Source organism: Peromyscus californicus, unplaced genomic scaffold, assembly GCF_007827085.1.
Source record: "Peromyscus californicus insignis strain IS unplaced genomic scaffold, ASM782708v3 Scaffold_4__1_contigs__length_199733344, whole genome shotgun sequence".
Classification (NCBI taxonomy): domain Eukaryota; kingdom Metazoa; phylum Chordata; class Mammalia; order Rodentia; family Cricetidae; genus Peromyscus; species Peromyscus californicus.
This window is the reverse complement of record NW_026294562.1, coordinates 331,692-403,780: the sequence shown is the minus strand read 5'-3', so window position 1 is coordinate 403,780 and position 72,089 is coordinate 331,692. Positions and strand designations below refer to the sequence as shown.

Sequence of the window (72,089 nt, the reverse complement as noted above, 5' to 3'; positions counted from 1 at the left end):
GCTGCCCGGCAGAGAAAATAAATAGGAGGAAAAATCTAGGCTAGAAAAAAGAGCAAGGAGGGAAAAAAGGAGGAGAGGAGGGTGTCAGGGGCCAGCCACATAGCCAGCCACAGAGTAAGAAGGAAAGAAAGATATATAGAATAAAGAAAGGTAAAAAGTCCAGAGACAAAACGTAGTTTAAGAGAAGTGGGATAATTTAAGTTAGAAAAGTAGGCTAGAAATAAGCCAAGCTACAGCTGGGCATTCATAAGTAAGAATAAGTCTCCCTGTATTTATTTGGAAGCTTAGCGGCTGGCCCCAAACAAACAACGACAACAACAACAACAACAAAACTACATTATGGCACCCCAAGTTGGGCACCAAATGTTGTTTTGCATTCAATACACTGCACCTTAAGTAACTTCTGTCCCAACCAGCAATTGCAACCCCACAGCTACCAGCAGCAATTCAGCCACACACCCACAGCCAGGCGGGAAATTTGTTCCTCAGGCACTGGCTCTCTCACTGCAGCTAAAGAAAACTTTAGCTAAATCTCTATCCTTCTATAGAACTCAGGATTCAAATGTTGAAGTGAAGTCCTGTTAGCTCAGAGACAAAATAGCAAGTAGCTAACCTTCTCTCCTTGCTCATACCTCCTGCAAAAAGGGCCTTCCTTCTGCTCAGCCCCCACTAAAGAAACCTCCCTACACGTAGTTCCTCCCTACCACTTCCTGTCAGCTAGTTGCTTATTGAAAGCCGCTGGTAGCAAGTCCATGAGAGTATACAGCAGTGACAACTAGAGTTCAGAAGGTCAACCTATCAGAACTAAGGGTTCTGTTAGAGGAAACCATCACACAAGGCGTTATGGAATTACTGCCTTTTGAATGAACTGGCTGTCTCTTGTTGTAAACTTCTTGTGCAATAACAGCCATGATTCTCCCTATTTACTGTGCATTTCCATGTTATGTGTACATGTACTCTCATGATTGCATCTCAATCTTGGGCACAACTTTCCCTATACATTTGGGGTAATTGGACAACTGTCCCCAGCTGTGTTTATCTTTCATCAACATATATTTGGCCAGGGCCATTCTCCAAACAAAAGTATTTCAGCAAAGATACCTTTTTCTAAGGACAAAACTGCACATAGCTAAACATTAGCTCATCTCACTCACAGATAGAGAAAAGAACCACTAACAATTAAATCCTCAACCCCTTACCTTCACCCCGGGTTATTTACACAAGACCCTAACTTAAGAGATTTACTGCTCACACTCCTGGGATGATGTTTTAGCCATTTGCTAGATACTAAGTTAAGGCAGTTACTTCCCACTGACCCAAGGAGATTGCTTCCAGGCCAGGCAGGCAATAGGTGCCAAGCTTCTTTCTTGTGCAAATTAAGTTTGTATTCCTCCTCAGCCAGGTGCTATTCCTAGATTTTCTCCTCAGCAATTACTCTGAGTGAAAGTGCTTTTACTAACCAAATACTACATGCTCTGTATAGGTTGCTTAGCCACCTAGCATATGTCCCCCTGCCTATCAGAAAGCAGCTGCAGCTGGGATGAGCGGGAAAAGTGGCGCCAAAGACAGTTTACTTTCTTGTGACTTACTGACCCCTAACATTTTACCTAGCCATTTCTAGATTATAGTTTGAGCACATAAATTCCCTAATTGATCTTAGCCTTTAGTCGACCCTACCAGAGAACTCCCCTTTAGTCACTCCACTTTTGGGTTGTAATTGGAAGCTGACAATTAATTGCTTTATGAATAGGTCCTTATCACCTCTCTCTGAGACCCTGAAAACTTCAAGCCTCACATTGCTTTACCAAAGAATTACTGTGTGGGTATATATACTGGTTCTCTGAGAGCACTGGGAGAATAGGATTGATGGAGAAGAACAAAGATGAGGTCGGAGATGGAAAGAACTAGGTAGAATAATGAGAGAACAAGCAGGAGGGACTGAGAGCAGGAGGGACCGAGAGGAGCTAAGAAAGCAGAAAAGAAACTGTGCAGATAGAATCGCCATAGAAGAATAAAGTGAATGGACTAAAGAGCTCAGTGTGCTTAGATTCATTGAATATCCCTCAGATTAGAATCTTCAGCTGGTTGGTAGACTCTTCTGCGGACCCTGAGAGCAAACAATATAGGCTGGTACTATTATTGTTTGCTTTAGTTGCTGACTCAGCCTCCTGACCTCAGGCTAATTTTATTTAATCAAACAAATGTAGCACATCTTTGCATCATTAACAAAGGCAGCAGAAACAAATGTAACACACCTTTACACAATTAAAATAATATTCCAATGCAAATGTGAATTTAACAAGAAGTTGTAGATTTTCAACACTGTACACAAACTTGGTTACAAATAAATATTTATGCTTCTAAAAAAATAATATTCTACAACAGTTTCCCTGTAAAGGCTTGGTCTGTTTCCTAAAAGTAGCATGCTAGGAGCTGAGTGCTGAAGCACAGGTCTTAAATTCCTGCTACTTAGAAGCCTAAGGAGAAGGATTTTGAGCTTAAGTCTATCTAGGGCTAATTAGACAGACTTAGCAACACAACAAAAAAATATAAATAGTTGGTTGTGCACTTTTCTATTTCTATAGATAGCTATAAATCTGCTTACTAAAAAGTCTTCATTCATTAAAATATTTTCTTTAAATGAATAAATCCAGATAGTTCTCAGAAAATCATTATGAACTGCCACAAAATCAGGATGCAATTAAAGTGATGCTGATTTTATCTTTCACATTAAATTCTAGAGCATCCTTATTACCAATGAATTCAGTATTTTCAACTGTCACATGCTTGGCCTCCACACCCTCCAGATTAATGTGTTGAAATCCTAACTCTCAAGGTGATGGCATTAGGAGATTGAGCTTTTCCAGAGGTGATGATGATAAATTTTGGATTCACAGTTATTGGGCATCCTCTGAATTATTAAATCCAGGTTTAATCTGAGCAGAGCAACGTATCTCCTGAGTCTCTTGAGAAGTCAGGGGAGGAATCAAGAGAGCACTTGGAAAGGATGGCCTGGTCTTAAATAGCCTGCAGGTGTGGTCTTGAGCAGCCTGGGGAGGGGTGGGGAGGGTCAGGGAGGGACTGATTCTTGGCGGGCTTTCTCAGGGGCAGGGTTTGGAGAGGGCTGTTCCAGGAGATATCCCCAACAGATTAGATCCTGAGAGTGGAGCCCTATGCAATCTTATTAAAAGATTCAAGAGATATCCCCTACACCCTCTGTCACATGAATTTACAAGGAAAGACAGTTTGTCTAAAGGAAGTGAACCCTCACCAGTCACCAGACCATCCAGTTCAAGGTACCTTGAACTTCCCAGTTTCCAAAGCTGTCGGATTTTTTTCTGTTTATAAATTACCCGTTTTATGGTACTTTGTTAAAACAGCCAGAATGGACTAAGATATCCCAGGGTGGGGCACAGCCCGAGAACTTGCATAGTATGTGAGTGGCCCTGTTTTGATCTCCAATACCCAGAAGTTTTTTTCTTTTGACTTTTCTGGAACAGGGTCTCACTATGTAGTTCTGGCTATCCTGGAACTCACTATGTAGACCAGGCTAGGCTCAAACTCACAGATATCTGCCTGCCTTTGCCTCCCAAGTGCTGGGATTAAAGGCATGCACCACTATGCCTGATAGCACCTGGAATTTAGAGACATTTCCAGAACCAGAGGGTATATTCTTGGACAAGCAAACAAACACAGGAAGATATAATTCTGAGCCATTGCATTTATCTTTATTTTTTTAAAAGATTTATTTATTTATTATGTATACAGAAGCGGGTGCCAGATCTCATTACAGGTGGTTGTGAGCCACCATGTGGGTGCTGGGAATTGAACTCAGGACCTCTGGAAGAGCAGTTGGTGCTCTTAACCTCTGAGTCATCTCTCCAGCCCCCGCATTTATCTTTATAATTCTCACAACTTCACAGATTACTGTGGAAGGCTGTCTGAAATGTTAGGGCATGGATCCTTTTGCTGGCTCTGGGGAAAGAGGGACAATATCTCTGCAAGTAACTAGTATTCTTGTTCCCACTTCAATGCCAAGCCTGTTTAGAGGAACTAGCTGTCTCCAGAGCAGCAGGTCACATCTGGCTCCAAGGTTCATCACTTCACATATAAGACCCCTTAACTCGTTTTCTTAGAGGCACTGAAGTCCCTAAAGAAGCCTAGCAAAACTTTTCAAAGTTGTGAAATTAGATTATTAGAACTGCCTTGACAAGGTAACATGCCATGTGTGGCTTAAACAGAAGTTTTTCTTAGTTCTGGAAGCTAGACTCTGAAATCAAAATGTGTTGCACTTGGCTGCAGAGACCATCTTCTAGACACCTTTTCGCGTGGTTTTCCTCTGTACATGACACAACCCCATGTCTCTCTGTCTTTGAATTCTTCTTTTTAAAAACAATTTTTAAATTTTTAAAAATTATGTGTTTGTATGCCTATATGCAGGTATGTACCCATGAGTTCAGGTGCCTGTGGAGGCCAGAAAAGAAATATTAGATCCTTTAGGACAGGAATGATTGTAAGTCCTGTTCCAACCCCACCCTCGAAATCAGTGTTGCTAATCAGTCCTTTGCAAGAGCAGTAAGTGCTCTGAACCACTGAGACATCTCTGTATCCTTAAATTTGCTTTTTGATAGACACTTGTGATTGGATTAGTGCCTACCCTAACAGCTTTATTAACTTTAATTCTTTTAAGCCCTTAAGAATATCCTTTAGCCAGGCGGTGGTGGCTCGTGCCTTTAATCTCAGCACTCAGGACGCAGAAGCAGGCGGGTCTCTGTGAGTTTGAGACCAGCCTGGTCTACAGATCGAGTTCCAGGACAGGCACCAAAACAACACAGAGAAACCCTGTCTCGAAAAACCAAAAAAAAAAAAAAAAAAAAAAAGAATATTCTTTAGTGCTAGATATTAGCACTTCAGCATAGGAATTTTGAAGGGACACATCTTTCACCTCCTAGTAGTAGCTGAAACATAAAATTTTATATAATTTTTCTATTTCACCAAAAACACTTTGAGGTGCATATTGGTGTATTGTCAAAGCTGCTTAAGTTAATCCACAAGAGGGTCTATTTTCCTTATAAATGCAAAACCTTACAAAGGTCAATTAAATCTGAGAACTTGACTTTGACTTTCAAACAGATTCTGAATCTCTGTCCTGTCCTTAATCTGCTAAATATTTGTTTGCTGTCTGTGACGACTGGATGCATTAATAGTTGGATACTACAACAGAAAGCACAGAGAATTTGAAGATAACATGGTTCAGAGTCTACCCTCCACAAGATCAGAAGAATGGGAGAAATAGAAGAGCCACAAATGTACAGGCTTGTCGTATTGCATCAGGAGTCAGGAAGCAGAGAGTGAACAGGAAGTAAGACGGGGCTATCAGGTCCATCCACCAGGGACCTACTTCCTTCAGTAAGACTCCACTCTCTAAATGTTGTTTTGCAGCCCTCCCAGACAACAATCCTAACCAGGAACCAAATGTTTCAAAAAGTGAGGCTATGGGGGAGCACATCATATTCAATTCAAAACCATATGGCAAAACAGGAAGCAAAAAGACAAAAAGGATGAGGGCAAGATATAGCCCCCAATGACACACATGCTCTATGTGGTAGTTTGAATGTATTGGCCCCCATAATCTCATAGGAAGTGGCACTATTAGGAGGTGTGGCTTTGTTGGGGTGGGTATGGCCTTGTGGGAGGAAGTTTATCACTGTGGGGGCAAACTTTGAGGTTTCCTATGCTCAGGAAAACCACCCAGTGTCTCAGTCAACTTCCTTTTGAAAGTCAAGGTGATAATGGTTTTCAGATTTAATTGGCCTTTGTAAGGTTTTACATTCATAAGGAAAATAACTTCCTCTCAGTTACTCCTCCAACACTACATTTACCTGCATGCCACCATGCTCCCTGCCATGATGATAATGAGCTGAACCTCTGAAACTGTAAGCCTCCTTCTCAATTAAATGTTTTCCTTTTTAAGAGTTGCCATGGTCATGGTGTCTCTTTACAGCAATAGAAACTCAAACTAAGATAGAAATTGGTACTGGGAGTGAGATATTGCTGTGATAGGCCTGGTAGTGTTTTTGTTTGAAGTAATATGGACTTTGGGACTTTGGGTTAGGAAAGCGGTTGAATGCTTTAAGTGCTACTTAATGGGCCATACTAGTAGGAGCATGGAAGACAGTGGTGCTGAATGTGATTTGATGAATTGTGGGGGGCTTTCTCAGGAGGTTACAGAGAAGAATTTAATATGTTACCTAGAAATCATTCTTGTGATATTTTGGAGGAGAAAGTTGCTGCTTTTTTACTTTATCTGAAGAGTCTGCCTGAGGCTAAAGTGAAGAACTTTTGGATTAATTACATTGGCAAAGGAAATCTCAAAACAGCCTAGTATAGACTCTGTTGTGTGGCTATTAGTATTAACTCTGATGGAGATTTATAGTGAAAAGGAGCAATCTGAACATGGAAAAATATTTGAGGAGAAAAAGAACACCAGAAAGTGGAATGGAGCTAAATTCTGTGTTCAAGGAGATAAAAAGATCAAGAAGTGGAATAAAGGGAGAGGTGACCTTGTTGGACCCCAAAGTTTAGGGTCTCAAGTGGGCGCCCCAAGAACCCAGACTCCAGTCCAGTTGATGCAACAGCACGAGGATTTATTAAGCTTCTATATAGAAGGGCTCCTCTGCTCCCAAGAGCAAGAGTCGCATCTTACTGTAGACACATGGGTGCTTTTAAAGGAAAAACCCACAAGATTGCAATTCCCATACAATTTCGTTTCACAAAATCATGGTCTGATCACAGAGTGGGTACAGTCACGTCAACAGGTACATTCTTCCTGAAACCTCAAGGGGGTTATCAGGGCGGGAGTGGAGTTTACACAAAGGTCACAGTGGTCCTTCCTGGAACACTTGCAACTATCCCAGTCACAGTTGAGCACATCTCTTAACAGAAATCTTTTTACATTGTTATATTGTTACAGGGGTGATTGAGTAGTGGCTGAGTCAGGTGGCACTTGGAACTAATTTTTTAGTTTCTCATTTCCTGGTGCTTGAAGTTTCTCTCTTTCTGAGGCTTGGGGGTGTAAGCCTGAAGGGCTAGGGTCTTTCAACCTCAGAGCAAGATCTCACCCAGGTAAGTTTCCAACTTGTGAAAAGGAACTAAGAAAAGCTTAGAGCCAGGTGTGGTGGGGAACACTTTTAATCCCAGCACAGTGAAGGCAAAGGCTGGCGGATCTCTGAGTTTGAGGCCAGGTTGGTCTACAGATCCAGTTTCAGGATAGCCAAGCTTAGGCAGTGAAGATGTAATTGAATGAGGGGGCCCCAATAAGCAGCAGAACTTGGCAGCTTTGGGCATGTGGTTCTGGCTTTAGAGCTAAGGAAAGAAGAAATGGGTTATGGAATTTGCCACCACACCTAAAGAAAGCTGCTTAGGCCAGGCATGTGTCAGGGGTGTCCCTGAATGGAGGCCTAGTATAGAGGCCATTGTGTGAAACTGTGAAGTTGAAGCCTGAATTGCTTTGGAGAACCCAAGATATTAGAGATAACAGAGTCATAGGATACCTGCCAAGGAGAGCTGCTAACAGGGAGTGGAACTAGCCAAAGAAAAAGAAGTGTGTTGCAGTCAACAAAGCTGAATGGAGTTGGAGATCTGAAGAGCGCTTTTGACATCAGACATGGAGATGCAGAGTTTGGAGTTTGCCCAGACAGTTTTCAGTCTTGCTTTGCTCCAGTATTTCCTCAATATGCTCCCTTCCCTAGGTTTTGGAATGGTAATGTATATCCTGTGCCATTATATGTTGGAAGTATGTGAGCTGCTTGTTTCATTTTGATTAAATAGGGAGTTACAGTTAAGAGACTATATGAATCTCAGAAGAGACTTTAAACTTTGGACTTTTAAACATTGTTGAGACTGTGATAGACTGTGGAGACGTTTGAAGTTGAACTAAATGCATTTTGTATTATGATATTGTTACAAGCTTATGGGGGCTAGGGAGTGGAATGTGACAGTTTGAATGTAATTGGCCCCATAGTCTCATAGGGAGTGACACTATTAGACTGAATCTCTGAACTGTAAGCCGCCACCTTAATTAAATGTTTTCCTTTACAAGAGTTGATGTAGTCATAATGTCTCTTCACAGTAATAGAAACCCAAACTAAGACACATATGACCTATTTCCTCTAGCTAGCCCCTAATTCTGTGACCGTTTTCCAATAAAGCCATCATATTATGAATCCATCAATGGATTAAGTCATTCATTAAGTTATCAGTCTTAGGATCTAATCACCTATGGGAACACCATCACAGACACAACCAGACTATGTCACTAATGTCCTAGGCATTTCTTTTTTTTTTTCTTTTTTTAAAGATTTATTTAATCAGAACCATGGAGGCTATATATATAGCATAGGGGACCCTAGGATGACTGTGGCTTATAATAAGTTTTGGTGTTACTCAATTACTGAGCAAGCCTCAATGAAACATTTCACTATTAAGATAAGAATTTATACTGTATCAAGATGATAATAGAAAAATAAATTAATTGATTAATTAAAAAATAAAAATAAAAAATGAAAGAAAAATTTGAACTATTAAACAAACAAACAAACAAACATATTTTGCCAAAGTAAAAAGAGGGAACTAGGGACTCATCATTCCTCTCCACATTCTATTCTTTCCCTTGTTTTATATATTTTAAATTTTTTATCAGTGGATTCTGCTGGAGTATCTGGTGCAGATAAGCACTGGAGGGCTCCTGTTGCAAATCACCCTCTGGAGTGATAGAAGGATCTTTCTACTGGCACTTGGAGGAGACCTGATCTGGTGTTGGTGTGGGCCCGGGGTTCTGTTTATGTTTTTCCTCAGGCAATGAGGTTCCTCTTTGGATTCCTGAGTTCTGTGTGCACCCTGTGGCTGCTGCTGAAGCCCAACATAGCAGAGACCTATTGGGCCTTCGTGAAAAACTCTCCCCTTCTGATGGCAATGGGGATTGAGAGCCCAATATGGCCAGCCTTGGCAAGCATTAATGTAAGCCTAGGAACTGTAGCCATGCAGTTGGATTCTACAGAAGGCAATGTATGGTAACTGCTTTTTCAAGTATGTTTGAGAACGTGTCACCCAGACACCTTAGAGAATAAGGATAACCCTGAAGGTCACTGACCTCCATTTGTTAACAGTAGCATGCCAGCTAAACCTTTTCATTTCCACAATCCTCTTCAAGCTGGTGTAGTACCTACTTTTCAGGAGTGGCTCTGTGCAACATTTATTGGCCTCCTGAAATTCATTTAGCCCCCTTTGAAGATATCTTAAAATTTATGAGCCTGAATGTAACCATTATGAGACCATTAGTTATGCTCCTTGTGAGCTGCCTGTTTTTTTCTTTATGGTTCTTAGTTGTTCTTTTGCAGAGCTACCAGCTTAAGTTGTGCTGGGATCAAGAAAAATAGGCCTTGGCGGTTTGTGTTCCTGGAGTTGTATCCATGCCAGTGGATGCCCACACACCCCAGAAGAGAATTTGACATCGCTGCTGCCGTTGTTGCTGTTACAGCAGTGACAGCCAGTGCTGCTACTGTTTCTGGGATTACCATTTCATAATTGGTTACTACAGCTAGTATAGTGGAGACCCTGGCAGCAAAAGTAGCTACCACACTTAGTTAATTTTTCATTCTCTTGGGCATGATAAATTTAATTCAATAATTATATACAGTTTGATTGGCTTTGAAAATTGTAAGTTTATAAACTCAAGATCCATTTGCTTTTGGGATACCATCTTACAAGGACTCCAATTTGCAATAAGGCTCGTTAAGGAAGGGAATGGCCCAGTTGCCTTTAGCCTACTGGCTATGGGTGGGTTAGGACTTCTGTTGGTCTTTTCTGTGTTGAACACACAGATTGCAAGCCCACTGCCACTTTGAGATCTTTGGCAGCAGTTAACTCTGCAGCTCACACACAATTGAGCCTGTATGATAATGAGTATTCAGAGACGGCTAATGCCTGGGGGACGTTCACCAACCTAAGACAGACCGCCTGTGTGGACCGGGCAGGTGTCTCCATGACGGTTAAGGTGACCTGCTGACGTCCCACGCAACCTAAGTCAGAAGCTCATTTTCTAGTAAAAGGGGGACCTGTAGGGTCCTGGCCCCCATTTTGGGTAACTGTTGCCTTGCTTGCTGACCTTGACCTTGATATCCTCCCTATGCTAATTCCCTGCCAGGTTCCACCCTCCTGAAAGCTTAAGGGAAGTTCCTTGTCTGTGTATCCTGCATAATGGGCATTAACAGCTTAGATGCAAGATTGTAAAACATCGGTAGCGAACTTCTGCCCTCCGGGGTTCTCCCATTGTGCTGTAAGCCTGTATTTAAGACCTTCTCCCTCTTTCAATAAATGGCATTCGGCAAAAAAATAAAATAAAATAAAATAAAATTAAAAAAAAAGATTATTTATTATGTATACAGTGTTCTGCCTGCATGTATGCCTGCAGGCCAGAAGAGGGCACTAGATCTCATTAAGGATGGTTGTGAGCCACCATGTGGTTGCTGGATATTGAACTCAGGACCTTTGGAAGAGCAGCCAGTGCTCTTAACTGCTGAGCCATCTCTCCAGCCCACCTAGGCATTTCTTAAGTCAATCAAGTTGAAAAGATTAACCATCCAACATAGGAAATAAAATTTATAGGATGCCATTGTTTTAGACCAAGTTTCTGCACTAGGCCCAACAGGCCAGACCCAAGTCAAACATATCAAGTAATCAATTGAACTCAGAAACTATGGTGGTTTGTATAAAAATGGCCCCTATACAAAAATAGGAAGTTGGCCAGGTGGCAGTGGTGAACGCCTTTATTCCAGCTCTCTGGAGGCAGAGGCAGGCAGGTCTCTGTGAATTCCAGACCAGCCTGGTCTACAGAGTGAGATCCAGGACAGGCACTAAAACTACACAGAGAAACCCTGTCTCAAAAAAACAAAAACAAAAACAAAAAAGAAAAAAGAAAAATAGGAAGTGGGATTATTGGAGGTTTGGCCTTGTTGGAGGAAGTATTTCACTGGGGGGTGGGCTTTGAGGTTTCAAATGCTCAAGCTAGGCCCAGTGTCACTCTCTATTTCTGCTGCCTGCCAATCCAGATGTAGAGCACTCAGCTATCTATCCAGTACCATGTCTGCCTGCTGCTGCCATGCTTCCCACCATGATGATAATGGACTAAACTTCTGAAACTGTAAGTCAGTGCAAATTAAATGTTTTCCTTATTAAGAGTTGTCATGGACAGGCAGGTGGTGGTGGTGGTGGTGGTGCACACCTTTAATCTCAGTACTCAGGAGGCAGAGGTGTAGCAAGAATCCTAAAGGGTCTTATTAATAGAATCAAACCCAGGAACCAGGTATTGGGGTGAACGCTGAAAGATCAGAGAGACAGAACGAGCCACAGCTAACCTCACCTTGCCAATTCCTCAGCTGATCCTGTTTCCTCAGACTAGCAGTCTCTGAGTCCTTATCCAAATGAATCTCAGCTGAACTGCTGCTCAAAAGCCTAAAGACTTAACCAGCCTAGTTCCTGGTTTTCACATCTTATATACCTTTCTGCTTTCTGCCATTACTTCCTAGGATTAAAGGTTCATGTTACCATGCCTGGCTGTTTCCAGTGTGGCCTTGAACTCACAGAGATCCAGATGGATCTCTGCCTCCCAAGTGATAGGATTAAAGGCGTGTGTGCCACCATTTTCTGGCCTCTATATCTAGTGGCTGTTCTGTTCTCTGACCCCAGATAAGTTTACTAGGGTGTACAATATTTTGGGGAACACAATATCACCACACAGAGGCAGGTGGATCTCTGTGAGTTCAAGGCCAGCCTGGTCTACAAAGTGAGTTCCAGGACAGGCTCCAAAGCTACATGGAGAAACTTTGCGTCAAAAAAACAAAAAACAAAACAAAAAGAGTTGTCATGGTCATGGTGTCCCTTGACAGCAATAGAATACTAAGACAGAAACCAGGCCTGTTTTTCAAAACAAAACAAAACAAACAAACAAAAACAGGAAGATTCATAGCTGGCCATTCAGAAGAACCATAGTTTACTAAAGTAACTGGGGAATTTACCCTTTAACAAGTCCTGAGACATCAGCAGGCCTCCAGACCTTAGCAAAACTGACTCTATGATGGAAGTACCATTCAGGCCATAAAACTCAGCACTTAGATAGTACCACCTGCCAAAATGAAAACATAGACCCAATCCATCAAAGTTCTGGGAAAGTCTATAAATGTCCTATGAGACTAAAAAGTCTTTAGATTTTTGGCCTCTGTAGTTCTATTTCTGGATAGCTGTTCTTGTTAACTGAAGTATATCAACCCAGAACATGGTTTTTGTGCTTAAAAGCTCACCCTGAGAAATGCTCAGGGCTACACTGGGATCCCGAACACCCAGTGTAGCCATCGGCCAGCTAATAATGACTTTCTATTGGCTTAAACCCATGTCTGAACAGTCTTCTCTGGTGAATACCCCACAACAGTATAGGTTGAGGAAATGGTTAAGGCTGTAAAGTGCTTGTCAGGCAAGCATGAAGACCTGAGTTGGGATCCCAACACCCACATGAAAAGTAGTGTCACTGTAATCCAAATTCTGGGGAGGCAGAGACAGGAGGGTTCTGAGGGATTGCTGGCCAGAAAGTCTAACCAATCAGAGAGACTCTGTCTTAAAAAATAAAGTGGAGAGCTAGGGAGATGGTCAGTGGGTACAGTGCTTACTGCACCAGCAGGAGAACCTGAGTTCAGAACCTTAGCACTCTCATAAAAAGCCCAGCAAAATGAAACACATCTGTTACACCAGCCCTGAGTGTGTGTTTGGGGGCAGGAGTGAGGGGCTAGCAGACCCTGACCTGGCTGCAATGTCTAGCTGCAATGTCAAGTTCCAGGATCAGTAAGAGACTCTGTCTCAGAAAATAAGAGGAAGACACCCAACATACCACTGGCCTTCATATGTGCACACCTGGGCAAGTGTGCACCCATACCCTTGTACACATGTATACACACACACACACACACACACACACACACACACACACACACACACCAATAAATTATTTAAATGAGGGGTTAGAGAGATGGTTAAGCAGTTAGGAGCACTTGGCTTCTTCCAGAGGACCAGGTTCAATTCCCAGCACCCACATGGCAGCTCCCAACTGTCTATATCTCCAGTTCCAGGGGAATTGGATGCCCTCTTCTGGCATTGTACACATGTGGTGCACAGACATACATCCAGGCAAAACACCCATACACATAAAAGTAAGAAATAAATTTTTAAAAATGTTAGATTTTAAAAATATTTAAATGATTTTTTATCAAAGTTACATAACATAAATTCACCATTTTAGAGTGGGTTATTCAGTGGCTTTTAATATATTCACAATATTGGGCAACCTCTATCCAGTTCCAAAACTTTTTCATCATCTGTAAGTGAAACTCCCATACCTATTATGTAATTACTCCCCATTCCCTGGCTCACTGATGACTGCCAATTTGTGCTTTTTGTTCTTTGTTCCTGCTTTTTCTAGCCCCTTTCTGCCAGTAAGGCCAACCTTTTCTCAGCTCATCAATTAGATCTTTAGGGGTGTGTGTGTGTGTGTGTTCCTAGAGTAAGATTTAATGCTGAGGAAAAAGCCAAGTTTATGAAAAAATGATTTTTCTTTTCTAGAAATTGTGCAAAGGTCTACTTTCAGAGGGTGTGTTGTGTAGGTCGCAGCAACACTGCCCTTGTTAATCTCTCGTCAAACATCAAGGCAACACTATGAAAATGAGTCGATTTTTTTCTTTTTATAGTTGGTACGTGTGTATTATACTTAATAGTATACTTTAGGAAGTCTTGACACTCATTGTGAAACACCTCATTCCCTGACACCTGCAGTATTTTGTTTTCTTCACGGCGTTTATCACTTTGAGCTGTCCTAGTATTATTATTTTATCCAATTAATGTCCCTCACCCTTACTGGAATGCTTGCTTTCTCCCGGTCAACAGTGTTCCCAACACATATTAGTTCTCCAATTATTTTTGTTTTCATTTTTGTAATGAACCAGTGAACGGAAACTCCATTTTTAAGGTACTACACAAACCGAAGGGTGAAACGCTGGCTATGTCTCTGTGATGGAACAAGCGCCTAAGAGAAGGAAGTCTCGGCCAGGAAAGGGAAGCCAGGGCGGTACCTGCAGGGTCGGCTCCGCCCGGGCGGAAGGGACGGGACTTGTGATGGGCGTGGCCAAGTGAAGGGGTGGGGCCTGCGGCGCGGACCCGGGAGCGGCGGAAGATGGCTGCAGTTGTGGCGACGGATACACAGCTGATGCTCGGAGTCGGCGTGATCGGTAAGGACGCAGGCTCTCTTCCAGCCAGGCCGCGCCCAGCTCCGCCTGGGTTTTCGGATCTGTGAGGCTGTCCTGCCAGGGAGGGGCGGACCTGGGCCGTGAAATTCGGCCTCCTCACCGTCCGGACTGACTTGGGGCCTGCGGGCAGGCGGGGCTTGAGGCTCTGGTTGATAGCCCGGCCCTGGGACTACGCGTTTGGAGAGCTGGGGCTCGGTCGCGGGTGTTTGCAGCTCTCCGAGAGTATGGGTGACGCCCCAGGAGCCCGGGGGTGCCATTGGCAAGACACCCCAGGAAGTGGTGGAGCCAATGTTGGAACCCGCGCAGGGTGACCTGGAGCCTCCACTTCCACGGTGAAGTACTTCTTATCAGTTGATCCAGATGTCCCTGCTGCATGGTCACATTTGTGACCCCGGCTAGTTTATAGGAATTCATGGTGAGGAAGTTCATAGGTATCTTTGTGTGTGAGTTTTGTGCATTCCAAGCAGGCAGTAGGTGACCGCACTGGACTGCACGAATGAATGAACCTTTATGAATGCCTTTGAATAGTCTCGCTCCTGAGGTTCTAATACACCCAGACACTATCCTTCCTTGAAGAGCACAAACGTGTTGCTTAAGCTTAGCAAATAACTGCACTGATTATTTTTCAGAAGTTCAAAGGAATGTCTTTATCCTGTATTCATTCTGTGTAAAATTTTATTTATTTTGCATGAGTTTTTCACTGACTGTTTGACACCGTGTGCATGCCTGGTGTCAAACGGAGGCCTAAAGAGATCATCAGATCCTATGGAATTGGTGGCACTTGTGAGCTGCCATATGGGTACTAGGAATTGAACCTAGTCCTCTTAAAGAACAACCAGTGCTAATTCTTGAACAACCAGTGCTAAATGCTGAGCCATCTTTAGCCACCTTGTACTCATTTCTAATGAGATTTTTTTAAAATTGCTTGAAAACAAAACCTAAGTACTTCAGGCATCTTGGACTTGTCGGCACTTCAGAATTAAGGTTGAGTTAAACTGTGAAGATCAGAATGACTTACAAATAGCCAAGTGGTGGTGGCACGCCTTTAATCCCAGCCCTTGGGAGGCAGAAGCAGGGAGATCTCTGTGAGTTCGAGGCCAGCCTGGTCTACAGAGCAAGTTCCAGGATAGCTAGGGCTATGCAGAAAAACTCTGTCTCAAAAAAAAAAAAAAAAAAAAAAAAAGAGTTAAAAGCATATTTGCCCGAACAACAGCTCTTTAGTTTTTATTCTGGCATGATTTAAAAGGTAGTTACTTCTAAGCTGGGCAGTGGCACTGCAGAGGCGGCTGCGGGTGAATCTCTGAGTTTGAGGCCAGTCTGGTCTATGTAGTGAGTTCCAGGATACCAGGAGCTACACAGGGAAACCCTGTCTCAGGAAAAGAAAGATACTTGTTTCTAAGGAAAGAGAGTATCAGAGGCATAGTGACACAAATCTATAGTTATCAGCTACTTTGGGGACTAAGCCAGCCCCTCAAGTTCTTTATCTCCTTTTTTGTGACTGAGATGTTTGTTTTGTTGACAGAATTACATTATGAATGGATAGCTTTGATTATTGTTACTCTGAAAATTTGGCAGAGTTGTAGAGCTCTTGCCTAGCATGTAAAATTCATGGGGTTTAATCCCCAGCAAAAAGTGCAAAATTTAAATCTAGACTGTATGTGTAATGTGAGTTGAAGGAGGATTCATTATCTCCTTCATTGTTGCGAAAGGGGAATGAAGGATCAAACCCAGGGCTTCAAATGGCTCTGCCTATATGCCTAGACCTCTCCTTTTTCCCTCTTAAGAACCCAAGGCTAGTTTTTCATTACGGTTTTATTTATTTGTGTATGTAAACATGTGGCAGGCTTGTCCATGTGGAGGTCTGAGAACAACTTGTGGGAGCCAGTTCTCTCTTTTGACCATGTGTGTGCTTGGGGTCAAACTCAGGTCACTGGGCTGCGTAGCAAGCACTTTTACCTGTTTTTGTTTTTTTTTGTTTTTTGTTTTTTTTTCCCCCCGAGACAGGGTTTCTCTCTGTAGTTTTGGTGCCTGTCCTGGATCTCGCTGTATAGACCAGGCTGGCCTCGAACTCACAGAGATCCACCTGGCTCTGCCTCCTGAATGCTGGGATTAAAGACGTGCGCTACCACCGCCTGGCACTTTAACCTGTTTTACTTAGGTGACCTAGAACTAAAGTCATGAATCTGCCTGGCATGATGTTGCATGCCTGTAATCTCAACTCTTGAGTAATAGTTAGGAGGAAACAGGAGTTCAGGGTTACCTTAACTACATAGTTTGTGACTAGCTTTGGTGATCACAGACAAAAACAACCAAATACAAATCATGAGTTCATACAAATTTTGGTCTCAAGTGCTCTGAGTTGCTTTGTAAAGTGGGTTGTTAAAACTGATTCCACAAAGTGTTTCTGAGTAACCAATCAATTCACTTCCTTGCCGCTGTTTGACATTCTCACAGTGACCATCTTTCCACCATAGAAAAGGACACTAACGGAGAAGTTCTGTGGGTGTGGTGTTATCCTTCCACGACAGCCTCATTAAGGAATCTGTTGCTCCGAAAATGCTGCCTAACAGATGAAAACAAACTTCTCCACCCCTTTGTCTTTGGTCAGTACAGAAGAACGTGGTTTTATATCACTACAGTTGAAGTTCCAGATTCTTCAATTTTGAAAAAGGTATGACTGCTTCAAGGTTAAAAAAAAAAAAAAAAAAAAAAAAGCCGGGCGATGGTGGCGGCACACGCCTTTAATCCCAGCACTCAGGAGGCAGAGGCAGGCGGATCTCTGTGAGTTCAAGGCCAGCCTGGGCTACAGAGTGAGTTCCAGGATAGGCTCCAAAGCCTCACAGAGAGACAAAAAAAACAAAAACAAAAAAAAACAACCCAGTATATCTAAAGTGATTTAAGAATATAAGCTGTAGACTCTGTCTTTCACAGTACACACTTGAAAGCATTGAATATTATTTTCACTGGGACTGTTCCCTTTTACACTCCATCATTGTACGAATATTGATATCCACTGTGGTTAGTTGAACGCTCAACAGCTTGAGGACATGTAGTCTCTATCAGAGTTATAGTCTGGTGGACTAGAGATATTTAGGCAGTTTCAAAGCCATATTGAATAAAAGTGAGACGTGTTTTCCATAATTAAAATCTGTTTTAGGGCTAGGTATGGTGTCTCATACCTTTAATCCCAGCAGTTTGAAGACAGGTGGGTCTCTGAGAGTTTGAGGCCAGCCTGATGGCCATAGGGAGTTTCAAAAGCACAAAACTATTTTAGAAGCTGGGAATGATGGCACATGCCTATAATCCCAACTCTTAGAAGGCTCAGGAAGGAGGATTGTCAAGTTCAAGACCAGCCTGAACTACATAATTCATTCCAGGTTAGTAAAACTTTAAAAAAATTTTTTAAATTGTGTGTGTGTGTGTGTGTGTGTGTGTGTGTGTGTGTGTTTTGCCTGAATGTATGTCTGTATGAATGTACCACATGTGTGTCTAGTGCCTGCAGAGACCGGAAGAAGGTGTTAGATTTCTTGAGACTGGAGTTAAAATCAGTCATGTATGACTGTATAGGTACTGGGAATAGAATCCAGTCCTCTGCAAAAGCAGCCAGTGTTCTTAACCACTGAACCACTTCAGTCCCTTAAAAACTTTTTTAAAGACTATAATTATTCTTGGCAGAGTTAAGATTTTTTTTTAATTTACTTGTAGATGATAAAGATACATTATGAATTTAAAATGATTATTAAGAAAATCTGTGTCATAATTAGACTTTTATTGGTATGTTGCTTGCTGTGAGTAGTAAGTATCAGTGTGACCTGGGGAATAAGTTATGTGGTTTCCTTTTTGTTGTTGTTTTGATTTTTTTTGAGAAAGGGTTTCTCTGTGTAGCCCTGGCTGTCCTGGAACTCACTCTGTAGACCAGGCTGGCCTTGAACTCAGAGATCCCCCTGCCTGTGCCTCCTGAGTGCTGGTACTAAAAGTGTATGCTACCACCCAGCTAAGTTACATGGTCTCTAACTTCAAGCAAGCAGAGTTTCCAAGAGAAAGATAAGGAAACAAGTTGCTGAGTCTCTGGCACGTACATGGGGTGCCTCTTTTCACTTTTCACAATTAACTTTTGAGCCATAATGGGACAGTATGAAGTATGTCCAGAATATAAAGAATAGTACTAAAAACTAGGGAAATCACTTAGAAAGAGTTATAGGGTTCTTAGAAAAATGTAAGTTTGGAAGTTTCAATGTATTATAAGATCTTTGCATTTTGTTCAGTAAGTACTTTTTCTCTTTGGTTTGTCTTGAGATAAGGTCCCTTATAGCTCAGGCTGGCCTCATACTCACTGTGTAACTGAGGCTGGTCTTAAACTCCTGATCCTTCTGTCTTTCTTCCCAAGTGCTTCCATTACAGATTTGTGCCTCCATGACTAACTTCTTATATTCACTGTGGTAGGTTGGTTGTTTCTTTTTCAAATTTTATTTTTACTTTTATTTGTGTGCATATATGCCCATTTGAGCACAGGTGTCTTCAGAGGCCAGAAGAGGGCATCATACCCCCAGAGGTAGAGTTATAGGCAGTTGTGAGCTGCTCTGTGGGTTCAGGGATTCAAACTTGGGTCCTCTGTAAGAGTAGCAAATGCTTTTAATTGATAAACCATCTCTCTATCAGTTCTTTCTAAAAAATTTTGATGCATCCATAAGTGGATGTGACCCATGTTTGGATTATAGACTCCAAGTTACAGCAGCATTCATATCACATCTGTGGTTCAGATTTCAAAAATAATAAGATTTAGAATAGTCCAAAATATATGTTTTTCAGCAGAACACAGTGGCATACACATATAATCTAGCACTTGGGAGGCTGAGGCAGAAGGTCTCAAATATGAGACCAACATGGGCTACATGGTGAGACTGTCTCAGAATAAACAAGGATAAACAAGTGAAGGTTTTGACATCTTGGTCTTTTCTTTTTAATGCAACTATGTTGTGTTCAAGAAGTTTGTTAGAATAGAATAATACTGTAATCTGTTACAGTAAGTATCTATTGAATCCTATTCAAACATCTTTAAAAAGCGTGCTTTTGTTTGTTTTTTTTTTGGACAGGTGACTCATTTTTCTATTGTTCTGACCGCCAAAGATTTTAACCCAGAGAAATATGCCGCCTTCACTAGGATATTGTGTAGGTCTGTATGAAAACTGTGTTAAATGCTAATTCACCAAAATGAAGATCTCATTCAGTAGTGACTCAGCAGATGTCCACATGAAGGAAACAAATTCAGTCTTCAGTCTCCCTGACTTAATCCATTGTGGCTTTGCAGAGGCTGATTTGTAAAGAGGGACTTTGTCTTTGCTGTGTGGATTTATCTTCTGATTTGGGAAAATGGGCCAGGGGAGGAGAAAAAGCAGTTTGTCTGGCTTTTGTAGTTCCTGGGCATCTCAGATTACTTGCCACTTTCGGTCTGTCACAATCTTTCATATATATTAGGGACATTGGCTTTTTAATGATGGCTTTTCCAAGGTTTTAGTTTTCCTGTTTTACTAGTATCACTATGTAACATGCAATTATAAATGTCATATGTGTCAACTCACTCACCCAATAGTTTTGTGAAGAACTGAAGGGAATTTTTGTGTTTCTCACTGTAAGCCTAATAAGTAGTTTTTTGTCTTTTTTACATATGTACCTCCCACACATGGACATGCACATCAAAGAAAAAAATTGAAAAATGAAACTCCATTACCTAAGAGTTTCAGTTAGATTGTATTTTAACCAAATGAGGTTTTACTGTTTATGTAACTAGCCATTCTACAAGACTTGCTGCTGCTCTTGTGGCACTGACGTAGGAGGTTGTTATTGATAGAAGAATCGAGGTCCAGAAGCTATAAACTGAAAACACTGTAGAGGTGTTTTCTAAAAAGCATGAGGCTCCCATTGCATCTGATTTACCTAGTCAAGGCTATTTACCCAGCTGAACTGAACAGGAAGTATTTTGGAGTTCAGAAGGCAGCATTGTTTCAGATGCGACCTCCAATTCAGGAAGCCTAGAAGTTGCCTGGTTTCTGTAGTGCATAGTGTTTTGACGTTCTACATCCTCCTCCTGTCAGGGGGCAGAAGGAATGAGGACTCAGCAATTGCCAGCCACTTCCTGTCCTCTGTTCCTTCCTGCTTCCCTATGCTCAGTTCTACACATGTACTCTTGCAAAATTCCTCCACATGTCCCCACACACATGTGCCTGATATCATTGTACACATTCATGGACAGATACCTTTTCATGATGATGAGGCAATTGTGGAGGACTTATCTTCATTTCTGGGGAGAGAACCAGGCAGATGTGCTTCCTGTGACATACAGCAGAGGCCACTCAGGAAGGCTTTAGTCCCTGGGGTGGCATCCTTTGCCACCCCTCCCTTGATCCTCTAGTTCCTGCAGCTAATGGAGTTTTGTGCACACCTAGAATCTGCTGTACATGCCAGGTGTGGCAGGCCTGAGGACTGCTGTCTAAACGTGGTCCTCTGGGCTACACTGCGTGGTTCTCCCACAGTCTTTTCAAGGGGGGGGGTGTGTTCTTTTCTGTCTCTCATAGCCTAAGGTTTCATCTCATCAATCTTATGTCTGACTTCTCCATTACTATAATTGGTGTCTGTTTATTATGTTGATGAATTTTTTATTAAGAAGCACATAATAAAAAAGTATCAGTAATACAGGAGTCTACAATAAAATTCAAGATTCCTCCTGCCTCTTCCCCAGTCCCAGTTCATACAATCCCTGCAATATCCTCTCTTTGTATAATCTTGTGTTTGAATTAGTAGGTCAGTGGCCATACCTGAGAGCTCACAGTATTTATTGTTTCCCACCTTTTTCTCAATTTGTAGCTTGAAATAGTAAGCATTTAGTAATAAGTTAAACTAGCTTTTTTCCCCCAGTTAGTCTACAGTAAATATAATTTTCAAGTAGTCAGTTGTAAAGTTCAGTTTTCAGTTTAATTTTCTCAGTTTTCTATTACATTAGCTGCTGAAAGGCCCAAGTATGCCCATTAATGTCTTTTTATTCTTTAGTGCTGTGGATCAAACTCAGGGCTTCAAGAAGGCTAGGTCCACCCTTGACTACTGAAGTATACCACTAGCCCCAGTGAAGTTTCTCAAGCAAAGTATAGCTCTAAGCCTGATTTGGTGGCTTAGGTCTTTAATCGTAACACTCTGAAGGCATAGACAGGTGGATCTCTCTGAATCTGAGGCCAGACTGATCTACATGGCAAGTTCCAGGACAGCCAGGACACAGAGAGACACTGTCTCTAAATAAATAAATAAATTGCTGGCTATAATGAGTAAATAATTAAATAAGAGAGGAAGAAGTAATCTTAGTTGCTCAGAGGAAAGGATTTCAAGGGAAAGAGACTTAACATGTGGCTTCTATAAATGCATCTGGCTTCCCCATCAGTGTTTTTTTGAAGTTTTAACTTGATGACTGATGTCTGTGTTTATTACTGGAAATTCTAAAGAGCATGGATTTCTTAACTATCTAAATGTAGTTAGTTACCTCTAGTATCACTTATAATAAGCATGGGTTCTATAGCACTGTTTTCTCTGTGAATGATGCTTTGAGCTCTTGTCAAAGGAAGTTGGGGCAATAAAACAGTTGTGTGACTGAAATAAGAATACAGTATTTCTGGGAGTAACACAGCTTTAGGAATACACTGTTAATTTCTCCTGTATGGGGACTACATCTCCAGATGGCAGGAGAGAGCCTTCCTCAGAGGAATAGTCCACATCTGTCAAGTGTTGTATTTCAAAGTAAATTAGAGAAGAAATGCTGTGGACAGGTTTGCACATTTGGAAATGCTACTAGGTTACTTTATAATCGAGAAAGTACCAGTGTTTAACCTTGGTGCCTTTCTCCACATTACCGTACTGCGTAAGAAGCATTGTCACCTTTTTTTTTCCATCTCACAGAATATATCTGAAATATGGGAGCCCAGTTAAAATGATGGAGAGTTACATTGCAGTTCTCACCAAGGGGATCTGCCAGAGTGAAGAAAACGGCTCTTTCTTTAGCAGAGACTTTGATAGTCGAAAGGCATACCTTGCAGGCTCCATCAAAGGTAAGAAAGAAAGAAAAGACTGGGGTTTGGAGAGATGGCTCAGTGGTTAAGGGCATTGACTGCTCTTCCAAAGGACCTGGGTTCAATTCCCAGCACCCACATGGCAGATTATAACTGTCTGTAATTCCAGTTCCAAGGGATCTGACACTCATGATAAAATACCAATGCACATGAAATAAAAAAATTAAAAAAAAAAAAAAAAAGAAAGAAAGAAAAGAAATGAAAACCCTGGCCAGCAGCAAAAGCCCCAAGCCAAGGTCATTTTAATTTGCATTTCCTACACAGCAGAGTACATCGTTTCTTATGTTGCCTTCTGACTTAGAATTCTGTCAAAGCAAAATATTTTGTGACAACCTTTTCCATATTGTGTCTTTTATAGAAATATTCTTTTAGCTAAATTCCATGGTTCACAGTCTCCACTGACTTCCATAGTTTTTCTTTCCTCACATCTTAGCCATTAACTCTTCCTGTTAGAGAACTACAGCCACGGGTATAGTCTTTAATCCAGCGCTTAGCTGAGGAATTTACAATGACAGGCAGCCAAGAGCTAAGCCACAGATCTTGGGGTCCTCTGGAGGTGGAGCTGCCTCTCTTCACATCCTTTAACACTGCCGGCTGGTCCCCATCTGCTGTCTTTAGTAGTTCCTGAGCATTTGGTTGAGGTTGGGTGTTTTTTTATGACGCTGAAAAATGTTGGTTCTATTTCGTATTATTTGTTACACTTCTGTAGCTGGAGAATTTCTCTCCAGCTCCCGCCAAGTCCCGCCAGTCCCAGAGCCCACTTATAAAATAAACACACAGACTCTTACATTTTTTAAACTGCTTGGCCATTAGCTCAGGCCTATCATTGTCTAGCTCTTACTCTTATATTTAGCACATTTCTATTAATCTATACTTTGCCACGTGGCTCGTGGCTTATTGGTACCTTACATCTTCCTTGTCCTGGCGGCGGCTCCAGGCAATCTCTTCCTTCCCTTCCTGTTTCCTCAATTCTCCTCTCTGTTAGTCCCGCCTATACTTCCTGTCTGGCTATTGGCCAATCAGTGTTTATTTATACAGAGCGATAGCCACAGCACACTTCTTTAGAAGTCTGGTGTCATCTGTGTATCCAGAGTCCCCAAAGGGCATTGCTGGCAACTATAATAAACATCCTGGTAAGCAGATGATTAAACATACCCATCCACCAAACGAAGTATGTCTGCACTTAATAGCATTTGCCTAAATGTAGCCAGTATATTAAAAGTGGTTTTGTATTTATATGACAAGAATTCTTTTTAATGGAAACTTTATGCCATTATGTATTTAATGCAATATTATCTTTTTATTTTAAGACATTGTATCTCAATTTGGAATGGAAACTGTTATCTTACACACAGCATTGATGTTAAAAAAACGAATTGTTGTCTATCACCCCAAAATAGAAGCTGTCCAGGAATTTACCAGGTACCATTTTTAATTACTAAAAAGTATAAGCTTTCCTGATAGTTGGAGATACTAGATGTTACTGTGTACTGTATTCTGTTGCATATTTGATAAAAAAGAGCATGGATTAGTCTGAGTAAAATACCATTTTTGTGATTCAGTTTAGAGCTAGTAGTTCAGGGTTACTGAATTTGGAAAGATTTTTATTCAGCTTTAGAAATAAGACACTTGGAAGGCAGAAGTTGCATTTGGGAGGGAGAGGCAGGTGGATCTCTTGAGTTTGAGGCCAGCCTGGTCTACAGTGCTAGTTTTAGGATAGCCAGGGCTACACAGAGAAACCCTGTCTTAAAAAACAACAACAAAATAAAGACCTGCAGATGTGCACAGATAGACAAGAACATCCCAGGGGAGGAAAGGCTCTACTTAACATTTGTTTGGTATATATGCTTATGTATGTGTGTGTGTGTGTGTGTGTGTGGGGGTGGGTGGGTGGGTGGGTGGGTGCTTGGAGTGGTGTATGTGCACACATTCCTAAAGGAGTACTGACAACTATTTCTTAGGCAGATACAATGAGTTAGCAAACTTTTGTTTGAAAAAAAGTAAGTAGTTTAGGCTTGGAGCTGGAGATATGGACTCAGTGGGTAAGAGCACTGACTTCTCCTCTAGCAGATCTGGGTTTGAGTCCCAGTACCCAACATAGTGACTCTCAACAATCTATAACTCCTTGGGCACCAAACACACATATATTGCACAGACATGGATTCAGGTGGAACACCCATACACATAAAATTAAATAAATGAAAATTAAATATATATGTATGTATACACACACACACACACACATATATAAATATATATATAAAATAAGTAAATATTTTAGGCTTGTGAACCATGTGTCTTTGCCAGTTTTTCAGCTGCCTGGCTAGCAGGAAAGTAACCCTAGACAATATGTATGTATGTGAGTGAGCATGGCTGTGTCAATAAAACTTTATTTTCAAAGTTAGACAGCTAGTCCATGAGGCCTAGTTTGCTGACCTCTGTTTTAAGTAAATTGTTCCTTTGATTCAGTTTTACCTGACTGTCATTGTTAGTGGTAAATGGGGTTAGGGGGCGGAACTTTTTGTTTAAATCTAATTCATTCTTAAATTCATTTGTTTTAGGTTTATTTAATGAAAATAAATGGGACACCTTAAATTGTAAATCTTACTCATAATAAAAAATGCAAGGAAGTAGCATTCTTATGTTTTATGAATGAGAAAAATGAGGCAGAAGGCTAAGTGTTGAGATTATGAAAAGGTGAAAAGGCTTTGTAGACCCAAAGTCCTGGGTTAAAATCATGAAATGACAGGTTGTTAGTGTGTGGCCACATGGAAGATACTGGCTGTTCTGAGTCTCCATCATTTTAGGATCATAATACAAAGTTGATGAGCTTGTTTCCAGTACTGGGAATAATTTATATAATGTGCTTTCCAAGTGCCTCACCCTTTACACCTGCTTTAAAATGATTTATACATGTCACCAAACCTGGAGTTGTGTTTGTCCTGTCTAAGGTGAGAGGGCCAGAGTTTTCACCCTGTTCCCTCTGTATTTGACCTTTACCTCATCACCTTCCTGTCTACATTCTTCTTAAACTGGAGTATCCATAGCTTCTGAAATGTGGTTTCCTGAAGCTGCACATGAATTTCTCACACCTCCCTGCAGCACTTGTTTTTAAAATTTTTGTTTATTTTCTGTGTATGGGTGGTTTGCCTACCTGTATGTCTGTGCACCATGTCTGTGCCTGATTCCTGCAGAGGCCAGAAGGGGGCATTGGATCCACTGGGACTGGAGTTATATATGGTTGTGAGCTCCTATCTGGGTGCTGGGAATTAAACCTGGGTTCTCTGGAAGAGCAGCCACTACTCTTAACTGCTGAGCCATCTCTCCAGCCTCCTGCTTCAAATATTTCTGTTTAAACCTGTGTGTTGTCTGAAAACAAACAACACATTTTGCAAGTTTGGCTAGAATTGTAAATATAAGGAGACTTCCAGAAAACTTGTCTTGTTGGAACTAGTTTGGGTATCACCCCAAACATCTCTAGCAGTTTGCAAACTTCACCTTGAGCTTTTTGTAGCCAATCTGACCCAAAAAGTAGTTTAATATGTTGCCTTCTCTGGGTTTGGTGACATATACCTATAATCCCAGCACTTTGGAGGCTCTGGCAGGAGGATTGTCATGAGTTTCAGGCTAGCCTGTGAAACATAGTGAGTTCCAAGCCAGCCAGGGTACAACACCTTGTCCCAACACACACACACACACACACACACACACACACACACAGAGCATTGACACAACATTGTTTTATTGTCAATCCAGAGGTGTTAGTACATTTAAGGCTTAGTTTCTTCTCTGTTCTTGAATAGCTATCCATAGGACTTTACCCTGGATGTTTCCTCTTGGGAGGAGAAGGAGCAGGCATGTGTCCAAAGTGAAGGCCAGCAACTGTATGACTGAGTTTTTGTCTTTATTCCTTAGGACGCTGCCTGCCCTGGTGTGGCATCGACAGGATTGGACCATCCTGCATTCTTATATGCACCTCCATGCTGAAGAACTAGAAGGCCTGCAGATGTGCACAGGTGCATGAAAACATCCCAGGGGAGGGAAGACTGTGGGGCGTTTACCCACCAACCCCACAGCTCCCCAGAGTTTTCTTGAGTGTGAGCAGCAGGAAATATTAGATAGAAGGATTTATTGCGGAGAATCTTGCAGAGATAAACAGATAGAAAGTAAAGGATAGCCTCGAGAGGGCCTGGAACCTTTTCCAACATGCCCCGACTGTCTCTGCCCTAGGGTTTTTATAGAGATGCCAAGGGGTGGAGCAAATGACCTCCTCCCCCAGCACAGCCAAGTGCAGACCATCTCAGACACCTGCACTCAGGCCGATGGTCCTAATCATCCTCTATGTGGACCTGCTGGGTAAAGCCACGAGGAACCCGAAAACGGGCTCCCACAGAAGACTCTGCTTATGTTTATTTGGTGGGGCATGCACATATTGGTAAAATGAGTAATGAAACTTTTTTTGCAAATACAATGATTTTTTTTCCATTTAGAGCCAGGTGGTGGCCGCGCACGCCTTTAATCCCAGCACTCGGGAGGCAGAGGCAGGCGGATCCCTGTGAGTCCAACCTGGTCTACAGAGCAAGCTCCAAAGCTATAGAGAGAAACCCTGTCTCAAAAAAAAAAAAAAAAAAAAGTGCAAGTTTTTTTTTTTTTCCATTTAAAAAATGTTTTTTAGCCAGGCAGTGGTGGCGCACGCCTTTAATCCCAGCACTCGGGAGGCAGAGCCAGGCAGATCTCTGTGAGTTTTTTTGAGGCCAGGGAAACCCTGTCTCAAAAAAAACAAAAATCAAAAAAAAAAAAAGCTTTTTAAAATTTGTAGTAAAATGCACAAAGTTACCATTTTTACTTTGGGGTTTTTTTGTTTTGTTTGTATGTGTGTGTGTTTTCCTGATGTTAGAAATTGAATATAGGGCTTCAGGCATGCTAAGCAAGGACACTACCACTGAGCCATATTCCCAGCCTTAAGTTAATCAGTAATTTGATTTTGAGTGTTTAGGTTTTTTATTTTTGGGTTTTGTTTTGTTTTGTTTTATGTTGTTTTTTGGTTTTGTTGTTGTTTATGTTCTTTTTTTGAGACAGGGTTTTTCTCTCTGTTAACAGACTTGGCTGTCCTGGAACTCACTGTGTATACCAGGCTGGCTTTGATCTCACAGAGATCTGCCTGCCTCTGCTGGGATTAAAGGCATGTGCCACCACCACCTGGCCTCAAACCTTCTTTCTTTTTATTATTCATCCATTCACTTTCTGGTGCTGAAAACTGAATATACTGTACCATTTAACTATACTCTAGCCCCTGTTTTCATTTTTTTTATAGGAATGATCACTTGGATCCAGGACATCTATTGAATAATTTCATTTTTTAGTAGTTAGTGCCACTCTTTTATGTTTCACATTTTGTCATGTGGTTTATTGGGGTCTGACTTTCATTGGCAGGTTTTCCTTTTGTTGCTGATGTTTTTGCTTTCTTTACTTGAGAATGTAAAACTTTAGCAATGGGAAATTATTCCCCCAAACAAAACAGTACTCAGGGTATGACTCAGGTTCAAGCACTTGCCTAGCATGTATGAGGCCCCCGCTCAGTACCCAGCACTGTAAAACAATAAACCCCTTATCTTTTTATAATTAACTTGCTCTCTGAAATAATCAACATGTGGGAACCATCACTCTAAACAACACCAATTCTTGAAGTCTACTGATTCCCTTAGCAGATATTGTATCAGATCTGATAGAACCAAAAGATGGTCCCTGTGTCATCCTTGACAACCTAGACATGTGGTTGTGGCTTTCCTGGGGACCAAGATCTGAAATGAAGACAATGGTTGAGTCCATTGTTACTTTTGGACATCCTTTTTCTTTGTTTTTAAACCCAGAGTTGGATTTTTTGTTAAAAGATATTTTTTAATATGTTTTATACATGAGGATTAAGAGAAAAAGAGAGGAGAGGCACTCAGAAAGACAGACACATGGGTGTGGGCTTTTTGGGGTGGTAGTATTTGAAACAGGGTTTCTGTGTAGCTTCTCTGTAGACCAGGCTGTCCTCGAACTCACAGAGATCTGCCTGCCTCTGCCTCCCATGGGATTAAAGGTGTGTTCCACCACTGCCCAGCTGAGGATGGACTTCTTTTTTTTTTTTTTCCCATGGAAAATGATGCATTAGGCAAAAATTTTATTTCCAAGTTCTTCAAAAGTTATTATAAACACAAACTTTCCTTCTAAAAGTGTCCCCAATTAAATCAAAGGCACATCACCCCAATAAAATACTTGTGACATTAATTCTTTTAGATTGTAATATTTTCACATTTTGTTTTTAACCAATTGCAATGTTCTGAATGTAGGTCACATTTTAAATATTTTTTAAAGGCATAAGCACATTTTTAAGAGCTACAAACACAATTATAAATTTTAAACTAAAGGAACTAAAGAAAGAGCTAACCAACCTCACCCAGAATGGGCAATCTAACGCTACATCAGCCCTTTCAATTGGCTAAGGAGCATCTCCCAAGTCTACTGTCAAAGTAAGACTATATCGCATTAAAAAATAAAAACCGTTTTCCTTTAAAAAATCAAGATATCGCCGGGCGGTGGTGGCGCACGCCTTTAATCCCAGCACTCGGGAGGCAGAGGCAGGTGGATCTCTGTGAGTTCGAGGCCAGCCTGGACTACCAAGTGAGTTCCAGGAAAGGCGCAAAGCTACACAGAGAAACCCTGTCTTGAAAAAACCAAAAAAAAAAAAAAAAAAAAATCAAGATATCAATTAGTCCCCCAATTTTATATTTTCATTAAGTAATTGTAAATTTTTTTTTTTTTTTTTTTTTTGGTTTTTCGAGATGGTTTCTCTGTGTAGCTTTTGCGCCTTTCCTAGAACTCGCTTTGGAGACCAGGCTGGCCTCGAACTCACAGAGATCCGCCTGCCTCTGCCTCCCAAGTGCTGGGATTAAAGGTGTGCGCCGCCGCCGCCGCCGCCGCCGCCGCCGCCGCCGCCGCCACCGCCACCCCCCGGCAATTGTAAATTCTTATGAAAATGTTAGGAAAATTACAAATACTGTTTTTGAAAATAAAATGTTTCCCTCCTAAAATGCAAACACCCAGTAAGTAAAACATCCTACATCCCAGGCAGAGCAACACAGGTTCTATTAGGGAAGAGGTGCGTCTTAGTAAATTTGGTGGTGAGGTTAAAAAAAAAAAAAATGATTTCTGTAGAATTTGGCTTTAGGAGCAGGCAACAGAAAAGGTGATTTGGCCGTTGAAACTGTTTTCTTGGGACGTGGTGGCGGTCATCCATCACCGTGTGCTTCCCCAGCGACCTTCTTCCCAGTCTTCCCAGTAAAGCGCAGGATCTGGGCTCCCGGAAGGGATTGCTTCCAACTGGAACCCCAGCAGCAGGGCATCCTTGCAGGCATTCTGCATGCAGTACTGCTGAAGGTCTGCGGCTGTCCGAGAGACCTTGATCCTCTCCACGCTGGCCTCAAGCTTGAGCTGCTCCACCAGGCGCTGCATGGTGCTCACGCTGGCCCTGGAAGACATGGTGGCCTGGGGATGGACTTCTTTAAGAGAGAGTTACCTACTTTCTGACATTCTTGACCCAAATAGCATTGATGAAAAAGTAAATGCTTACTTCAGCCCTGTTCTTTCACATTGAACTTAAATTTTAGAACATTTTGAGCCATATGTATTTTGATTATATAGCACTAATAAGTGCCACTACTGGTACAGCTAATATTCCTGAATAATAGAAAACTGAAGAAAAGTAGCCAATGAGCTATCAGATTGAGTCTCCTTCTGAGACCTTCACCACATGCTTTCTTTCTGCTCCAGTAATTTGATCAATTTGCAATGCAGGTTACATTGCTGGCTTTGTAGAATTGGAGGTGAGCAGCAGACCAGACCTCTACGATGTGTTTGTGAATCTGGCAGATAGTGAGATCACCATCGCTCCACTCGCAAAAGGTGACTTTTTTTTTCTATCTCTGTTCCAGTATTAACATGAGGTACAAGCCAAGCAAGCAGCTTTATGTTTTGGGCTGACTTCTTAAAGACAGTACTGGTAACTTGCTTGGCATCTGCTGGAGCTGGAGGGATTTCTCAGTGTCCAGAATGTACAGTTTATCCCTGCAGGTCTACATGTGTTAGACAGGTGGGATTGCTGCTCATAGCTTTTGTGTGATCTCTCAATGGTTCCCAAATGTGGGAGCAGCTGAATGCTGGCTGTTAGGATTCTGTGTTAGAATCTAGCAACTTCAAATGAGTAAAACCAGAATTGTTCTCTTTTCATTTGCTTTAAAATTTCAAACATGACCATGTTCATGTGGAAAAAATGAAAGTAGAAACAGACCTTAGGAAATATTACCTCTTACAAGGCTAAAATTATAAAAATATGGCCATGCCCAGAGCCAGAAAGGATGGCACTGTTTGTAGACAGAAGTTTCTGTCCCACCAGCAACTCCCAAATAGCCAGCAGCCACTTCCTAAATATTTGACTCAGAGGCTTAATATTACTTATGAATGCTCGGCTGGTAGCTCAGGATTATTACTGACTAGCTCTTACACTTAAATTAACCCATAATTCTTATCTATGTTTAGCCACGTGGCTTGGTACTTTTTCTCAGTACGGCATTCTCATCTTGCTTCCTCTGCCTCTGGCTGGCGACTCCTGACTCCATCCTTCCTCTTCCTAGAATTTTCCTAATTTGGCTCTCATGCTCAATACCTTTCTGCCCAGCTATCAGCAAATCAGCTTTATTATTAACAATGAGCATAATCCACAGCAACTGCCTACTTTCTGTTCTGATTTACAGAACATGCTCATTCCAACTGGCACCATCTAAATAGTGTGTGTCCTTTACAGTGATACACAGAACTTTCTGTCTCACAGCATCTGTAATTCATGTGACCAAAGAGGTTTCCTTTGCATATTTCCAAGGATATGAACATGCTATGTGCTCTTCTGGCATCCAAGAGCCTGGCAGGAAGCTCTTCTTTCACAACCTTCCTGCCAGAAAAATGCACTTAAATTCTTCCCCCAACACCCCCCCCACCCACCCCCACCCCCAATTTTTTGAGACAGTATCTCTTCATAGTCCAGGCTGTACTAGAACTCACTCTGTAAACCAGGCTGGCATGCAACTCAAAGAGATCCACCTGGCTTGCATGCAACTCAAAGAGATCCACCTGGCTCTGCCTCCTGAGTGCTGGGATTAAAGGCGTGCGCCATCAACGCCCAGCACCACTTAGATTCTTAACTGTAAAGACTTGGTCAGGCTTTTGCTCACTTGTAGTCAGTGTTTTTCATTCAGTTTATCAGGCAGATATGAAGGGGAAATCTGGTTTGGCATTGGTGATAATACTTCCAATATGCTGTTACATTTGTGTTGGGAATAAAATGGAAACCTGGAAGGTTATCTGTTGCCTTTGAAAAGTCCTTTAGTGTGGTCTTTGAGATTTTTAGTTGGATGGCTTGATTATTTTTTATTATGTAAAATTCTAAGTCTTCATAACAGCATTCTTTCTGCTTTCATCAGAGGCCATGACAATGGGCAAATTGCATAAAGAAATTGGTCAGCTAATTGTGCAGTCTGCAGAAGACCCAGAGAAGTCAGACAGCCAGGTTATACAGGTAACCCTTGATCTGCCTTATGAAGCATCCTGTAGCAACCTCCCTGTACTCTCTCAGAACATAGTAGCAGAGTGAAGTGTCAAGGGACGGGCTAACTGGCAATAATAGGTTTTGCAGTGGCCAAGATAATGGTGGATGGGCATGGGGGGGTTGGGACAGGTCATTACAGGGGCTGGTACTGAAGCCAGCCCCAGTGGTGAGAATTGTAACCAGTGAGTGGGCTGGAATGCCTGTGAGGGCCACCAGTGCATTTCATCCTGCTACAAGAATTTTCTTGGAGGAACAGATGGTGAAACAGTAACTTTGGAATCAAGTCTCCACTTTTGAACTCTGAAGAGTTCATTTAAGCTTTTCATAATAGGTCTTTGAGGAGCTGTTGATCTGTTAGCAGATGCCAGGGGCAGCAGGCTTGGCAGGTTGGCTGACAACACTGTTCTCTCGGCAGTGCTGGTGGCCTGTGCAGCATGCACGGGAAAAGTGGGTGGGTCCCTCCTGGGACTGTGAACTGGCTGTTGCCTCCCATCAGCATTAGAGCAGAAACACTCATTCTTTTTAGTATCACTTTAAATTTATTCTTTGAGAATTTCACACATATATACAGTATACTTTTTACTTTGATAGATATCTACTCCCTACTTCTGGATCTCTCCAATAGATTCCTTCCCTTTTTCTTTCTTTCTTTCTTTCTTTCTTTCTTTCTTTCTTTCTTTCTTTCTTTCTTTCTTTCTTTCTTTCTTTCCTTCTTTCTTCCTTCCTTCCTTCCTTCCTTCCTTCCTTCCTTCCTTCCTTCCTTCCTTCCTGTTTATCTATCTATCTATCATGTGTATTGTGTGTGTGTGTGTGTATTGGTGTTTTGCCTGCATGTATGTCTGTGCACTATATTACACACAGAGATCAGAAGAGGATTTTGGATCTCCTACAATTACAGATGGTTGTGAGCCACTGTGTGGGTGCTGGGAACTGAACCTGGATCCTCTGAAAGAGCAACAAGTCATCTCTCCAGCCCCATGTCTACCCCCCAACACACACACTGAGTTCAGTTAGTGCTGCCCATATGCACATGGGTGTGGGGCTATCCACTGAAGCATGAGTAACCTACCAGTGACTACAACACCAAAGAAAAGTGACTATCCCTCCTCCAACAGCCATCAGCTGAGCTGGGGTAGGGCTTCATTGTCCTCTCCCTGTCCATGTTGGAGTTGTAACTTGATCTTGTACAGGTTTTGCAGAGTTAATCACAGCTGAGTTCATGAATGCTACAGCCATGTCAGTGTTTCACAGCTCTCCTCCCATCATCCAGCTCTTAGCTTCTTTCCACCCTCTCTTCCATGGTTCTGTGATGTTCTCTGAGCCTTGTGGGGTGGTGATATAGCTGTCCTACATAGGTTTGAGCATTCAGTCACTTATTCTCAGCACTTTGACCAGTTTGGGTCTCTGCATTAACCACTACTCACTGCAAAAAAAGAGCCTCTCTGACCAAGGTTGAGAGCAGCACAAGTCTATGGATATAACCATAAATGTTTAGAAGGCAGTTTGGTGATATGACCATTTAGAAAACAGCAATAGTACGTATCCCCCTAGTATGAACTCACCTCTTCCTTCGACCCCCAAGTCGTGGACTTTTGACCAGGTTTACAGTAGCAATCAAGAGTTTCCTCCTGTAGAGCAGGCTCAAATCCAGTCAGAAAGCAGATGATTGTTACTCTATAATAGTCCTGTCATTATTGCACCAGTGGTGGGCACATCTTGCCTTATAGGTCACTTTTATAGTATTCAGGGTATAATATGAGATAAGACCATTGTAGTCTTTTCTTCCTCAGCAACCTATATATTTAGCACATTCTGGCACTATGAAAACCAGCAAGTAGGGGGGAAATTTGTTGATCAGTTTCAGCTGACACCATATACTTACAACCAGTAAGTATATGGTGTCATCAGCAATAGGGTCATAACATCTAGTTACAGTGGGCAACAAAGAGCAATGGCAATTGCCTGAGAAACAGCCATCCCTAATGATGTTGGTCAAATACAGAGATTACAGTTATGGGTTATTTGGATTATTTCTCATGGATTAGAAGTGATACATAGATAATTCCACATAATATATGAGATCTTGGGAAATTAAGTGATAAATGTTCAAAATACTTGAATGCATTTATGATGTCAGCAAAACAGGTAAAAGACATGACTTTAATGTGAGTTCCAGTGAGTCACCTGCCCCTCAGGAGTGCCAGTTACTGAACAGGCATAAAGCCCATTTGGCAGGTGCCAGGTTACTCTGCTGTGCAAATGGGGAAAGAGACTCATTCGAAGAATGGTACCAATAGAATGACTCTTAATCAGCAATTCTGCTTCTAGGTGAATATTCAATGGAATTGAAGGCAGAGACTTGAACAGACTTTTGTCACTAGTAGCATTATGTGTACTCAATAAAAGATGGAAGTGACCTGGTTATCCATCAGCAGAAAGAGTGGGTAAAACAAAATGTAGTGGGCACATACAATAGAATATTATTCAGCCTTTGAAAAGGAGAATCTAATAACCAAGAGTAAACCTTCAGGGCATGGTGACATGTTGTATGAAACAAGCCAATCATAAAATGGCAGATACACGATTCTACTTAGATAATGTATCAAAGTAGGTGAATTCATTGAGAAGTAGAATACAGGTCACCAGGGTTCTACAGGGAAGAAAGGAGTTGACTGTTCCTGGGTACACAGTGCCTGTTTGGCATGGTAAAAACCTTCTAGATACAATACAACATGGTAACTATACTTTTTTCTTTTGAATTACTGTGTGTATGTGCATTTACATACAACCTAGAATTGGTGCTTCCACTGTAGGACGTAGGGATTGAACTAAGGTGGTCAGGTTTTCACAGCAGTCACTTTTACTCACTGAACCATCTTGCCCATGCTCGTGGCAACTGTTCTTTATTATTATGTTTGTGTGTGTGTGTGTGTGTGTGTGTGTGTGTGTGTGTGTGTGTGTGTGTGATCACTGCATGCATGGAAATCAGAGGACAGCTTTCAGAAAGTTGGTTCTCTCCTTCCACCATGTGAGTCTTAGGGATTGAACTCAAGTTAGGCTTGGCAGTTAGCTTTTACCTGGAGGACCTGTGGTGTCTTTTTTTTTTTTTAAACAGGGTTTCTCTAAGTAGTCCTGGCTGTCCTCAAACTCAGGGATCTGCCTCAGGGATCTGTCTCTATGGTGATATTTTATTTGTGCACCCCAATAAAACTTACTGAGAGATCAGAGGAGTAGAATAAGACACAGCCAACCTCACCTTACCAACTCCTCAGCCTCCAGAGAGAGCTAATTCCTGTATGCTCAAGCCTATGTACTTTTCTGTGCCTTGCCATCTTACTTCCTCTTTCCACCCAGCTACATCACTTCCTCTTTCCGCCCAGTTGTATCACTTCCTGTCTGTCTGTACAGACCTCCATGGTTAACTAGTGCTGGGATCTGGGATTAAAGACTTGTGCCACCACGTCTGGCTCTGTTCCCAGTGTGGCCTTGAACTCACAGAGATCCGGATGAATCTCTGCCTCCTGAATGCAAGGATTAAAGACTTGTGCTACCACTGCCTAACCTATATTTAATGTAGTGGCTGGCTCTTTCCTCTGATCCTCAGATAATCTTTATTGGGGTGCATAGTATATCAACCACATGTCTCTGCCTCCTGAGTGCTAGGATTGAAAGTATACAATACTGCGCTTGACTCACTGTGTAGACCAGATTGGTCTTGAACTCACAGAGATCCACCTGCCTCTGCATCCTACTAGGATCAAAGTCAAGTTCTACCATACCAGGCCTCCACAGTGACTTTTTTTTTATTTTGGTTTTTCAAGACAGGGTTTCTCTGTAGCTTTGGAGCCTGTCCTGGAACTCACTTTATATACTAGGCTGGCCTCGAACTCACAGAGATACACCTGCCTCTGCCTCCCTAGTGCTGGGATTAAAGGCATGTACCACCACCACTGTCCGGCTGTGACTATTCTTAGTATCAATGCATTATATGCTTAAAAATAACTAAAATGATTATAAACACCTCTGTGACATTGATTTCCTAAGTTATTTTGTTTTAAGAATTTATGAGAGCTGAGCATAGTGGTAGATGACTTTAATCCCAGATCTTGGGAGGTAGAGGCAGGTAAATGTCTTGAGTTGAAGGCCAGCCTGGTCTATAGAGTGAGTTCCAGAACAGCCAGAGAAACCCTGTCTAGGGGGTGGGGGGTGATTTATGAAGTCAGTCTGATAACAGAAATAGGATTCTAGGAAATAACTTGACATTTTTAGATACTAACATACTGTGTATTTTTCTGTTCTATTAAAGGACATTGCCCTAAAAACAAAAGAAATCTTCACCAACCTGGCACCATTTTCAGAAGTGTCAGATGACGGGGGAAAGATTGTCCTCAGTGTTGAGGCACTGAAGCAAAAGCGATTCCCACCTGCAACAGAGAACTTCCTTTACCATCTAGCAGCAGCTGAACAAATGCTGAAGATATGACTGTCCACAGCAAGCCCTACAGAACTTCCCTTTCATTCCGAGTACCCAGTGGCATTATATAGTATTGGAATTACAGAGGAAATGTTCTATTTTTAATGGTTTATTTCCAAGTATTGAGATCTGACCTGAGAAACACATAAAAACAATCGTCCTTTTTTTCTCCCTGCCAATTTGATCCAGTGCTAGACAGTGTTTTAACTGCTGTCCTAATGGTAGGAGCCATACGCTGTCCCAGAGTTTAAGAGTCGCACACAGATTAACACATGCAAGCCTTCATTGTGTACCCGTTTGTCTCACTGTAGCCATACACTTAACGGTTTATTTTCAGAAAGCTGCCTCACAGTTTGCTTTTTATTCTTCTAGGAAAAAACTTGAATTCCTCATGGGAGATTTTACTTTCTGAGCCAAACTGCTATGTTTTCTGCAGAATTATCTAGAATATCATTCAAGAGATAGTGCAGTTGCACTTTCTTGTAATAGAAAATGTTTTGGGGCCTTTGAAAATTTTGCCTGTATTATACAGGTTTTTCATAGATTTTGTACTTGAGTAGACAGTTCCAATAACCCTTAGATGTAAGCATTCAGCAAAACATCAGCCATTGGTACTCTTGGACTAACTGCTGTTGGCAGTGCCTTTGGGAAAGAAGCCAGTCCCTGTAACAGGAGCCCTTTTAAATGTAAGAAAGAACCCTCTGTTCTTGTTGGCAGTGCTGGAGCTAGAACCTGGGGCCTTGCATACGCCAGGCAGATGCTTTCCCACCAAGCTAAACCCCCAGCCCAATATCCCTTTTTTTTCCAATATTTTTTTTTTCAATATTCTTTCATATATTGGTAAAGGAACATCAGAATCAAATTGCAGAGGCCAGACTAGACACTGTCTTCAGGTGACTACAGTAAAAGTAATCTGGCCACATCATAAAGGATACTGTTATTGGACCTTCTTTTTGTTTGTTTGTTTTGGGGTTTGGGGTGTTCCCCCCCCCCCCCAAGGTTTCTCTGTGTAGCCCTGGTTGTCCTGGAACTCACTCTGTAGACTAGGCTGGCCTCAAACTCAGAGATCTGTCTTCTTCTGCCTCCTGAGTGCTGGGATTAAAAGCGTGCTCCACCAGTGCCCAGCCTATTGGACCTTCTTAATTTGAGACCTTAAAATTGCCAAATAAGCACAAATGTCTAAATTAAGCATTCCTATGTCTATTCATGTTAATTATGAAAGGCCACTTTCCTTCAGTACAGTTGCAGAACCTTCAAACCTTATCAGGAAACATGTCTACTGGGTGTTTCTGCTGGGCGTGGTGGTGCACACCTTTAATCCCAGCACTTAGGAGGCAGAGGCAGGCAGATCTTTGTGAGTTCGAGGCCAGCCTGATTTACAAAGTGAGTTCCAGGACAGCTAGGGCTGTTACACAGAGAAACTTTGTCTCAAAAAAGTTAGGTCTTTTTAAAACCTTATTGTTAGACATTTAAGTAAAAATAAAAAAATAGCCTTTCCCTCTTGTCCTTGGGTGGGAACAGAGAGGACCTGAAATAAGTTGTTTACTGGAGCTAACAATTGAAGATTAAATTTGCACTTTATGAAAAGAACTGCTGGTATCTTTGTCATTTTCTCCCTTTTCTTGCAATACTGTACAAATTACAAAATTATGATGCAATAGAAACATTTTCATAAAGTTTTAAGTAGTAGTAAGGAAGTCTTCCATCTGGAGATTTTGCCCATCTTGTAGTATTTTTGTGTTTTAATTTATGTGTATGACTTTTGCCTACATATATGTTCATGCACCACTTGAATACCTAGTGCTCATGGTGGTCAGAGGCATTGGCTTTCCTAGGGCTGGAATTATAGATGGTTGTGAGCCAAACCTGGGTCCTCTGCAAGAATAAGTGTTATTAACTGCTGAGAAATCTCTCTAGTTCCTACCTTTTATTTATTTTTTGAGACAGGGTCTCACTATGTAGTTCTGGCTGGCCTTGAACTTGTTACATAGGCCAGGCTGGCCTCAAACTCAGAGGTCTGCCTGCCTCTGCCTCCTGGGTGCTGGAGTTATAGATGTGGTTACTACACTTGACTACCTCTTTTTTTTTTTTTTTTTTTTAACCCTCCTACTTATCCTGAGCTTTTCCCACACACAAAAAAAGATGTTTAACTGGGCGGTGGTGTCGCACCCCTTTAATCCCAGCATTTAGGAGGCAGAGGCAGGCGGATCTCTGTGAGTTCAAGGCCAGCCTGGGCTACAAAGCGAGATCCAGGAAAGTCACAAAGCTACACAGAGAAACCCTGTCTCGAAACCCCCCCCCCCCCAAAAGTGTTTATTTGTTTATATGTTTGTGTGTATACCATATGTGGGGGTGTCAGAAGAGGGTGTTGGATCTTCCTAGAGCTGGAGTCACAGCAGCCACATGGGTGCTGAGAACAGAACTCATGAAAGAGCATCAAGCACACCTAAATGCTGAACCACTTCTCTAGCCTATGGTTCTCTACCTTTAGTTCTGTGCCACTGAGCCATGTGGTAGGTCACTTGCTGATTTTGTCTTTTGGGGCTGCTGTGATACTTTTTTAAAACCCAATTTTGGAATAATTGTCCTGCAGACAGGGAAACTGAAAAAGCATAGACACCGGTGAGTTTAGCGTGGAAACATCACTGCAGTAACCAAATGTGTGTATGTTCTCCAATGACAGTCTGCTAGGAAATAGGACCAGTCAACAGTTCTTGTGGTAGTGTGGCCAGGACCAGATCTGATAAGAGAAACAAGGAGCTATGGGCACCTGTGGAAGAGGTACCTTGCTCAGTACTGTGAGCTCTCAAGGCCACCACAGCTTCTGTAAAGGATCAGAAAAGCCCACATGTGGGGCACTTGCAGGTCAAAAGAGAGAATGGCAAGAGATGAGTAAGAGGCTTTCCAAGGGTGTTTGGGTTAGAATTTGGTCTCCAAACACAAGCAGGAAGGTTCAGAGAGCAGCCAGAGCAAGCCAAAAAGCCACAAGGCAATGCCAACAGGGGGTGCTATTGCACTGAACTGAGGCTGCACCTAAAGCCTTGGGTTCTTAACACATGAAATTATGCCCTTCTGGGGTGAGCGGTATTGTAGCTTGAGTTTTCCTGCCTGGCCCACAGTCAGGGCAAATCTCTCTCACCCGCCAGTCCCACAGCCACTCAGACCCGACCAAGTAAACACAGAGACTTATATTGGTTACAAACTGTATGGCCATGGCAGGCTTCTTGCTAACTGTTCTTACAGCTTAAATTAATCCATTTCTATAAATCTATACCTTGCCACATGGCTTGTGGCTTACCGGCATCTTCACATGCTGTTTCTCATCATGGCGGCTGGCAGTGTCTCTGACTCAGCCTTCCACTTCCCAGCTTTATTCTCCTCCTTGTCCCGCCTACACTTCCTGCCTAGCCAATGGCCAATCAGTGTTTTATTTATTGACCAATCAGCAACACATTTGCCATACAGAATATCCCACAGCACGGTATAGGTATCAAGGCATCTTTCAGACACAGCTGGGTAAATGATGACACCATTCTCCAAGACTGGTAGGGAGCTGAACTAAAGCATCGGTGAGTTCTATGGAGCATCTAATTCCCAAGTACATTGGGGCAACTTTTGGGAGTCTGAGGGGCTGGCAGAATGGCAATCCAGCCTTGGATGGGGTTTGGGTGAGAACCATCTCAGCAGAATGTAGACTGTGGCCAACAGCACTTAGAAAGTCTGGGTAAGGTCTGAGTTTGAGGTTAGCCCAGTCTACTGTGAGTTCCAGGACAGCCAGGGCTACACAGAGAAACCATCTTGAGGAAGAGGAGGGGAAGAAAGGAGGAAGAATCTGAAGAGAGGGATGGAGGGACGGAGGGATGGAGGGACGGAGGGAGAGGGAAATATGGAGGAAGTCTGGTTAGGAAAGATGTATTGCTTTTTTGATGAGGCAAGTGACTGGCAGTATCAATGCTCCTGGGAGTAGCCTACAAAGAAGGAGATGTGCCATCTTCCAGTGGCTACAGAGCAAGGCCCAGAAGAAGGGAAATGGTTATCCCTGAGAAAGCTGACCTTGTATAGACCTAGACTGATGTTGGAAAGGAAGCTTTTGCTGGCAAGGGGCCTTGGTTATTAAAGAAACAGAAGTGTCGGGTCCTGTCAATCAGAAACCAGGGAAGCAGACAGAATACTTGCAGTGTAGGATCAGATGAAATAAGAAGGGAAACAGGATTACTTTAGGGACTAGAAGCCTTAATGAGTTCACCAGAGCTTTGTGTCTTCCTGAGGCTATCTATGTAGTGTTTGTATCCCAGACCAGGTGTACCTTTTGACTCTACTTTTTCAAGTACTCAACTTCAGAAAAGTTTATTCACAGGTTCACACTGTCCCTTCCCAGGCTGATTCTCACTTCATCCACTGTTCCTTCAGCAGTCCCCTGGATGTTGCTCTTCTTTCAGTTAGCCTCAAAACCCCAGGTACAGTGGGGTTGGAAGCTAGCTTGCTGCACAGGAATTGCTGGGAGCCCTGAGAACCATGGCAGTGCTCTCCAACTAACCTTGAGGAGTCAAAGATTTCCAAACAGGAACCAAACTTGCCCTTATACCCCTCTGTTATAGAAGAGTTCTTTTTCTTCTGTAGAAGACTGAATCTCTTTTTCAAGCTGACTATACTGGATCTGAAAGACAAGGTCAAATTCTTTATATTCATGCTTAACTTCTGTCTCAAAGGCCATGTTTTAAAAAGTTCTGAAAGCACCTGTTTTCACATAATTCCCAATGATACCTAGTTGATAGCAGGAAGTACCATTTCTTAGAACTATTTATTGCTTGTTTATTCATTTACTTTAGTTTTTTTGAAACAGCATTTCTTTGTGTACACCTGGCTATTCTGGAACTCACTCTGCAGACCAGGCTGGCCCCAAATCCACAGAGATCCACCACCACCACCCAGCTCTTAGAACTTTTTAAATGGAAATTTTCAAATACAGAGGGAACATAATCAGCTTTTGTGCACTCATCATTCAGCAATAGCTATGAAGAGTCTACTGATCTGACTTCCTCAAGCACTTACCATACCCATAAGTGTAGCAGTGGTGAGGGATGGAGTGATCCCCTTTCTCTGGTTTTGGGGACAGGCTCTTGATGTGGAGGCAAGACTGGCCTTGAACTTAGTCTCCTGCCTCAGCCTCTAGAATGCTGTTAATACAAAGATACACCTGGCTCCTTGAGCATTTTAAGGCAATTCTCAGGTGTATCATTTCACCTACAAATACTCCAGTATGAAATTACAGACTTCCTGTTATCATATACACAAAAAGGAGAGTTATCATACCTAGCAAATGTTAGCAGTGAACCCCTAACAGCCAATGCTTATTTCCAGTCTTTCAAGGTTGGATGTACTCAGCTGATGGCAAGCAGTGGAGCTCTGAAGGGACAGGATCCCTTATAAGGATCCTTGAAGTTCCAGAAAGGTACTACAGGGATATCTGAGGAGATGCTGAACCCCTCTCAGCCTTAGAATGGCCAAACAAGGCAGGGTACCCCAACAGCACAAGACCACCACTGGAGCATCTCCACCACCCACCTAGAGCCAACAGGTACCTTCAAGGTCCAGTGACTCTCTGGAGCAATGCTGGGATACAGACGCTGAGATTCAGCCTCCACGCCTGGCAAGGCTCCTACATGACCCCTTCAAGCCCACTGCTTGTTTCCTCAGCCTGGTGGTGCAGTGCTGACTTTAGTCTCAGCATCTTGTCAGTCCTGTGGGGTCATGCTGTCCACTCCTCCCTCCTGCTCTTCCACTGGGAATGCATTCTTTTCAGTCCCATCTCTGCCTGTGAAAGTCCAGCCATTTCCAGAGGCTCCCTCCTCCAAGAAGCCTTCCTTAGTTCTAATCATTCTGTTTATGTTTACTTTCTGTCATGAAAGAGTAATGTGCATATATATATATATATATCTCCTTTCCTGCAAGAGCATGTGATAGATCCTATCGCTGACCTCAGGGTCTTTCCTCTTCCACATCATCAGAGGCCTTTTGTTATTATAAATTTGTGGGTGTACATTCGTATGGAGGTCAGAGGATAACCTTCAGGAGTCAATTTTCTCCTTATGTCTCAGGGACTGGACTCAGGTCTTTAGGCTTGGTGGCAAACACCTCTATCTGCTAAGTCATCCCAGTAGCCCACGAGCTGAGTTTTAAACAGGCACAGAACAAATCTCTAAAGCAATGATTCTTGGCACAGATACTGTCTTCAACTCCCTTCAACAGACAAGGAAGCTGAGAAAACTGACCAACATGATGGAGAAGCTGGGCATTTTAACAGGCAGAAATCATAAATACATTGTTTTTTTTTGTTCTTGGTTTTTCAAGACAGGGTTTCTCTGTGTAGCTTTGCACCTTCCCTGGAACTCACTCTGTAGCCCTGGCTGCCTTCGAACTCACAGAGATCCACCTACCTCTGCCTCCCGAGTGCTGGGATTAAAGGCGTGCACCACCACCACCTGGCTTTTGTTTGTTTGTTTGTTTGTTTTTGTTTTTCGAGACATGGTTTCTCTGTGCAGCTTTGCGCCTTTCCTAGAACTCGCTTTGTAGACCAGGCTGGCCTCAAACTCACAGAGATCCGCCTGCCTCTGCCTCCGAGTGCTGGGATTAAAGGCGTGCGCCACCACTGCCCATCTCCATAAATACATTGTATTGTTATACATAATGAATCATCTATAGAACCATGCCCCCTATGTGAATACATATGTTAAAATGAGAAGGTTTGTGGGCTAGGATAACTCAGTGGTAACACACTTGTCTAAAATAGGCAAGGCCATAGGTACAGTCTCCAGCACTGAAAAGTAGTAATAAAATAAAATTTAGTGCATTAGTCTCAGTGGCTGTATTTTAAGCACTCAGCAGCCATATGTGGCCAGTGTTTGCCACATTGGGACAGAGCATGGATCACTGCCTTACTGCAGGAAGTCCCACTGCATAACATGACTATACAGCTTGATAGATGACCTAAAAGTTCTTTAGAGTTTTTCCTCAAATGGCCGAAAGACATTTAAGGAATTGCTCAACATCCCTAATCATCAGGGAAATGCAAATCAAAACAACTCTGAGATACCACCTTACGCCTGTCAGAGTGGCTAAGATCAAAAACACTGAAGACACATTATGCTGGAGAGGATGTGGAGCTAGGGGAACCCTCCTCCACTGCTGGTGGGAATGCAAGCTTGTACAACCACTTTGGAAATCAATATGGTGCTTTCTTAGAAAATTGGGAATCCATCTCCCCCAAGATCCAGCTATACCACTCTTGGGCATATACCCAAGGAATGCTCAACCACACCATAAGAGCACTTGTTCAGCTATGTTCATATCAGCATTGTTTGTAATAGCCAGAACATGGAAACAACCTAGATGCCCTTCAACTGAAGAATGGATAAACAAAATGTGGTACATATACACAATGGAATACTACTCAGCAGAGAAAAACAATGACATCATGAGGTTTGCAGACAAATGGATGGATCTAGAAAAAATCATCCTGAGTGAGGTAACCCAAACTCAGAAAGACAAACATGGTATGTACTCACTCATAGCAGGATACTAGATGTGGAACAAGGATGACTTGTCTGCTACTCACATCACCAGGGAGTCTACCTGGAAAACAGGACTCCAAGAAAGACACGGGGATTGCCCAATGACAGAGAAATGGAATGAGATCTACATGAACAGCCTGGACATGAGTGGGGGTAGTGCAAGGCGAGGGTCGAGGGAAAGAGAGCTTGGGGGAGCGGGAGATCCCAGCTGGATCAACAACAGAGAGAGAGAACAAGGAATAGGAGACCATGGTAAATGAAGACCACATGAGAATAGGAAGAAGCAAAGTGCTAGAGAGGCCCACAGAAATCCACAAAGATACCCACACAACAGACTGCTGGCAATGGTCGAGATACAGCCCGAACTGACCTACTCTGGTGATGGGATGGCCAAACACCCTAATTGTAATGCTAGAAACCTCATCCAACTACTGAGGGATCTGGATGCAGAGATCCATGACTAGGCCCTGGGTGGATCTCTGGGAGTCCAATTAGCGAGAATGAGGAGGGTTTATATGAGCGAGAATTGTTGAGACCAAGGTTGGATAAAGCACAGGGACAAATAGCCAAGTGAATGGAAACACATGAACTATGAACCAATGGCTGAGGGGTCCCCACTGGATCAGGCCCTCTGAATGGGTGAGACAGTTGATTGGCTTGATCTGTTTGGGAGGCATCCAGGCAGTGGGACCGGGTCCTGTGCTCATTGCATGAGTTGGCTGTTTGAAACCTGGGGCCTATGCAGGATTGCTTGGCTCGGCCTGGGAGGAGGGGACTGGACCTACCTGGACTGAGTCTACCAGGTTGATCTCAGTCTGTGGGGAAGGCTTTGCCCTGGAGGAGATGGGAATGGGGGGGGCTGGGGGAAAGTGAGGGGGACGGGAGGGGGGAGAACAAGGGAATCTGTGGCTGATATGTAGAACTGAATTGTATTGCAAAATAAAAAAAAATAAATATGATTGATGGAACACTAAAAAAAACCAAATTAAAAAAAGTTCTTTAGAGTTTTTCAAAGATTTGTGTGTTGATTGATTGATTGATTGATTAGTTTATTCATAAACTTTGAGAGAGGGTTTCGTGAAGCCCAAGATGGCCTCAAATTCACTATATCCAAGGAAAACCTTGGGCTTCTACCTCCTGGGATTATAGGAGTGTGCCACCATGCATGGTTTATGTGGTGCTGGGGATCATACTCCTGGCTTTGTGATGCTAGGAAAGCATTTTACAAACTGAGCAACATCCCCAGCTCATAAAGTTTTTAGTTGTTTTGTTTTGCTTTGTTTGTTGTTTTTGAGACAAGGTTTCTCTGTGTAGTCCTGGCTGTCCTGGAACTCTCTCTGTAGATCAGGCTATCCTAAAACTCAGATTTGCCTGCCTCTGCCTCCCAAGTGCTAGGATTAAAGCTGTGCACCACCACCACCTGGCTAAAATTATTTCTTTTTTTTATAATTTACTTTTATTTTATGTGCATTGGTGTTTTGCCTGCATATCTGTGTAAGGATGTCAGGTTCCCTAGAACTGGAGTTACAGACAGTTGTGAGCTGCCATATGGGTGCTGGAAATTGAACCAAGGTTCTCTGGAAGAACAGTCAGTGCTCCCAACTGCTGAGCCATCTCTCCAGCCCCTAAAATTATTTTTTATACTCCTACATGTCACAGACCATAAGGAATATACAGCAGATGACAACTGATATTCATAAGGTCAACCCACCAGATGAATAACTCTGATGGAGGAACCTCATCAAGCAAGGCTTATGGGGCCACTGCCTATGGATGCTGTTTTGCTTCTGTCTATAATTTCCCTCATGTGCCACTACATTTCTTCCCTAAAAACAGCTATGGGTATTACCCCTCCACCCCCCACCTGTGCATTTATCTTGTGAATACATTTCATCTACTGGGGCATATATATCTGTAGATGGTCAGGAAGATGATTTCTTCTTAAGCTGTATAATTTTGGTGAATAGAAATAATATTAGGATTTTTTCATAGCTCAGGCTGACATAGGAAAATAACAGTATTCTCAGCTTCAAAGACAGCTTTTTACACAATTAGCTGATTTAAGACCTCAGAGCAAATTCAAAATAGACTAGTTGCCCCTACAAATGAATCACACAAGGACAGATTCCTAAGTGTCTGGTTGTTGAACCAAGGTCAGACATGAAGCAACTTTAGTGCCAGTTCTTTGCCTGTAAAAGTCTGGCTGATAGCATTAAAGGCATAGCTCTCTGCACATAAAATTATCTCAGCAATTGACTCTGTATGAACTTCTTTCTTTCTTTTCTTTTTTGGTTTTTCGAGACAGGGTTTCTCTGTATAGCTTTGGAGCCTTTCCTGGAACTTGCTCTGTAGCCCAGGCTGGCCTTGAACTCATGGAGATCTGCCTGCCTCTGCCTCTCAAGTGCTGGGATTAAAGGCGTGTGCCACCACCGCCCGGCTCTGCATGAATTTCTTTTTTTTTAGATTTATTTATTATGTATACAGCATGTATGACCAGAAGAGGGCACCAGACCTATTACAGATGGTTGTGAGCCACCATGTGGTTGCTGGGAATTGAACTCAGGACCTCTGGAAGAGCAGTCAGTGCTCCTAACCTCTGAGCCATCTCTCCAGCCCATCTGCATGAATTTCTAATCTCAGTTTATGATACAAGACTCAAGGTTCAGCCAACTGACTGTTTATGTTTAGGTCCTGGGATGCTTTTAAGGTCACTGTCCCTTGAAGAAGTGCTGAAGTACTGGGCATTACATGCCTCCCTCCTGCTCACCAAGAAGTAAAGCACAATCCTAATTAGTCTTAACAATAAAAACCTGGAGTCAGATATCGAGGGTGAAAGCTGAAAGATCACAGAAGCAGAGCAGCCAGCCACTTAGAGACATTTTACCTCTACCTAGTCTCAGACCAAATGGGAGAGATCCTGTCTCTATGAAACCTCAGAGTGAATGAATGGGCCTTGTTTATAAGAATCCTCAGACTGAATGGATGAGAGACCCTGTCTCCACCCTGTAGTTGAAAGTTTTCCTGTGTCCCGCCCAGTCTGCAGCTGCTCAGACCCAAGTAAACACACAGAGGCTTATATTTATTAAAACTGCTAGGCCATTAGCTCAGGCTTCCTACTGACTAACTCTTACACTAAACTCAGCCCATTTTTGTTTATCTATATGTTGCCACATGTTTTGTGGCTTTACCTGTGTCATTACATGCTGCTCCCTGGATGGTGGGCTGGTGTCTCCTTACTCAGCCTTCCTCTTCCCAGAATTCTCCTTGTCTGCTTATCCCACCTATACTTCCTGCCTGGCTACTGGCCAATCAGCATTTTATTAAACCAGTGTACAAAAGCATTATCCCACAGCATCACCTAATAAAATTTGCCTGAAGATCAGAGAACAGAACAAGCCACTAGATTAAACATAGATGTCAGGCAGTGACACCTTTAACCCTAGCACTTGGGAGACAGAGATCCAGCTAGATATCTGTGAGTTCAAAGCCACCCTGAACTACATGAGATTGACTCCATCTAGGAGAGAAAACAGAGCCAGGTATTGGTGGCACACACCTATGGTGATATTTTATTTGTACTAAAATGTGATTTGTATGTTAATAAATAAAGTTGCCCGGGGGTCAGAGCTATTAGAGCCATAGCAAAAGCTGGGCGGTGGTGGTGCACGCCTTTAATCCCAGCACTTGGTAGGCAGAGCTAGGTAGATCTCTGTGTGTTCAAGGATACAGTCAGCATTGGAGACACATGCCTTTAATCTCAATACCAACCATAGAAGACCTGGAGGTCTGTACAGAGAGGCAGTGACTAGAAGGTCATGTGGTTGGGTTTACAACCAATGAGAAGGCAGAACAAACTCTATAAATAAAGACAAACACACAGGAAGTAGGTCTCTTTCAGAGAGGCAGAACCACTGCAAGAGGAAGGGTAAGGTTTTTAGCTCTTAGCTCTGACCTCTTGGCTTTCTTCTTTGTATTGGTTCTGTGTTTCTTACTTAATAAGACAGTTGGTTACATCTACACACACTTTTAATCCCAGTGCTGGGAAGCACATACACCTTTAATCCCAGGAAGTGATGGCTGGATGGAGAAAGGTATATAAGGCCTGAGGAGACAGGAACTAAAGGCTTTTCGGCAGAAGCATCCCTTTCAGCTAGAGGCTTTTTCAGCTAAAGCCTTTTGGATGAGGACTCAGAGGATTTCTCAGAGGATTCATGGAGCTGGTAAGGTGAGATGTGGCAATGGCTTGTTCCTTTGTCTCTCTGATCTTTCAGCATTTACCCCAATATCTGACTCCAGGCTTTAGTTGAAAGACAAATTTAACAATTCATGTTACATACATAAGAATTATGGGTTAAACGTAAGAGCTGGTTAGGAATAAGCCTGAGCTTCCAGCTGAGCTTTTATAAGTAATATTAAGCCTCTGAGACAATTATTTAAGAAGTAGCAGCCAGGTATTTGAGAGTTGCTGGTTGGACACAGAAACTTCTACCTACAAGGAGGGAAGATTTTTGAGAGAGAAAGATTTTTCAAGATGAAGTAAAAGAGAAAGTTACCATCAGAACATGTGTGTTTCTTTCTTAATATCCCTCTGATAGAAAAAGGTTTTGGATTTTTTTGTAAACCCTGAGTGCACTCTTGGGGCAGGATCTCTAAAGACTATACAATACCTACAAACTCCTCTAATGGGAAGCTGTGGGGGCTCTTACCTGTCCAATTTGTGGAACATGCTGAATGACGCCGGCAATATAAGTTCCATCATAAGGAGGTAAACCCATTCCCATGATCACCAATGACAACAAAGTTTGTGGGGAAAACCCAGTCCTGTAAGAGGCAAGGCATAGCTCACAAACAGTGCTCAACACTTTGGACCTCTTTTCTGAAGCAGTCCTTCTGCTTAAATGGTGGCTGATTCGGCTCAGCATGCAGCTATAGGCCTATGCCTGGGTCACTGCACAACCACCCATTAGCAGGCCCTAAAAGACACATGGACTCAGCTCTGGATATAGTTTATCTACTCAGACCTTTCACAGAAATGTAGGAATGGGCATTGACTAGTCAGATTGAGCAACTTGTCAAAACTCCCGAGCCAAAAGTGATAGTTCAGGTTCTAGAGCATGTGACTCAAATGGTCTTGTGTAATAGTTAGTTAGTTTGTTTGTTTTTGAGACAGGGTTTCTCTGTGTAGCTCTGGCTGTCTTAGAACTAGCTCTGTAGACCAGGATAGCCTTTAAATCAGAGATCTGCCTGACTCTGCCTTACTTATTAAAGGCATGCGCCATTACTGCCTGGCTGTGTGATATTCTTTAGAGAATGGAAGGAGCAGTATGGTAATATTCATAGAACTCCAGTCTGGGGAGTCAGAGACCTGAGGCCACATAAAGGCTACATGTGCCACTCTGTAGGCAGAACACATGCTCAATGGGAATTCCCTTGCCCTTCTAAGCCTTTTTTTTTTTTTTTTTTGAGATTCAAAAACAGGAAACTGAGATAGAAGATCTACAAGATGCTCTACTATGGATGCCATGTGCTGTCTAGCTCTGGGACACTGGTTCTGTGAGATCACCTAATGGCTCTGTCTTTCAGACTTCACTCCACTCCCTGGAAACAGATTCCACTCTAACGCCACAGAAATCCTATGTCATTCATTCATATATAACCAGGATTCCAGCTCTGACAGAGCTTCAGGATTGAGGCTGGTCAGAACAGCCCAGGAAGATTCAAACTGAGCAAGTCTCTTCATCCATCTGGCTGGCTCTCCTGTGGGAATGAGCAGTTGGCTCTGCCCAGGGCATTTCCTTATCTCCTGAAATGTGCCTCATATGGGGTGCTAGATGGGCTTCTCCTTTTTTTTTTTTATTAAAAGAGTTTCTATTCATTTTACATACCAACCACAGATTCCCCTGTCCTCCCTCATCTGGCCCCTCAGCATTTCCTCCAACCCACCCCCCTTTCCCGCCTCCTCCAAGACAAGAACTCCCCTGGGGAATCAGCAGAGCCTGGTACATTCAGTTGAGGCAGGTCCAAGCCCCTCCTCCCTGCACCAAGGCTGTGCAAAGTGTCTCACCTTAGGCACTAGGTTCCAAAAAGCCAGCTCATGCACTAGGAACAGGTCCCGATCCCATTGCCTGGGGCCCCCCTAAACAGTTCAAGCTAAACAATTGTCTCACTTATCCAGAGGGTCTAGTCCAGTACCATGGGGGCTCCTCAGCTATTGGTCTACAGTTCATGTGTTTCCACTAGTTTGGCTAGTTGTTTCTGTACTTTTTCCAATCATAGTCTTGATATCCCTTGCTCACAGAATCTCTCCTCTCTCTCATCTATTGGACTCCTGGAGCTCTGCCTGGGACCTGGCTGTGAATCTCTGCATCTGCTTCCTTCAGTCACTGGATGAGGGTTCTATGATGACAGTTAGGGTATTCAGCCATCTGATCACCAGAGTAGGCCAGCTCAGGCACCCTCTCAACTAATTGCCAGTAGTCTATAGTGGAGTCATCCTTGTGGATTCCTGGGAACCTCCCTAGCACTCTACTTCACCCTATTCCCATGGTGCCTTCATTTATCATGGTATCTCTTTTCTTGCTCTCCCACTCTGTTCTCATTCCAGCTCGAACCTCCCACTCCTCTAAGCTCTCATCCCCCATTCCTTGCCCTCCATTAACCCCCCTCACCCCTGGCTTGCTCATGTAGATCTCATCTATTTCTCCATCATTGGGTGATCCATGTGCCTTTCCTAGGGTCCTCCTTACTAGGTAGCCTCCCTGGAGCTGTGGGTTGCAGTTTGGTTATCCTTTACTTTATATCTAGTATCCACTTATGAGTGAGTACATACCATGTTTGTCCTTCTGAGTCTGGGTTACCTCATTCAGGATGATATTTTCTAGTTCCATTTATTTGCCTCCAAACCTCATGATGTCATTGTTTTTCTCTGCTGAGTAGTACTTCATTGTGTATATGTACCACATTTTCTTTATTCATTCTTCAGTTGAGGGGCATCTAGGTTGTTTCCAGGTTCTGGGTATTACAAATAATGCTGCTATGAACATAGATGAGCATGTGTACTTGTGGTATGATTGAGCATTCCTTGGGTATATGCCCAAGAGTGGTATAGCTGGGTCTTGAGCAAGATTGATTCCCAATTTTCTGAGAAACTGCCATACTGATTTCCAAAGTAGCTGTACAAGTTTGCATTCCTACCAACAGTGGAGGAGTGTTCCCCTTGCTCCACATCCTCTCCAACATAAGCTGTCTCAGTGTTTTTTATCTTAGCCATTCTGACAGGTGTAAGATGGTATCAACATTGTTTTGATTTGCATTTCCCTGATGACTAAGGATGTTGAGCAATTCCTTAAAATGTCTTTCAGCCCATTTGAGTTTCCTCTGTTGAGAATTCTCTGTTTAGCTCTATAACCCCCCCCCCTTTTTTTAAATTGGACTGTTAGGTGTTCTGATGTCTAGTTTCTTGAGTTCTTTATATATTTTGGAGATCAGCCCTCTGTCAGATGTGGGGTTGGTGAAGATCTTTTCCCATTCTGAAGGCTGTCATTTGGTCTTATTGACAATGTCCTTTGCTCTACAAAAGCTTCTCAGTTTCAAGAGGTCCCATTTATTAATTGTTGCTCTCAGTGTCCGTGCTACTGGTGTTATATTTAGGAAGTGATCTCCAGTACCAATGAGTTCAAGACTACTTCCTACTTTCTCTTCTATCAGGTTCAGGGTAACTGGATTTATGTTGAGGTCTTTGATCCACTTGGACTTAAGTTTTGTGCATGGTGACAGATATGGATCTATTTGCATTCTTCTACATATTGACATCCACTTATGCCAGCACCATTTGTTGAAGATGCTTTCTTTTTTCCATTGTACAGTTTTGGCTTCTTTGTCAAAAATTAGGTGTTCATACCTGTGCTGATTATTGTCAGAGTCTTCAATTCGATTCCATTGGTCCACATGTCGATTTTTATGCCAGTACCAAGCTGTTTTTATTACTGTAGCTCTATAGTAGAGCCTGAAGTCAGGGATTGTGATGCCTCCAGAGGTTGCTTTGTTGTACAAGATTCTTTTAGCTATCCTGGGTTTTTTGGTTTTCCATATGAAGTTGAGTATTATTCTTTCCACGTTTGTGAAGAATTGTGTTGGGATTTTGATGGGGATTGCATTGAATCTGTAGATTGCTTTTGGTAAGATTGCCATTTTTACTATGTTAATACTACCTATCCATGAGCATGGGGGATCTTTCCATTTCCTGATATCTTCTTCAATTTCTTTCTTCAGAGACTTAAAGTTCTTGTCATACAGGTCCTTCACTTGATTAGTTAGTTACTCCAAGGTATTTTATATTATTTGTGGCTATTGTAAAGGATGATGTTTCTCTGATTTCTTTCTTAGTCCTTTTATCATTTGTATATAGGAGGGCTACTGATTTTTTTGAGTTAATCTTGTATCCTGCCACATTACTGAAGGAGTTTATCAGCTGTAGGAGTTCCCTGGTAGAATTTTTTGGGTCACTTATGTACACTATCATATCGTCTGCAAATAGTGAAAGTTTGATTTCTTCCTTTCCAATTTTTATCCCTTTGATCTCCTTTTGTTGTCTTATTGCTCTAGCTAGAACTTCAAGTACTATATTGAATAAATATTGGGAGAGTGGACAGCCTTGTCTTGTTCCTAATTTTAGTGGAATCGCTTTGAGTTTCTCTCGATTTAATTTGATGTTGGCTGTCGGCTTGCTGTAAATTGCCTTTATTATGTTTAGGTATGTTCCTTGTATTCCTGATCTCTCTAAGACCTTTATCATGAAGGGGTGTTGGATTTTCTTAGAAGTTCCACGATGGACTGAGTAGCTGGTTCAGGATAGACATGTGACTACCATATGCTTATAGAAAGCTCTAGAGTCTCCTATCTGAACAAAGACAGATAGGCCTCCAGACTTTGCTGTAAGGCTCTCTGATGGAGAGGCTATGAGGTGGCCAGGAAATGATAGGCAGTTGTGCCTCTCTTCAGCATAAGCATCCACTTTAGCCGAAGACTTCCAACACCACAGAGCTGAAGAAAAGTTAAGCATCCAGCAGAGGAACTCCAGATCCAGGACTATAGACTATCCTGCCTGTGTCAGATACCTATCCCTGTAACTGCAGGCTGTGTTTCTCACTTGGCAATCACAGTTGCCAGAGAAAGACCCCCAGGATCTCTGCCTACAACAGGCCTTTTTTTCTTTTGAGACAGAATGGTCTCAAATTCACTATGTAGTCAAGTATAACCTTGAATTTCTCATCTTCCTGCCTCCACCTTCCAAGTGCAAGGATTATAGGTATGTGCTACCAGTGTGGTGGTATTGTGTTCCCCAAAATATTGTGTACCTTAATAAACTTATCTGGGGTCAGAGAACAGAAAAGCCACAAGATACTTAGGCTAGAAAATGTTAGCACACGCCTTTAATCCTAGCATTCCAGAGACAGAAATCCCTCTGGATCTCTGTGAGTTCAAGGCCTCATTAGAAACAGCCAGGCATGCTGACTCACGCCTTTAATCCCAGAAAGCAGCCTTTAATCCCAGGGAGTGGTGGTAGAAAGCAGAAAGGTTTATAAGGCGTGAGGACCAGAAACTAGCAGCATTTGCCTGGTTAAGTATTTGACTGGTTAAGTGTTCAGGACTTCTAGCAGCAGTTCAGCTGAGAGCCATTGGGATGAGGACACAGAAGCTTCCAGTCTGAGGAAACAGGACCAGCTGAGGAATTGGCAAGGTGAGATAGCTGTGGCTTGTTTTGTCTCTGATCTACCAGCATTGACCCCAATAACTGGCCTCAGGTTTGATTTTATTAATAAGAACTTTTAAGATTCATGTTACATGCCATGCAATTTGTGAGATGCCTGGGGTCAAATCCAGGCTTTGTGCAGGCTGGACAAGCACTCTATCCATAGCTCTTTAGCCCTAGCCTCTTGACATACCATTTCTTGTTTCACCAAAGGAATGTCAGTCTACTGGATTAGAAGCAATTTGATCTGTTAAAGCACACTGAAGTCAGGGAAGGGAAGATTGAGCATTGTTCATAACACATCAGAGTTGGGAAAACTTGAAGATCATCCCACTCTATTCTGTGTACAGAGGGAGAATGTGGTTTGTGGACATGTCCAGAGATAGAGCTAACCAAGGGGAAGGAGCCTAGGCTCTAGGTTCATGCTGTAATACTTCTGGATTTCTCATCTCACAAATGAATTCTGTCTTACCTGGTCCATCTCATAGGAAGGCTGCAGAGGCCTTCATGTCTGCCCTTCCCACTAGGTTTGTGTTATGCAAGTTTGTAAGGGTTTGCTTTGTTTATTTTTTGTTTTGTTTTTAGATGTGTTTTGACAATGTAAGGAAAGGCCCCTCTTACCTTTTAAAGAAGTGGATAACGACTTCAGGGACCAAGGCTGAGGTCCCAAACAGCACTTCCATGGAGTGCTTCTCTTCCACTTCACTGCTTCTCTAATAGCCTGGTAGAAAGGCCAAGAGGACAGCTTAGTACCTGGAGGGAGACAATGTCCAGGGACCCCATCAGAAACTAGCGTATAGCAGCTCCTTTCTCACTGAGGAACAACTTACTGGAAAAGAGATGGAGGTGACACTTCATGGGTGCCTGTCCAGGGCCAGGTCTTCACAAGATGGCTGGGCTGGTGCTAGGAGGAAATGGGGAGGGATTTCACTTCTTTGACCCCACTGTGGTCATCATCAATCCATCAAAACATCCCCAATGAATCACCCAAAAGTACATATCAAGGCAGCTTCTAGACAAAGCCTTACCTAGAATGAACTAAAATAACAGACTCCATAGGCAATTCAGGATTTGCCCTGAATTTGGCTCATATTGCCTTTCAACCTTACCTCTGCCATCAGCCTCCTATTGTAACCTGCTCACCAGTGGTTCCCATCCTACCCTGGGGAATCTCACTAAAGCCAGCTGTGAGTACACTGGGCTACTCTCTAGGCAAGGATAACTGCCTACACCCAACTTTCATGTGTGTAACTAAAAGCAATGTGCTATAAAGGTCATATTTTACCTAGGCATGCATTTAAAGTTTGCAGCATTTTTTGGGGGGCTAAAGAGACAAGTCAGAGGTTAAAAACACTTGCTATTCTGAGTTCAGGTCTAAGCATCCACCACCCAGCATATTGCACAACTTGGAATCTGCCATGCTGCAGGCCAAGCCCACATGTCACAAACCCACCATAGAGTAGCTCAAGCCCGCATGTTGTGACGTCTCGCTGCTTACACGAAACATGAAGCAGGAACCTGTTTTTGGCTCCATTTAGCATTGCTTATTAAGTATTCTCAGGTTTCAGGTGGTAACTCAAGCTGTTGGGCACCATTTGTAACTGAAGTTTTCCTGGTCTTGCCCAGTTCCCATGGCCCTGTGGCCACTTGGACCCAAGTAAACACACAGAGGCTTATATTAATTAAAACTGCTCAGCCATTAGCTTAGGCTAACTATTGACTAGCTCTTACACTTAAATTAACCCATAATTCTTACTTATGTTAGCCACGTGGCTTGGTACCTTTACTCAGTTCTGCTTTCACATCTTGCTTCCTAGTTATGTCTAGTTGGTGACTCCTGACTCAGCCTTCCTCTTCCTAGAATTCTCCTCTCTGCTTATCCTGCCTATACTATACTTCCTGCCTGGATACTGGCCAATCAGCATTTTATTTATCAACCAAATCAGAGCAACACATTCACAGCACACAGAACGACATCCACAGCAAGGTACAAAGTAAAACTGCTTGGAGTTCAGAAGAGAATATAGGCTGTTGAGCATAGGCTGCTTCCACACTGGTGGGTCTCCTATCTGAACAAAGACAGAAAGGCCTCCAGGCTGCCACTCCCCACCTGCCCCATGTATAGAGGGAACACATTCCAGAAGGACACTTGTTAGCAGGAGGCACTGAGAGACTCACTCTGTGGCAAGTGAGAGGCTTACAAGGCCAGTGGGAGAAATCTACACTACCTAACCTGAAATTGAATCCAAGGTGCCTAATTATAATCCGATACTATTGGTTATGCAGTTCTGAAAGTTTAGCTAAGGAAAATAAATGTTTCAGTGACAGGGAGACCACAAAAGAATATGTATGCTTACACACAGTTGTGAACATTTTATTCTTAAGAGAAAGATAAACTTATTCTTTCACCCTCAACTGACCATCCTGCAGAAATGCAGTTTGTGATGGTGAGTTGGCCTGAGGATATCTTAACCCCTTGAGGATCATGAGGAGTAGGCATTGTTAGGCTTAGATTGACCATGGATATCCTGAGCCTACCATAGGCTTGCAGATAGGAGGAGCTAAGCAACAGGCTGATTAAAATCATGTTTTCTCCCTACTTTCCAGCTTTATAAATACTTCATGTACTTTATAAATACTAATAACTGGACATGAAAACTGAGCCAAAAAATGCAAAACACGTATCCACACAAACAACTGCTGCCGGTCATGGTTCAGAGCAGCCTTCTACATATGGATAGAAATGTGGGCCATCCAACAACAGATTACTAGACACTAAGAAGGAACAACTGAGAGAGGTGTGGTGGCCCAGGCCAGCAATCTCAGCACTTATGAAGTGGAAGCAGCAGGACCAGAAGCTCAATGTTATTCTCATGCTACATAACAAGTTTGAGGCCAGCCTAGGCTATATGAGAACCTGTCTCAAAACAAATAAAAACCAACAGTGAAAATGAAATACTGACTGAAATGGATTAGTTGCAAAAGCAAAAGAGGCCATACAAATGCTACTGTGTGATTCATTTACATGGATTTCTAAAAGAAGCAAACTGTGGAAGACACACATGCAGATTGGTGTTCCTCTGGGGTCAGGGGTGATTGAACTGACAGCAAGAAAAAGTTTAGGGTTAGAAATACTCCATAATCTGACTGACAGTAGAGATACTCACATGATTATTTAAACAGGCTAAAATGTACAGAACTATCCTTTTAGAATGGGTCAGTATTACAGTTCAGAGGTTATATCATGCTGAAGCTATGATAAAAATCTCTTCAGGATATTGTTTTAGGCCTAGAACCTTCACTTCAAACTCAAGACATTTTTCTTCTGGTAGTCATTTCTGTCTTTATTGCTTATGATGATCATGTCTCTATTATAATCATTCAGAAAAGGGACTAAGCTTCTATCCAGTCCAATCGAAATACTGCAGTCTGTGCTTAATGTTTATAATTCAGGCCTGTCAGTCATTGATAGGCCTTACAGAAATATTCAACAAGCTTGATAATGATGCTTTTAATGACTGTATAAATTGCAGCCCTTATTGATCTCATTTTCTACTGCCATACTGGGCAGTGGATTCCAGCTGGCTCTAAGTGTCTTCTGTGTACTGACACTGAGAAAAGCCCACTTATCTCCTTCTCTTTCTACTTCTTTACTTCCTGGTTGGTATTGTTCTTTATCTCATTTCCATAAAACTACCTCACATAACAACTTTGTGAGTTGTTTATAGCTGGGCATGTTGGCATTAAAAAAAGAAAAACCTACCAGGCAATGGTAGTACACACCTTTAATCCCAGAACTTGGGAGGCAGAGCTGTGATACCAGCTACTCAAAAGGCTGAGGCAAGAGGATCACAAGTTCAAGACCAGCCTGGGCTACACAGACCCAGTCTCAGAAACAAAAAAATACTCACCCTGGGGTTAAGGAAATGGCTCAGTGATTAAAAGCAGTTGCTACTCTTCTATAGGACGCAGGTTCAATTCCTAACACCTACACAACAGTTTACAACCTTCTGTAACTCTAGAAGATCTCATGCTTTCCAATCCCAGGAGACCTGATGCCTTCTTCTGGCCTCCACAGGCAACAGACATACATGCAGACAAAACACTCATACACATGAAATAAATTAATTAAATTAAAATTTAAAAAGTCACTTTAGCTGGGTGGTGGTGGTGGTACATGCCTTTAATCCCAGAACTTGGTAGGCAGAGCCAGGTGGATCTCTGTGAGTTAGAGGCCAGCCTGGTCTACAGAGTGAGATCCTGGACAGGCACCAAAACTACACAGAGAAACCCTGTCTTGGAAAACAAAACACAAAACAAAACAAACAAACAAAAAAAGAAAAGAAAAGAAAAGAAAAGAAAAAAATCACTAAAAAGTCTGGGAATATGGGCCAGTAGTAGGGGCACTGGATTCAAGTCCCATTATTGTGGGGAGGAAACCAAAAGAGGAGAGGCAAAGTAAAGGGAAAGGAAAGGAGAAGAGGAGGGGCAGGGAGAGGGCAGTATGTAGAATACATACCTGTAAAGCCAACACTCTGCAGGCTAAGAGAGAAGTACTAGGAATTAGAGTCCAGCATAGGCCACTAGGAAGAACATGTTTCAAAGAGAGACACAAAGAGAAAGAGACTAAGAAAGAGTGGAGGAGAAGAAGAAAAGAGAAAGGAGGAGAGAGGAAGCAGAGGAGGGGAGAGAAGAAAGAAAGAAAACAAAAACGAAAACAAAACCCAAGGCTTCCCAAGAAACAATTCTGCCTCCAATTTGGCTTTTCTGCTCCTGCCTCCATCCTGCTACAGAATTGTAACTCAGCAGCCCCCAAAGTTCTGTAAGCAAACTCCAGAATAAGAATCTCTAACTAGTCCATACACACATCTTGGTTCTGTTTCTCTGGCAAACCCAAATCACTGCACCATCTCTTAAACACTAGGTACAAAGCACAGAATATTTTTCTGGCATGATGGGAAGATGTGCTCAGGAAGAGTGGAAGGCACACAGTACCAAAGAGTAAACAGCAGCAACAGCCCCACAGTGCTTCAAACCTTTCTCTCACCTTTTCTGGTATAGCCTACATGGCCTTCCTTGTCCATCATCTCAATCCATTCATGGTTCTCAAAACTTTGGGATGAAGCTGGGTGGTGGTGGCGCACGCCTTTAATCCTAGCACTCGGGAGGCAGAGCCAGGCGGATCTCTGTGAGTTCGAGGCCAGCCTGGGCTACCAAGTGAGTTCCAGGAAAAGGCGCAAAGCTACACAGAGAAACCCTGTCTTGAAAAACAAAAACAAAAAACAAAAAAAAAAACAAAACTTTGGGATGCAAAAACTTTCATTCTGTTGGTCTGGGCTGTAGATAAAAAGAGCATGAAGCAGAAGTCTGAGTTTCAGACCAGCAAGGGAACATCTTTACAGGGATCAGTGCAACAGCTGCCTTTCTCCTGACTCTCAAATGCTCACCTGCTAAGCTCTCTCCTGGGGCTGCAGAGGTAGGATCAGAACCGATAACCACTTGGTCTTTGATTCTGACTACAGCCTAGCAGTAGATCCCAGTGCATGAGATCCATTCTGTTTCCCTGGCTCAACTATACAAGACTCCCCATATTTTGAAATGACTCCCTCAATTCTGCTTGACACGGATTGATCATATGTCTGCACCATCACCTGCCCAACTTCAATATCAATCTGCCAATTCTTCAAACTTCTTTGATCCTCAAGTTTATATGCTGAACAAGAAACAGTATACTTGTAGGCTGGGGAGTCCAAAGTATTTAGTGAATATGAGTAACTCTCTTTGGTTTCTCTCATTTCCAAGTTGGGACCCTATACTACCACCTGTTTATTGTGAGACCCTGAGCAAGTTTTTAAAGCTTGCTGTACCTCAAGACTCCTCATTTATAAAAGGGAATAATTCCTACCCATAAGTAATCAGGATATGTCAAATGATGAATGGGAAAGGTTTGTATAAGATAATCTTTACAATGTAATTTGAGTGGGTTGAAAATTAGCTCAGCAGTAGAGTGTTTGCCTCGTATATACAAGGGCTTGGCTTTGATTCTCAGCACTGCAAATGAAAGTAACAATAAAAGTAATTTGTGGCTCCAGGTTTGTATTAGTTTTTTTAACAAGAAAAGTGTATCCACAGAGCTGAAGAGATGGCTCAGTAGTTAAGTGGACATATTGATCTTGCAGGGGACCCAAGTGACTCCTAGCTTTCATATTGCTTGTAATTCAGTGCTCTTTTCTAGCCTTCATAGGAACTGCACTGACATGCACATATTTATACACACATATAATTAAAAGCATAAAAATTAAAATATAAATTTTAAAAAGGTCATCTACAGAGAAAATGTCACTTCTCAAAAAAAAAAAGATTCAATTTAGGTCAGGAAAACCCAGCAGGCTACAAATGGTACTGGTACAGGTCACAGTATGGCCAAGTTACCCAGAGTCTCTTGAGATGAAGTGACCACAAAGACAGCTGAGCTATATACTCCCTTCCCTTCTTGCTTATCAAGAAAGATGATTGGCAAAGTTCTTTTAAGCCAAAAGTTATTCAGGGGATACATCATTTGGAAGAGATGAGGGATTAACTAGAAAATAAGAGGTAAATTGCACATGACCAAAGAATTATCTGAACCAACACAGCAGCAGAGCTGGCACAATCTGGTTCCCACTGCAGGTACAATTGCAACCAGTGCATTCACACATTTTAATAACAACCCTAAGGTGGTTATAGTAGATGGGGCCTAGAGAGATTACATAACCTCTTTGTTCATAGTGTCAGAGCTGGGAAGGGTTTGAGTCAGACTGGGAAATTGAGCTTGTTTATTTTTCAAGTCTTATTTATGAATCTTGCTATGTAGCCCAGGCTGACCTCAAACTCATAATCCTGCTGTCTCAGGCTCTTGAGTATTGGGATCACAGGCCTGTGCCACTATGCCTGGCTTTAGGGTCTACATTTGTTTTCCTTTGGTTTTCTGAGACAGTCTCCCTATTATGTAGCTCTGACTGTCCTAAAACTTGCTATGTAGACCAGGTGGACACCAAACTCATAGAGATCCACCTGCCTCTACAGTCTGAGTGCTGAGATTAAAGATGTGTACCAACAAGCCTGGCCCAAGGTCTACATCTACTAGATGCTTAAGTCTCTTACATAGAATGATGCATTTGCATCATTATATACTTTATACATTATATACATTACAACTTAGGTACATCTTACCCTAGCTCTTAAATCATGTCTAAATTAGATATAATTCCCATTGCATTATAAATGCTACCAAAGTACTGTTACACTGTTTTGCTTAGGGGATGATAAGAAAAAGCATTTGTACATGTTTAGTACAGATATTGTCAGCCTAGGTAGGGTTAGTTCCCTGGATACAAAACCCACCATATATGCCTAAAAACTTAGACTAGCAGCTGACTACTCAGATGAGATAATGATTATACTGACTCATATTTTCTGCTCGTAAGTTCTAAATTTACAGGTCAGAACAGAAGCAAAATTTATAATTAGAATTAGAATCAATTTCTTTTTTTTGTTTTATTGTTATTTTAGTTTTGAGAATAAAAATGATTTGACAGATATACTAGTTAGAATCTCAAGTGAGGGATTGTCCAAATCAAATTGACCTGTGGCCAATCTTTAAGGGACTATCTTCATTAATGTTTCATGTGGGAGGACCCAGCTCACTGTGGCACCACTATCCCTAGGCAGGTCAGCCTGGGATCTAAAAGAAAACTAGGGTAGCATGAGCCAAGGAGCAAGCCAGGTAGCAAGCAATATCCTCCATGGTTCCTGCTGTACTTCCTCAGCTATGAGTGAGTTCCTGGGCCACAAGTAAAGCTGGGGGGAATAGCAAGTAGTTCTACCTTAAGATTCCTGTCTAGAGTTCCTGCCCTGACTTCCCTCAGTGATAGGCTATGATCTAGAAATTTAAGATTAAATGAGCTCTTTCCTCCCCTAAGTTGATTTTAGTCAGAGCAACAGAGATGAACTGGAACAATAGGGTATAAAAACACCTACTCCAAAGAAGGCTGAAGACACAAACACCCCTGCTCCCAACAATGTTCTCTAGACTGGTTCATGACTCTAAGGGAAAATGAAAGAACATAGTAATCAGGTATCATGTTTTGATCTGCAAGGATAATTTTTAAAAACCCAAAACCTATCTTCATAGGGTTCACAATACTTACATAACTGGCATTTCCATTGATGACATTAAAGACTGTGGTGTATCCATACAATCAAGCCTACAGAATGAGAAATCAGTGAATAACTTTCTGGTTTCAAGCATAACAGAATCCAGAAATCATGAAATTCCAAGTACTACTACTTAAGGGAAAATGATGGACTTTATTCCAGTGGCTGGCATCAACAGAACTACCTTTGAAGAAGAAAACAGAACATTCTTATGAGTCCCTGGTAGGGAGGCAGAGCCTGCAGAAACAAAAATAGTTCCCAAACAATACAGGACTGTGGCAGTTTGAATGAAAATGACCCCCATAGAATCCCAGGAAGTGGCATTATTGGAGGTGTTGCCTTGTTGTAGAAAGTATGTTACTAGGGGTGGGCTTTGAGGTTTCAGAAGCTCAAGCCAGGTCTAGCGGCTCACTGTCTCTTCCTGCTGCCTGAGGATCCAGACCCAGAACTCTCAGCTTCTCCAGCACCATGTCTGCTTACTTGCTGCCATGCTTCCTGCCATGATGATAATGGACTGAACCTCTGAAGCCAGCCCCAATTAAGTGTTTTCCTTTATAAGAGTTGCCATAGTCATGACATCCATTCATAGCAATAAAACCCTAAAACATAGGACCAAGGCTTCTATGGCTAGCACAATAGGAGGTGGACACAAGGCTTATAGCCAGGGGACAACCCCATGTTTTGTGTTCAACTAGCAAACCCTGAAAAAGTGGTACCTAAGAGTTTCACCAATGTTGTTTCCAAGCAAAGCCACCAAAAAAACCTGCCTTTGCTCGGGAAAGGCAGATATACGGCATGGGTAGATATACAGCCAGCATGTTATGGCTTTACTAGGGGCAGTTAATTCCCAGTCCTCAGTGAGGAGCTGATTGGGGGTTGACTAGGGTAAGAAGGGTACTATAGTTTGGTCAGGAATATCTCCCAGAGATGCTTTAACAGGATATGAATGGGTTAAAGACTTGGTCTCCAGCTTGGAGTGACATTGGAAGGAGGTATCTAAAGTGTAAATCTAATTAGTCTTATCAATGAAAACCAGGAGTCAGATATCGGAGTAAAACCTGAACAATCAGAGAAGCAGGAGAGAAGCCACAATTGCTTCCCTTCTCTTCCATTCCTCCAGTCCAAAAGGGCCAAGAGCCTGTGTCTGTCCTGCCTTATCACTTCCTGTTCCTCTCTGTACAGACCTCCAGACATCTATGGTTAACTAGCGGCTTGCTCCACCCTCTGACTCCAAGCAAGCTTTATTTGTCAGAACACAAACAAAATGTCATACAACAGGTATCTAAAAGGAAGTCTTCAGGACATTGAGGACATACCCTTGGAAGGGATTGTGCAATCCCAGTCTCTGTTTCTTTTGTCCACTGGGTGCCATGAAGTAAACAGCCTCGCTCCCTGCTCTCCAGTGTACTCCCACTATTCTGTGCTGATTCCCTACAGAGTCAAAAGCAATGGAGCAAAGTAAGCATGGAATGATACCTCTGAAACTATGAGCCAGAATGAGATTTCTTCTTTTTTCCCCCTGTATTTATTTATTTATTATGAATATCAGAAAGGTCAGAAGACAACTTGCAGGAGTTGGTTTTCTCTTTCCATTATATGGGTCTCAGGGAGAGAAATAGAGTTGAGGTCCTTAGCCTGCTAAGCCTCTCAGTGGCCCTTAATAAACTTTCCTTTTCTTAAAGATTTAGTTTCATTATTTTTAATTATTTGTATATATGCATATATATGTGAGAGTATGTGTACATGAGTGTAGGTGCCCACAGAGGCTAGAGTATGGCATCAGATACCCCTGGGACTAGAATTATACACAGTTGTGAACTGCCCAGTGTTAACACTGAACTCAGATCCTCTACAAGAGCCAGAAGAGCTTTTAACCACTAAGCATTCTCTTCAGCCCCCATCCCTTTTAAAAAGATTTTTTTTGTTACCTGTGTGGGCATATGAAATTTTTGTTTTTATACATTGATTACCTCAAGTATTTGTTAAAGTAACAGAAAACTGATTAATACAGAAAATAAGAGACACTTCCATGAGGCTTGTGGCCAGCAGTATTTCCCAACTCTATTTCCCAACTTCTATGGTAGAAGTTCAAAGAAAGGATGATTTTATAACATGGGCTTTTGAGAAGTCCAGAGCCTGACTGAGTTAAGTGGAATAGGGATATGGGTATAGGAAAAGTAGACAGAAGTCACAGGAGGACCTATAATCATCTGTTAGAGATCCAGAGCTGGAGAGATACAGCTGAGGTCAGAAGATGTTGGGTATTCCAAACTTTACCCATTTTCCTGATGCTAGTGGTTGGTCAGCTCACCACAGGTGTTGTCGTCACAGGCAGAAAAGTTGTAGGAGAGAGCAGTGTTAATGACCATGGCTACCCAGGATGATAAGTCCTGAAGGAACACCACCTCCTGAGAACTTCCTGTAGCCTTCTAAGTGCTCAAACCTTAGGGGACATCTGTTATTTGTTTTCTTTTCTCCTAATAAAAATAACAACTATAGGGATGGAGAAATGGCTCATTCATTAAAGTGTTTGTGGCATAAACATGAGGAACTGGATTCAGATCCCTAGTACCCACATAAAAAGCCAGATACAGTAGCATATGTCTATAAAGGCAGAGACAGATGAGATGGATCCCTGGAGCTTATGGGCTTATTAATCTAGCCAAATCTATGAGCTCCTGGTTTAGGGAGGCACCCTGTAACACATTTTTGAAACGAGTAGAGAATAATAAAGGAAGACATCAGGTGTCAACCTCTGATCTCCATATATCCATATGTAATGCACATGCATGTGTGCACGTCCCAAGTGCTGAGATTACAGGTATGTACCATGACATCCAAATCTATGTGGTGTGGTGTTGGAGATCAAACCCAAGGCTTTGTGCATGCTAGGAAGGCACTCTACCAACTGGGCTATATCCTAGTCCTTCAAGTACTATGTGTGTGTGCATGTAAGTGCGTGGGTGTGGTGATTTATTTGTGCTGAAATGTGATATTTTATTTGTATGTTAATAAATAAAGTTTGCCTAGAGATCCAAAATAAATTAGAGTGGGCAGTTTTCTGTTATAAACCACACCTTTCCCCACCTATTTCTGAACAAGAGAACCAGCTCACCTGCAGTTCGGAAAAGACTGGGGGTCAGCTTGCTGTTGTCAGGGTGCACAGTTGATTTTAAAGGGGCAGAGGAAAAGGTTAGTTGGATGATGGTTTTTATTATTTTAGAAAGCCAACAATTTGCCAGGCAGTGGTGGTGCATGCCTTTTAATCCCAGCACTCAGGATGCAGAGGCAGGTGGATCTCTGTGAATTTGAGGCCAGCCTGGTCTACAGAATGAGTTCCAGGACAAGCTCCAAAGCTACACAGAGAACCCCTAACTCAGAAAAAAAAAAGAAAGAAAGGGAGAGAGAGAGGGTGAGGGGAGGGAGGGAGGGAAGGAGGGAGGGAGGGAGGAAGGAAGGAAGGAAGGAAGGAAGGAAGAAAGAAAGAAAGAAAGAAAGAAAGAAAGAAAGAAAGAAAGAAAGAAAGAAAGAAAGAAAAAGAAAATAAAGCCAACAATTATAAAGGGGCTGAAACTTATGAGGTTCCTAGTCCATGTGTCTTTAATCTAAAGAGAGATGACAAGAAGCATCAGATTTTAAAGGTAGTTCAACAGCAAACAGAATCTCTTGGCCAGTCTTAATTCCTGAGGTCACATTTGTATTACCACTCAGACAGAACAGGCTAGAGTAGAGAAACTATAGTAAGTCAAAATGAATGTGCCAAATGGATCAAATAAATAAAAAGTAAACTAACAAGCCAAGTGATGAGCTTTATGAAGAAACTTCCCAGAACATTAGGAAGTCCTAGCACCATGGAGAAGATTGTCAACAAACAGCCCTTCAGTGAGTCTAGAATAGTCCCCTAGCAACAGATAGCATGCAGAGACTTTCCAATGCCATCAGTCTCGTCACTTGTCACAGAGCCAACTGTCAGCTCAGAGGCTTCAACAAGTTCTTAGAAAAACAAAGCTAATCTGAGCTTTCTACAGGCTGTCTTTCCTTTCATTTCTTGAGACAGGTTTTCTCTGTTAAGCCCTTGCTATCCTAGAACTCACTCCATAGACTAGGGTGGCCTCAAACTCAAAGATCCTCCTGCCTCTGCCTCCTGAGTGCTGGAATTAAACATGTGTACCACCACCACTCAGCTTCCAAAGGCTGTCTTGAGGGGCTAATATTTATGAATTTAAGAAACTCCTTATACATCAAGCTGGGTAACAAATACTTGGTCTGAGCTCACTATCAGGAATACAATCTTGCCCTGGAATACTGCCTACGATGAAATATGGACTCTGACTTCAAAGGCCTGTCCTTGAGTTTGTCATGGGGCTTCAGGAATTGGCTATGTATGAAGAATTCCCTCTAGTGAGTGGCACAGACGTATCTGATGGGAACAGCAAAAGTCATAAAGCCAGAACAGCTGCTTGACAAAGATCCAGCAAAGCTGAGCCACACAATGGCCACTGTGCCACCTTTGGTTTTCATGTCCACCTGTTGCATACTTGGGGCACTTTTAATATTTGTGCAATTTGGGGGTGTTGGATTGATAGAAAATTTCTTATGAATCATTCATGCCTTCTCCCAGGCATGCTGCTTCTAAGGTCCCCCATGACAGAACATACTACCCCTCCTGCTGTTAGGGAGATATCCTTATCTACTTGAAGGTCCTCTTTATGCCTTGGAGGTTATGACACACATAAAGAAGCCAGAGTTCTCTTTATGAGGCTATGAGACATTTTTGAAACATCTGTCCCTGTACTTATGCAGGAACAAGATATTCAAAACAAAGTAAACTCAAAACGGTCAACAGGATTCAGTGGGCTAGAGGAGTTAGCCACAGTTTACAAGATTACAAGCCTCTTCCCACTATACACTCAGACAATTACGTGGCATATACCTCTGCCCTACACAGAGACATATTGATGAGCAAAGTAGGGAGTGGAAAGATGATAAAAGAATGGGATGTCAGGACTTCCCTTTCTTAGAAAAGTTAGCACATGCAGAGCCACTATGGTGTCATATGACCAAGGAACAACAGAATGCCAGGATTAGACATACAGACAAATTCTATAAAGATATAAAATATAAACATTGTATTATGCCAGAATTTGAATAACTGAAGCAGCTTTGGCCTGAGGATTTTTCCTGGGCACTCTGACCACATTTTGGTCTAGTGTCCTTGTAGCCACAAAGGCTACTAGCCTGAGAACAGGCTGTCATATGCCTCTAGATTCTTAAAAATTGGGTTTTTGGTTAATGAGTAAGAATTGATAACTGTTTATTAATGATGTCAAAACTTGAGGGAAAATGATTGGAAATGGTAACTTGTAGCTTAGAGTTTTCCTGTCTGGCCCACAGTCAGGACAAATCTTTCTCACCTGCCAGTCCCACAGCCGCTCAGACCCGACCAAGTAAACACAGAGACTTATATTGCTTACAAACTGTATGGCCATGGCAGGCTTCTTACTAACTGTTCTTACAGCTTAAATTAATCCATTTCCATTAATCTATACCTTGCCATGTGGCACGTGGCTCATGGCTTACCGGCATCTTCACATGCTGTTTGTCATCATGGCGGCTGGCAGTGTCTCTTTGACTCAGCCTTCCACTTCCCAGCTTTATTCTCCTCCTTGTCCCGCCTATACTTCCTGCCTAGCCAATGGCCAATCAGTGTTTTATTTATTGACTAATCAGCAACACACTTGACATACAGAACATCCCACAGCAGTAACTCTGTTCTGTCCTAGTTTATTAATGATGACCAAAAGATGAGCAAAAGGAAGTGAATCACATGTCCAAAAACAAAAATGGTATGATCTATGTTTTGGAACATCATGAATATATCCCTGCTTACTAAATTCTGTATAAATAAAGGAGCACTCTGGCTGCTAGTCAGTCAGGCTGCAAGATTCTCCCAACCATGATGCCTGGCTCACCTCCTTCTTCCCACCAACTCCTTACATCCTTTGCTGGGACCTGTCCCACCCGGGATGGCTCCTTCAGAGTAGGACAAGCCATACAGAGATATGCTTCCTCTCTGTCCATCTCTCCTAAAATGAAACTAATAAGTGTCCCGTATCTGATTCCTCCCATTGCTGCTCTTGCATCCACCCATCTTCAGATCCTGCCCTCATTTGGAGATGGACTCCAGTAAGTAAGCTCTAGCTGGGTTATGAATAGAATTATAACTATACATTTTTGTAAAGTGAATCCCCTAGGCAGTATGTACAATGACAGGATTAGTTACCAAACCCCACCTCATTTTATTCTATGCAAGGTAAAATCATGCGAAGGTAATTCTAGCCAGTCTTGAACCACACACATCTGTGCACACATGAGCTCATGAGACATACCTTTGGTCATTCAGGTAGTGTTTGGATGCATCTTCAGAAATCAGGCAATAATCTCAACACACTCTGTGTTTACTCTCATCTCTGGAAACCACAGCCATCAGCATACACCACAGTTCAGCTGCACATTTGATTTCAAGACAATGTGTCCCTGGGTTTTGATATAATGATAGTTCTGTGTGTCAATCACAATCAGACCTTCTGACTTCTTAGACAGCTCCAGCAACCTCCCACTGGAACTGCAATATCCCCGGCTTCTGGTTGTCAACTGCCTCCCTGGTGGCATACTAAGAGCCCTGGCAATCCTTAACCTCTCATCCACCTCCATGGCTATTTCATTCAGTCTTGCTCCCCTCCTCCTTTTCTTAATTTGAGGAAAATACATAAAATACAAAAAATAATTACATAATAGAACCCATTACCCAGAATTAGCAACTGTGAAACATCTAGTTATATTTGTTTCTCATTTTATTTTATTTTTTTTAAAACAAACCATTATTCTGTTTCAAGCTATTTGATCACACTGTGAACCCCAAGATTGTGCTATTTACTGGAAATACTTGTTTCTAGTTGTAGTGTGGCTGAGCCCTAGCACCTTTCATCCAAGAGCTTTCTGCTTGAATATTGTAAACATGATTAAATAAAAAAAGGGTCAAGAGGCAGATCAAGCAACTACCTGACAGGAAGTGAACATAGGATTATTAAGAAAAAATATAGAGTAAGAAGGAGTCAGGAGGATGAATAGAGACCTACAGGAAGTAGAACGGAGAGACATTGAGTTTAAGGAAGATGGTTGGAGGTGGTGTAGGAGAAAGAAAGCTTCCAGGATGTTGGCAAAGGAGGAAGGTCAGCTGGGTGCTTTCTCTGCCTCTATGAGCTAGCAGGCTTTCACCCCAGCATCTGGCTCCTGAGTCTTTATTGGTAAAAATCAAACGATTGAAATTTTGATAAAAACATTATCTCATCCCCTCACCATTCTATCAGAGATACCACTATTATGAGTTCAGGGTGTAATCCTTCAGTTCATATATATATATATATATATATATATATATATATATATATATATATATTTAGATACATATACTCATAAATAACTACCTTGTTAATTTCAACTTAAAATTGAAATAAACAGATTTACAGGATCTAAGAAATCTATCCACTGAAGAAATCTTTGAAAAAAGGACTGAAGATGGTGGGAAAGAGACATACCAGAGAGTAAGTTGAAAGAAATAAGACTTAACAAGGTAGTCAGTTCATTTTGGCAGGGGCGTACTTACTTACGATACTGTATGTAGTCTGACTTTTACCAAATTTATCTTCTCTAACCACTTGGGATAAAGTTTCCCTTAAGATTTAAAGCCAAGCCTGGAGAGATGGCTCAGTGGTTAAGAGCACTGGCTGCTCTTCCAGAGGTCCTGAGTTCAATTCCCAGCAACCACATGGTGGCTCACAACTATTTGTAATGAGATCTGGAGCCATCTTCTGGCATGCAGGGATACATGCAGGCAAAATACTGCATGTGTAATAAATAAATAAATAAATTTAAAAAAAAGAATTAAAACCCAGAATTGGGATTCAAATGTTTCTGTTCATATCCCCATATGACCTCAAGTAATGATCTAGAAAGACGTAACTCTTGCCTGGTTTTCTCTGCTGTTATGAAGCTTGACAATAAGAGGCAGACACCCCAACAAGGTCTCACTCAGCTAGGACTGCAGTTCACCTCACATGTTGAGGTGTGTTTTGCCCCAACAAGCTGTCTATCTTCGAAGCAGCTCCAGCCTTATTTTGAGGCTCCACAAACAAGGGTAGGCTAAAACTTAGGTTAAGGTCAAGGCTTTAACAGAGTTATCTAGAGCCTTGGGGCCCCACGGGAATATGTGAAAGCTGGCCAGGCTGCAGGCACAGGTTACACGCTGTACTTCAAAAACTTTGTTTAAAAAAAAAAAGGGGTTGTAGACTTTAATCTCTTTTTAAATTACATGTAGAAACGTTATTTAGCATTGGTTGGACTAAATATGTCATTAAGATTATGTCAGTTATTTCTTTTTTTAACTGTTTAATGTGACCACTAAAAACATTACCCCACAGTGACTTCTGTGCCTGTGACTCGCTGGGCACAGATTGCTGTGGGATGTTCTGTATGGCAAGTGTGTTGCTGATTAGTCAATAAATAAAACACTGATTGGCCATTGGCTAGACAGGAAGTGTAGGCGGGACAAGGAGGAGAATAAAGCTGGGAAGTGGAAGGCTGAGTCAGAGAGACACTGCCAGCCGCCATGATGAGAAACAGCATGTGAAGATGCCAGTAAGCCACGAGCTATGTGGCAAGGTATAGATTTATAGAAATGGATTAATTTAAGCAAGTTAGCAAGAAGCCTGCCACAGCCATACAGTTTGTAACCAATATAAGTCTCTGCATGTTTACTTGGTTGGGTCTGAGAGACTGTGGGACTGGCAGGTGATAGAGATTTGTCCTGACTGTGGGCCAGGCAGGAAAACTCTACCTACATATGGCGTCCAACGTGGTGGCAAGAGTTTCCACCTAAAAACCTGAGAAAAGATTCTAAAACGGAGCTAAAAACAGCTTCCTAATTGTCTCTCTCAAATGAGCGGCAGCTGCCGGTTTGATCTACTGGTGCGCGCTCGACCTGCAGTATGGCAAGAATGAAACCTCTGCAAGTGGCACATTAAGCTTCATGGTGGATTTAGCCTTTGCTAGCACAAAACAACAACAACAAAAAAGGTTTCTGGGCTACACGCTGCTTGGATAAAAGCATAGACCCACGATAGCTCCCAGAGCCGGCGGGAAAGTACCACGCCATGTTGGGAAGCTGAGGTGGGTGGAGCCAGCAGCCACAGCTGCTGCAGTTTAAAGCAATAGATTCACAATAAAACAGATTCAGATGTAATAGTTTACAATGTGTGTAAAAATGTATGTAGGCTTGAAAGAGAGAGAAAAAAGAATATATACAGTTATATAAAGAAATAGTTTTTAAAAATAAAGTCTTTAAAGAGACAGTAAAGGTAGTATAAAAAATAAGCCACATAAAGATGAATGTTACACAGAGAATCTGGATTGTGTTGTCTTTGGGATTTTTAACTCAGAAAAACATTTGATTATAAAAGCTGTTGAGTTACGCCAAAATGTATATTTTAAAGATACCTTGACTTCAAAATTTGGATATAAGGATATGTTGCTTTGGAAAAGAGTCTCTGCTTTTGTTCCCACAGAAAGCCAGAGGCTATGGATTTGTTCCAGATTAAGATACATCAGGTTTGACCAGCCAAGACCCCCTGAAAGGTGACACCATGGCCCAGATGATCCAACATCCAGAATGGTTTCAAGGCAACTGGCTCAGATTATACACCCTAACGGACTACTCCATGACCCTTAAATTTTCTTTGTGTCCCCATAAGATACAGCGCCCCCCTCCAACAGGAAGTAGTAAGAGAAGCTACGCCCAAATTCCCAAATTATATGTAATTTTACTTTGTTAAGGTTAAAATTTTCCTTTTTTTTTTTTTTTTTTTCGAGACAGGGTTTCGCTGTGTAGCTTTGCGCCTTTCCTGGAACTCGCTTTGGAGACCAGGCTGGCCTCGAACTCATAG

At 42.2% G+C, this 72,089-nt stretch overlaps 2 protein-coding genes across 3 annotated transcripts; one reads left to right on the top strand and one right to left on the bottom strand.

Moving 5' to 3' along the window:
• Positions 1–14,206: 14,206 nt before the first annotated feature.
• Dennd10 (DENN domain containing 10) lies at positions 14,207–38,160 on the top strand. Of its 2 annotated transcripts, XM_052714022.1 has the most exons (9): positions 14,207–14,327; positions 16,820–17,016; positions 19,439–19,518; positions 22,284–22,432; positions 23,764–23,875; positions 26,369–26,469; positions 30,293–30,400; positions 31,972–32,066; positions 36,403–38,160. In XM_052714022.1, exons 1-9 carry the CDS (start codon positions 14,273–14,275, stop codon positions 36,577–36,579), a joined length of 1,074 nt encoding a protein of 357 aa, XP_052569982.1. In that variant the 5' UTR covers positions 14,207–14,272; the 3' UTR covers positions 36,580–38,160. The 2 variants fall into 2 exon arrangements, with proteins under 2 accessions (XP_052569982.1, XP_052569983.1); XM_052714023.1 differs by lacking the exons at positions 14,207–14,327; positions 19,439–19,518 and having other exon boundaries at positions 16,902–17,016.
• A 2,989-nt stretch (positions 38,161–41,149) lies between these two features.
• Sfxn4 (sideroflexin 4) lies at positions 41,150–62,548 on the bottom strand. The gene is given in 8 exon segments (XM_052713197.1): positions 41,150–41,227; positions 48,848–48,962; positions 54,514–54,605; positions 58,929–58,997; positions 60,350–60,472; positions 61,912–61,977; positions 62,082–62,138; positions 62,222–62,548. Coding segments are annotated over 8 exon segments (771 nt in total). The 5' UTR covers positions 62,393–62,548.
• Positions 62,549–72,089: the final 9,541 nt, after the last annotated feature.

Coding starts and splice junctions, on each gene's coding strand:
- Dennd10 (XM_052714022.1), top strand. CDS start 14,273: ATGGCTGCAGTTGTGGCGACGGATACACAGCTGATGCTCGGAGTCGGC. Junction 23,876..26,368: donor GCTGTCCAGGAATTTACCAG/GTACCATTTTTA, acceptor TTTATTCCTTAG/GACGCTGCCTGCCCTGGTGT. Junction 30,401..31,971: donor CATCGCTCCACTCGCAAAAG/GTGACTTTTTTT, acceptor TGCTTTCATCAG/AGGCCATGACAATGGGCAAA.